The 65,084-nt window shown below is 37.6% G+C and overlaps 3 protein-coding genes across 5 annotated transcripts; 2 read left to right on the top strand and 1 right to left on the bottom strand.

Annotated features, from left to right (window-relative positions):
- Nucleotides 1-26,249: 26,249 nt before the first annotated feature.
- LOC122065551 lies at nt 26,250-27,232 on the top strand. Its single transcript, XM_042629399.1, has 2 exons — nt 26,250-26,579; nt 26,675-27,232. The coding sequence occupies exons 1-2, from the start codon at nt 26,250-26,252 to the stop codon at nt 27,230-27,232; spliced, it is 888 nt and encodes a 295-aa protein (XP_042485333.1).
- A 14,202-nt stretch (nt 27,233-41,434) lies between these two features.
- On the bottom strand, nt 41,435-42,453 carry LOC122075031 (gibberellin-regulated protein 14-like). Its single transcript, XM_042639978.1, has 4 exons — nt 42,293-42,453; nt 42,175-42,210; nt 41,949-42,027; nt 41,435-41,862 (listed from the first exon to the last, which is right to left on the bottom strand). The coding sequence occupies exons 1-4, from the start codon at nt 42,347-42,349 to the stop codon at nt 41,678-41,680; spliced, it is 357 nt and encodes a 118-aa protein (XP_042495912.1). The 5' UTR covers nt 42,350-42,453; the 3' UTR covers nt 41,435-41,677.
- A 9,400-nt stretch (nt 42,454-51,853) lies between these two features.
- LOC122080065 (calmodulin-binding protein 60 A-like) lies at nt 51,854-60,611 on the top strand. 3 transcript variants are annotated; one of them, XM_042646937.1, is made up of 8 exons: nt 51,854-52,050; nt 52,287-52,366; nt 53,152-53,218; nt 55,763-55,815; nt 55,947-56,428; nt 56,918-57,078; nt 59,412-59,618; nt 59,695-60,611. In XM_042646937.1, exons 1-8 carry the CDS (start codon nt 52,003-52,005, stop codon nt 60,325-60,327), a joined length of 1,731 nt encoding a protein of 576 aa, XP_042502871.1. In that variant the 5' UTR covers nt 51,854-52,002; the 3' UTR covers nt 60,328-60,611. The 3 variants fall into 3 exon arrangements, with proteins under 3 accessions (XP_042502871.1, XP_042502880.1, XP_042502888.1); XM_042646946.1 differs by having other exon boundaries at nt 52,299-52,366; XM_042646954.1 differs by lacking the exon at nt 53,152-53,218 and having other exon boundaries at nt 51,998-52,050.
- Nucleotides 60,612-65,084: the final 4,473 nt, after the last annotated feature.

The following is a 65,084-nucleotide window of genomic DNA, read 5'->3' on the forward strand; positions in this document are numbered from 1 at the left end:
GTGGTAGGCACAATATTCATGGTCCCTGTATCAAGCAGGGGGAGGGTTACTGATCACCCTTGGAGCTATAGTGCCTAATAGTCCTTATTTCTTTAACTTCTTATAGACTGCTGCCACAAGCATCCCCAGGTCAGTGAACTATCTCATTGGGTTGGAGGCTTTTGAGCAGGAGCATCTGCTTTTATTACAAATGGTTGTGAAGGGGTGATAGGTGACACTGACTGTTGGACCACACCTACCACATTGGTTTCAGGATTCTTTCCTCGCCTAACTTTGGCATTCTTTCCCATATCTTAAGAAGCTCCTTGATATTGTGCATCGCTTAAAATTCTATTCTCAACACTTGTGCCACTGGCTATCAAAGCATCGAAAGTTTGTAGATGCTGATAGTAGAGAACATCATAGTAAGGCTTGGATGGGTTTTCAATTAACATTTCTACTTGCTCCGCTTTGGAAGGTCGATCTACCATCTTGGTGGCCTTGTCTCTAAACCTCATTAGGAAGGCGGTGAATCCTTCTCTAGGCTGCTATCTTAAGGTCTCAAGTTCCCAATGCTTTACATCTACTTCATTGTTGTAAGAGTACTATTTGGTGAAGGTTTTCACCACTGTTGTCCAATTTTGGGTCTGGGTAGACTCCAACTGTGTGAGCCACCTTAATACTGGTCCTGATAGCGTCAACATGAATGCCTGACCCATATGATTGTCAGCAAGTTGCTATGACTTGGTAATGTTGAGGAAGACCTTTAAATGAGCCTTAGGTTCCCCTGACTTGTCAAATCTGTCGGTCTGCCACCTGAACTTTTTGGGAATCCTTTCCCGAGAAAAGAAACTCATCTCATCAGAATCCACTACTTGACTTTCTGAACACTTTCTTGCTCGGATCATATTTTCCAACTTTTTCAACTGTTCTTTGGTTTTTCTTTCTCTCTCCATCTCTGGAGGTTATATTCGGACATGCACCACAAACTCTTCTTCCTCGTCTTCAATCGCCACTTTGGGCAGAGGAACTCGAGTATAAGCTCCTTGTTGACCATTCGAACAGGGAGGTGAAACTCCTCGTTGACCGGTTAGCCTAGCTGGTTCTGGTTCTCCTGATTCAACTCGGGAGGAAGTGCCACAATAACCCTTAGGTCCATTCTGTTCCAATTCTCCTATAGCCGGTGCTGGTTCAGCACTGGGATAAGTCCTGGGAGAGTTTTGTAATAGGTGCAATATTTGAGCTAATCCACTTTTGACTTCAGCCATTTCTACTTGCAAGGTCTCTATTGGGTGGACCCATGCTTGCTCAGGTGATTCAACATTGAGTGGATCCATATGAGTTGGACTGTAATCACTGGGAAGAAGATAGTCTCAGAGAGACGATGGAGGTGACACTGAACTTAAGCGAGTCAACAGATTACCCTGACGTGTCCAATTGGACCATAGAGAATACTTGAGGTGTGAAATTGTGTCTAAACCAAAAGTGGTTTATTTTAGGATTCTTGTATTCCCAACCCTTTGTTCATTCATCCATTCAATTGTCAACTAATAATTCATCCAAAATTAGTCCACTTAATGATAGGGAGTGGATAGGGGTTGATTCCCCTAGTCCACTCAATGTCATAGGTGGGAGATACACACAAATGACTTGAATAGAATATTCCTGTAAGACATTCTCTGTCAGTAAAGTAATGCTTTTCTTAATCTCACAGCACTAGGTGACCTTCCTCCTAGTTTCCTTAGGTCTTTTAGATAACTTGGCATTTTACGAGACTTTGATTGGAACCACCCCGGAGTCACACATACCAAAATATCCACATCTCATTTCCAAGGAGGAAGGAAACCTTTTATCTAAAACCCACTTAGGATAGCATTTCTTTATGACTAGGATGCATTATAGGAAGATCTTTTTCAAGACCTCAAACAAATTCTATAGATCAGCTTGTCGTTCCTACTGTTCTCCATCTATTTCCTACATGATGTGAGTATACAATGGATGCAATAGGATCGATAAGGCTTCCTTGATAGGATCTATATACGCAAGGTATGTGATCCTTTTGATATACCTAGAGGTACGAGATCAAGGGGGTGACTTCCTTGCTCATTACTCGTGACTACACATGAGGTTAAGCAACTAGCGATGGGGGTGGTGGAACCATGAGTAATTGTGTACAAAAGTGTGATGCGAAATATCATTATTTGATCTCAGAATGTCATAAAGTGTGCGGACCTTTCCGAGGGTGCTGGAACAATTATGAACATCCTCACCTTTTAACAATACCCCACACCCTTGTATAGGAAGCGACTACCATTTGCCCACAGAGTACTCTCCCTAACATGCACTGACCTCCCCGAGGGTGCGGGCATAACAGGGAGTCCCTCACTAAATGATTTCACTTCGAGCATGATACATGATGGGTTAGAAAATATAATTATAAATATGGGGTTAGCCAAACATGTTTTCAAACAGATGTGGTGGAAAATGTTTTTGCATTTAATGGTAGTATCTAGTGTCGGAAGCTTGACAAGTCCCTAGTGGAGTCACCACTGTGACGGTAGCAGCCGAAAATCTCTTTTCCCCTTTTGTTGGGGGGGGGGGGGGGGGGGAAAGGACTTTGGCATTTGGCCCTCTCTCCTCTCTTTCTCTTTCTTAGGGAAGGAGTGTCATGTGTGTTTACCCGTAGGCCCCGCACCACTATATCGCAGCTCGGAGATACGTGAGGGTCTATTTTACCAGAGTGTAGGGATTGTCATTGAGATGGGAATTTGATGATGGTCCAATACGGGGGATTAGGATCATGCAAAAGGATTTGGAGTCGCCACCTAGGATTATGGGCGTAGGACCTGAGGGTGGGCCCAATTCCTAAGAAAAGGGCATAGAAATTGGTATGGTCCAGAGATTTAAGGTACTTGTCAGGTTGAAGAGTAGGGAAGGTGTTAGGCACCCAATCTACCCGGATCAACCAGTCTTCCTACCAGATGCTTGAGAACGGACATTTTCCATAATTATTCTTATTCCACATACATGGCTAAGTTATCACACATACATACATTAATTGAATTTAATTAATTATGTACACTAAAACAAGGTCAACAAAAAGTGTACATTATGCTAATTCAGGTGAGAGATTATACCTGAGCTTGACCCTTGTTTTGGGCCAAGAGGGGTGGAGCCCCCGATTAGTGTTGGCACGAACTTCCTTATGGATTCTCTTGACTCAGGGGAAGTTGGTTTTGACTTCCAACTTCCCTTTTTGAGAGATGCTGACTATGGTAATATTCGGATAGAGTTCTGGCTAGGAACGGTTACTTTCGGATTTGAATTTCGGTAGATCTTCGGCTAGAGAAGGCTACTTCTGGGCTTAGGCTGAGGTGTTACTTAAGCAAAGCTTCCACCAAGGAGGGGCTACTTCCAAATTTTGGATGAGGTGGCACTCTGAAAGAGCTTCCTCTGGGGATAGGCTATGGGAGGGCTAGGATGAGGTGCCACTCTGGTATAGCTTCCACTGGGGATAGGCTATGGGAGGGCCAGATGAGGTGGCACTCTGGCAGAGCTTTCACTAGGAATAGGCTATGGGAGGGCTAGGCTGAGGTGGCAATCTGGCAGAGCTTCCACTAGGAATAGGCTATGGGAGGTTTATGCCAATGTTTGAAGAAATTTGAATGATTGAATAACTTTGAAGGCCCAAAGAACACTTCAAAGATTTGAAGTGTTAGATTGCTTCGAAGACTTGAACCTCAAAGGGGGGGGAAATGAAGGCAAAGTTTTTCCTACAAGGGATGCTCACTTGAAAAATTTCGGATTATTAAAGAACTACAAAGGCTCGAAGGACACTTTAAATCTTATGAAGATCACTTTAAAGACTTGAAGAACCTCAAAGGGGGGAGGGGGAGGGGGAGGAGAGAGGGCAGAGCTTTTATACAAAGGATGCTCACTAGGAGGCTTCAGTATGTAAAACCAAAAGGAGTGGGGAGCACCTACATGCATACGAGGGCTCCTGCCTATAGGCGAGGGTGCTTGCATGCAGACGGGGGCACCTGCCTGCTAGCAGGGGTGTGCGCAGGTGAGTTGGGCCACGTAGGCTGGGCTATGGGGTGTGAGAGATGCATGGGTGGGGTTTGGGTGCTCTTAGAAAGGTGTGGGTGCTTGCATGGGTGGGGTTTGGGTGCTCATGGCAAGGTGTGGGTGCTTGAATGGGCGGGGTTTGGGTGCTCATGGCAAGGTGTGGGTGTGCAAGGTGTATCTTTTAGGAATGATTGTGAGAGATTTGACGGTCTGATTTTGACATAGCATATATCATTGGAATCATGATTCCGAAGTACTATCCATCTGTATAGTCACTTTGGACCGTATTCCTTCGTATATGAGAAGTCATAATTGGACCCTTATTTTCTCTCACATGGGATTTCTAGGGTTTTTGGGTGAGTATAGAATGCTTCTGGGCTAGATTACCTTAGTCAGTTGTCATATCTGTCGATAAAAAACGAGAGGTCGCGTCCATGATCCGTAAGTCATCATAGCCGGGGGAGGGTGACAAAATTGTGTGTCTATAGGGGCATATATATATATATATATATTCTAATATTTCATGTATTCATTTTAGTATTAATTATTATTGCATGGGAGGGCATAAACATAATTTTTTATTATCTCATACGTTACTTTTAAGATTAACTTCATGTTATTGCATGTGTTATAGCCTCATACAATCGTTACACTATCTGAATTTACATGTGATATAGCCCCATATAGCCTTTATGCTACATATTTTTCTATAAGTTAGAAATAATTATTATTTTCTCATCATAACATCACTCCAGTACAAATAGTAAACATGTTGGCAATGGGTTACACAAGTTTCTTGGGGGAGAAAGTTTGAAATCAAGCATTTTGTAGAAAAAGCAATTTTCTGGGCGAGGTGGGTGCCAGACACATTTCCTTTCTCATAACTTGACACGTACCTAGTCCCCTCATCCGAGCTCAATACCTCAATCGGTGTTGCGCTCATCAATAAGGTTCTAGGCCATTAATCTTATATGGCAACTCCTAACATCATGTTTTCTCATCCCCTTCATGTTGTCTACAATGAAATAGATGGCATACACCCTAATAACCTCGATAAGAGGAGTGTGGAAATGTAAATAAGAAATTGGTTCTACTGTGATAATAGAGAGAGGGATTGTAACATCGACACCAGAGATCAGATCATCTCTGAGGGGCGAGAGAACCATTTTTCGATCACTATCCTCATAGTGGTGACTTGACTGGGGACTAGTCAAATTTTCAAACTAGATTCTTTCATTAAATGCAAGATCTTTCTACCCCACATCATCATTGTATGCTGACATATTTGTAACTTTATTTATTAACTGCATCATACATCGTGTTTGAAGTGAAATCATTTGACAAGGCACTCCTTGTTGTGTTCACACCCTCAGGGAGATCAGTGCACGACATACTAAGTAGTTTGAGTTTAAATGATAGCTGCTTCCTACATAGGAGTGTCCAAAATGAAATTAGTTGACAAGGATGTTCATCAATCATTGATAATCCCCAGGGAGGTAGAACGTATAGTGGCATTATGAGATCAACCGATAGCCACTTTTTGAACTTCCTTGATCTCCATATTATACACAAAGCCTATGGCTAACCGTATGAATCTATGTAATGTCATGGATAATCAGTGGTGAAATAACAAACCTTTATCCTGTACTATTTTGAGGCAGAATCATCATCGATGATAACCACTAGTGTGTTGTTGGGTACTAGCTACTCAAAAAGGCACTAGTAGATTGCTCCGATTCTTTTCACTCTCTCATATGTATACCAAAGGAATCATGTACCTCTAACACCCTTATGCGATAGGTATATCGGATATGTAAAGGGATGCCTTGTCCTTTCTTATAAACCACCTATTGCATTTTATCATGCAGGAAATAGACCATTGAACAACTAGGGAACGCCATAAGCTAGGGTGGCACTTCTCTCTGGTCAATCCTCTTTGTGGACCCGATTGGTATATAGCATGTACAATTATGATGGCGATTTTTTGCAAGCACAAATTAGGGCTCGGCCCTCTTGGGTTTTCGGCGTCTTGAAAAAGGTTTACTTCAGACAGGGGTGTCAAGCAGTTGGACCGGGCTAGTCTTGGCCAAGTTATAGGGCTCCACAGTGAATGCCCATTTAGATAAATGGGCTTAGCTAGAGCAGGCATGGTATGATTGATAATCAGACCACTCAATCTCGGGCTTTAATTGAGCTGCTATAAACAGGCCTTAACTGAGCCTTAATTGGGCTATAGACCTGTTTAACTTTTACATGCTTTAAATATACTCTCTTTAAAATTGGTCTCTTAAATGGGCTTGAAGGGGGAATACCAATAAAATGAGGCAGAGGTGGGCATAGCAAAGAAAGATCCCATAGTTTAAATGGATTAATCTGGAGATGTCCATAGCAGCTAAATTACTCGATTTTTAACCCTTCAGAACTCAAATCAAATAAACTATGCCAGCACAACCCAAGTTTAGCAAGTTCATTTGAGCCAATGGTCAAAATCAGTTGACACTTTGATAACTTCACAATTAAGATTATTTTTATGCATTAACCGCCCACTAATTCATACCATTTGTTTCCAATGAAATAAAGAGATCATTAAAACACAAAAAATTTGACACACTTTTAAAGCTCTCGAATATCCAAAAGACAATTTATTAGAATGATTATGTAATATTTATTCAATATCAATGACAAGTACGATATAGAATAGTGGGTTAAACTTGGAATATAGATGGTTTTAGACTTGAGAGAGAGAGAGAGAGAGAGAGAGAGAGAGAGCTTGGAGGAGGATGGGTTGCAGGGCTAGTGGAGTGGGTGTACGCTAACACTGATCACTTTTTAATTACTTGAGGCTTGGGCCATCAGTATTCAGGAGAAAGATAAGAAAAGATTTTTCTTCCATTTCCACTTCCATTACTACTTACTAACCACGGTACAGACCTCCCAGCTATATATTATGTTCTTGAAATTATTGGAATTTGAAGGTAACCAAAACAAAAAGGAAACAATGAAAAGAAGAAGTATGTTGACCACTCCCCTTTCTCTTCCACAGTTTCTACTTCCAATTGTATTTCTCTTCTGATTATTCAAACCACATCTCATCATCAGTAGAGGATAGAGAAAAAGTTACAGCAAATTAAAGAAGAACAAACATAAATCTTTCTTTTTAATTACCTTATGAGATTGAAAGGAAAAGAAGAAGGGAAAATAAATAAGCATCAGCTACTCTTCCTAGGCTGGCTTTTTCTCCTCCCTGATCTTCTGCTGCTCATTAGGGACTCATCCTTTGTGGGGCAAGTTGATATATTTCCACATTGAAATCTCTATTTACTCCATCTGAAATAGAATTTATCCTTATCACTCTCAGTTCTAAGGATGGGCAGGACCAAATTTGTTGTGGTCCCCACCCAGAAGGGCTTTTCTTTGTGAAGTCTGTTTATCACCTGGGAATGTCATTTCTCCTCCTACATACATCGACCTCTAGATCTAAATTTTCTCCATTCACAAGGCTATGAGGAAAAGTTTTTAACTTTCTAGAGTTCCCCCAAAGACTTAGAATTTCATTTTGAGAGTCTGCTTAAAATCCATTCCTGTCTTCTCTACCTCCTACATAAGAATGTGGTGACTCAAACTTATGCCCTTGTTGTGGAAGTGGAAGAGAGACTTTTGAGCATGCCTTTCCTCAGTGCCCCTATACCTAACAGGCGTGGTTTACCTCTTGTGTCTCTATGCAATCTTCATCCCATTTGTGATTGACTATAGTGGATTAGGTTTTGCATTGAATTAATGCTTGAGCTTGACTAAAAGATTGCAGAAGGATTGTTTCACGACTCATGCCATCATTTGTTTGAGAGATTTGGAACTACAGGAACTCCATTGCCTTCAAGAGGTTAATCACAACCTTCTGCCGTTGTATGGATATGAGGTTAATCGCAACCTTCTAGCGTTGTATGGATATGGTTATTAGCTTTATTGCTAAGACCACATTAGCACTTGCCCCCTCCTCCCTATAGTGCCTCCTCTTCAACCTTATTTAGCACCTTCCTCAGGAACCTTCCCTAAGTATTCATGGATAATTATCTTTCTTCCAAGACCTATGCTATAGGTTGGGATCCCTTATGCTTGATGAATATGGTCACCTCTATATGGTGATTACTGGCCATGCTTTCTCTTGTTCAGCAGTTGCTGGGGAAGCTATTCAATTAGGGCTTAAAGCCTCCGTTGGCGACGAAATTTTTTGAGTTATCATCTGGATTGTCGAGTCTTGATCAAATGCCTCTTGGATTATCTGACTCCATTCCCTTTATCGATTGAAGTCTTTACGATTGATACTCCCAATTGACATTGATAGGAGGTGACCTAGGGTCTCTGAAATTTCTCCAAAATACTCTCAACATGGTTCTTGGAACTTCCCTTGGTATCCCCAATTTATATGGCACTTACTCAACTCAAGCATTGGCACACTACTCTATCAGTCGCTGCATTGAAGGCATTAGTGTAACCTTATTCATATTGACAATAACACTTTGAGCATTATCACTCATTATAACACACATAATACACAATTGTATGCACCTTCACCTTGCAACCACAAACTAGCAAGGTCTACTTGGATGGTACACATCGACACTATAAGCATTTATAGTACTTTTATATCCACATAGTACAAAAGCATATGTTGTATTTACATCCACACAGTACAAAAGCATATATCTACAAAAAAACCATATATCTACAACATATGATATACGAACCAAGGTTTCATATTATCAATACAGCTGCAATAGACCAAGAGATTTTCAACTGTTGTAGTACAAAGGCAAGGGTTCCAATCTTTGTAACGCCCCGGTCCCATTAACCTTACATAATATTGTCATCTTTGGCTCATGGGCCTCAAGACTTTAAAATGCGTTATGCCATGTTAAGGAGGCTAGAGTTTATTAATTAGCCTAGTAATCTCTCCCTAGGTGATGTGAGACTAAAGTTTGTATACACTCAGCGATCTCCCAAACCCCCTGGTACTTGTTGTATTCTTGGTGGGACACCTCACTGATCTCCTACGGGGGTCTAGTACTTGCTTTATTCTTGGGTACCATAAACTTTCCCCCTTTGGGTACAAAGTCCCCGTTGTAGGCCCATACACTGTCAGGGTCTGCTTTGATACCATTTGTAATGCTCCAACCTCCTTAACCTTGCACAATATTGTTCTCTTTGGCCCATGGGCCTCAAGGCTTTAAAATGCGTTGTTCCATCTTAAAGAGGCTAGTGGTTACTAACTAGCCTAATAATCTTTCCCCAGACGATGTGGGACTAAAGTTTACACACTCTCACTGATCTCCCAAACCCCCTAGTACTTACCGTATTCTTAGTGGGGACACCTCACCGATCTTTTAGATGAGTCTGGTACTTACCGTATTCTTAGGTGTCACAACCTTGATGGTGAATTCTAGACACTACAATGATTCAAAGCACCCTCCCCTGCTTAACCAATAAAATACAAAGGCAAAGCAACGACCCCCAATTTCCACAGTTATAGTTGTGGCGATGTTGACAACACCCTATGTCTAGTTCTCCACTGGACACCCCTATTACAATGATATAATGGTCTTATAGAACCAAATACAATCACTTGTGATTTCTTTCAATCACCATACAAATCCTCCAAAAATTAAATCAAATTATAACCTAAGCATTTTATCAAAAGCTTTGCCTATGGTTATAAATAAAATAAGGACTTGTAAATATTGGATTGCCTCCCTAGTGTAATCACTTGTTGATGTTTTCCCCAACACATGGATGGCACTCAGTGTATGCTTCTCACTTCAACACCATCGACCAATCTTCAAGAAACTCATTTTACACAAGAATTAGAGCTTGAAGATCTTGGGTCATCTCCAGTTGTGCAACTCCACCTTTACAAACTTCAATGTGGCCCAACCACCACCCTTAACGTGCTCCAATAACTAACTTGTCCACCCTCCCTTTCTCTCATTTTCAACTTCCTTGGAAGGCAACCCTCTAAATATATGGAATCACCAATCTTCTTGGGGCTTTATTTCAGTGAATCTAAATAAAGTTTTTAGAATGCTCAATGCATTCACAATGGCTCCATCAATTGATGTAGAGGAGGTCTTAGAATTCCTAAAGCATTTGAACCGGCAGAAGACTAAATAGACAAACCGAAGATACTGATAGATTTTCTGGATTTCAGTAGTTTTCAATAATACTTCTGGAACCATAACTTTTAACTTGACTAGCGTTACTAGAGCCATAACCTCAATTCGGAAATGGCAACCAATGCTTTAGAATAAAAAATTTTGGTTTTTTTTTTTCTTATTTCCTTCTAGTAACCTTCGGATCCTACCGATAGATAGTTATCAGCTACTTGAGAAAGCCAAACAGGGCTTCTTGAATGGGCTTTATAAAAACCCATTTTTAGGACTAAGTCATCTCCTTATCAAAACCTTAAAACTTATTCTCAAACCCTATTACTCATCTACTTGGTTCTAAACCCTAGACCTCTTCCTCTCATCCTTTTTACAATCCTCATGGCTCCAATAAAAATGGTGGTAACCAAAGGGAGGAAGAGAGTGGCTCTAACCTCAGATAAAATCAAGTGGTTAATCTCAGAGGAAGCAGAAGAATGTAGAGAACTATTTAATAAAAGAGATGTTGAACTAGGTAGGGACATCAATACCAGTTCCCTCATTGGAAGAACATTTTGAAGTATCAGAGTGGACTAACATTTTGCAATGTGGATACAAGTGCCACCCTAAACCTTTTAAGATGTTCTACTGCAACTTTGTTGTGGATGGATATGAGGAGCACATTAGAATCAAGAGTCTGTTGAAGTAAGTCCCTATTGAATTTGGGATCAAGGAACTGACAACATTTTTAGCTGTTGAACCCTCAGGTTACCATAAAGTATTTAGTCACTAAAACAAGTCATTCAGTGTTTATGAATCATGATGTATGTATGGAATCATCATGAAGGATTATAATGGAATCAATAGTATCAAGTGCAATGACCTAACTGATTTTTGCCGTATCATCGTCCATATTATCTCCTACAACATTCTTCCAAAGAGTGGACATTGAAAGGAGCTCAACCCTTTCCAAATCTATGTGACCTATTACATTCATGCAACCATTAGGATCAATCTTCCATATGTTATCATTCATCATATGGTTTACAAAAGAAGCAATCACCACAACAACCATTTCTCTATGGTAGGATTCTTGGACAGATCAGGCACACTTTGGAGTACCCACTCAGTATGAAATCTAAAAGAATGGATGATTTTCTATAGACAAAAAAGCTATCCACTTGATGGGAATCAAAACTCCTCCTCATGATAACAAAGGAGGTAGTGGTGCTCCCAAATGTCTGGTGATTGAAGAAATGCTTCAAAATCATCTGGATCATCTTGAGTCTCGCATCATGGGTCGACTGGACAGCATAAACAAGATGCAGCTAAGATTATGAAAGCCATTAAGAACATGGATGATGAAGAAGCTAGTGAAGATGATGTAACATCTTGAATTAGAAGCGGATGAATGTCTCGGTGCTTGGACCTGGCTGACATTGAGGGCAGTGGTTGTTCCACTTTGGGCTAGCATATACTGCATTGGAGGTGGAATAACTATCAGTTTCCACAGGCCAAGTAGGGTAAGGAAGTGGACAGGAAGGTGTTGACCAAATCTCACCTAGAGGATTGTAAGGCTCAGTAGTATGGGCTACTAGTGGACTAAAAATAGGGTCATCAACGGGTCACCCACTTGACCACCAGCCAGCTGGTGACTATGACTATAACTTGCTGGAGGCCGAATAGCAGGAAAATTTTTGGAATCTTTACTGTGAGGTCCACACTCCTACACTTCAAGCCACCATATTAACCTCAATTGAAGGGGGTCCATATGCTGACTGTATACCACCATACTGCTCAGTCAGAGGTAGGGCCCACATGAAGTTATTGAGTTTTAACCTCATTGGGGTAATGATGGGACCATAGCTAAACATGTGCTAAGGGTTGATGGCTATAAATAGAATCCCACCCCCTTTTCTCATATTCTGCCTACAAAATCTTGGGCAAAGGAGAAGAAAGGGAGAAAAGGAAGAAAGGAAGAAGAAGAAGAAGAAGGAAGAAGAGGAAGAAAAGGAGGTGCTATATTGTTGGTGGTGTTGGTGCTGCTGCTACTACTGATGGTGGCCGTTAGCACTTCTCCTAAGCTGCTACCAGAGGAAACCCTAAGCTACAAATGCAGATGCTATTGCTGTCGGACTACTTGGGAGGCTGAACAACTGTACAAGAAGAGTTGCTACTGAGTGAGTGGTAAGATTACTCCCCAAACTTGTGAAATTTCAGTGGTATAGTTAGGACAATATTATATGGTTAGTATAACATAAAATTAGAGAATGAGAATTGGCTCTTGGGATACAACTAAGCTCCCTACAGATGAAGCCCCAATTTTGGGACTCGAATTGGGACCCAATTGGCTGTAAGATTATCCCAGTAAACCCTAGACCAAGGTGCTTTTCCAATTGAAAAAAATAGACTATAATTGGAGATGGGATGATACCATATATGTTCCCAATTTTATCCAAGAATGGGCCAAAAATTTAATTGGGTCACCCAAGTAGGAAATTTGGAAAATTGGGACTCAATTGACCTAAATTGGCCCTGTGCTCAATAAATGAACCCAAATTGGAATTGGACAAGGGTTCCAATAATTTTAATAAATCCAATTAACGGTAATTGGGTGATGAATTAACTAGGATGGAGTTAGAATCCCCAATTAATTCTCAGAAAACTCAATTGAGAACAAATGGACTAAATTAGGGTTTGGTGAAATTAGGCTGAAATTAGCCAATCTGACACCTCACACATGCCCAAGACCATATAAGAAAATATAGAAGACACCCTGAGGCCCAAAAACCAGAAATTGGTCCCGAAAGAATTCGACTGTAAGTAGGGCAGAATTGAAAATTCTGACCTCACACATGCCCAAACCATATTGAAAAATTTAGAAAACACTCTGAGGCCCATGTGTAAAGATTCCAATTACTCTACCACTGTGTTCCTTTCATTTTGACCATTGGCCCAAGACCATATTAGAAAATATAGAAGACACTCGGAATGTTTTGATATTTTATTTTCTGTGTGCCATGTGTAGTGCTGTGATATATCTATTTTGGATCTATTTTATATAAAATTATAAAATTACACATGTGGCATGGTTTTACCGAGTTTGTTGTGATCAAGATTTTTTGGATGTGGTTAGTAATATAGTTGGATGGTAGTAATTATAAATTGACACTTTGAGGTATGGTGTAGCCGAGGTGTGGATTCTGCTATTGTGGGCTTAGAAGTCAATATTATAATTATGACCACAGTTGGATGATTGGATGTTGTGGATTGCTATGGGTATATGTAGATTGCATATGGTTAGATCACATCCCATTACTATAACCCCTTGCCAAATAGGAGGTAAGGTATTGCTAATCCCACTCATTGGTAGGTCTTGGAGGACCACTACACCCGGGTATGACATATTGTATCCATAGAGGGTATAGCATGGTACGACGTACTGTACACATGATTATCTGACAACATGGGAGACCGATGATGGTGTGGGATTCCATGACCACGGCTATCAAGGGTTACTGGTTTGGCTGGGGGGACTGAGGTTCTTTCTGGGACTGGATGACTCCTGCTTACAACTAGCTTGTAGCTCTGAAGCCCAATATACTAGGGAGGGGATACCACTTATGTTGTTTATAGCATTTATACCCATATATTGAGACTTAGTAATTAGAATGAATTATTATTAATAAAAATGGATCATGTGGCTATGCAGATGTAGCATTATATTATGGTTATTTTGTCGACGTGCATTTGGCATCATATTTGAATGTATACTTGCCTGCTTATCTCTCACTGAACTTTTGAAGTTCACCCCTTGTGGATTTATGTTTTTAGATGGTGGAGCCGGAGCTGAAGCGAACAAGTGATCAGCAATGGTTGTGAGGCTGTGTCTACAAGACACAATGGAGAGGATTGTGACTTCCTATATTGTGATTATTATTTTATTAATTCTAAGGTGTATTTATTTACGTAATCTATGGATTAAGTTAAATGTTGGGCCTATGTTAATATTTTATCATCGTAGGTTTGATCACAAAGAATTTATAAATTTATGAATTTTATAAGCATACTTTGATTTTAGTGGAGGATCTCATGGTTTTTTTAGGTCATCGACTGCTTTTGTGATCTTGGTGAAAATAGGCTGATTGGTTGAAAATCCAGAGCCGCATGTCTTGGCCTATATTTGAGGCAAAGTGTGACAGATGACATGAAGGGGTAGGACTTATGCTATCTATTTAGGACCTCTTTTTTACATTTCCTATTTAAGTTTTTTTTTTTCAGTTTTTAAGTTTATATAGATGTTAATAGTTGAACTTTTAATTTCTAGATGTTATGTAAAATTTCCTCTTAAGCAATGAATGCTTATTTTTCCTAAATGCTTGGTTATCTAAAATTAATTCTTTTATTATGCATATGTTTAGGGGGAGCATGCCTATTATTGCATGCTTATCTTTAATTTTAACTCTTATATATCCTTAAGGGAGCTTCGCTCTACCCTCCCCTCTCTCTCTCTCTCTCTCTCTCTCTCTCTCTCTCTCTCTCTCTCTCTCTCCTTTTTATAGACAAAAGGGGGAGAAGGATTTAATATGAAAATTTGATGCGATCCAACCTTTCAACAACATTTTTAGTTTAAACTATAATTTTTCATCATTTATTTGTCATCCCCAAAAAGTGAAATATTTTTGGGGATACTCACTCACTCCCGTAGATTGTCGGGGATCAATCCATCTCATATATTGGTTTTGATGATAACAAAAAAAATATACTAATAAATATCTATCAAGTTATGTGTCAAAGCAAGCATACAATATATCAATACATATCAAGCATAGATATTGGACTTCAAGAGGTTAGGGCTTAAATAATCAAGACCTTAAAGTATCAATACTTGAAGACAGTATCATGATCCCAAGCATCAAAGACTTAAAGAGATCAAGTGTGCAAGGCAACATGAAGATACTAAAGACTCCACATGAAGTCTAAATGAAGACCTACAATGTCGAGTCATTTGTAACAAGCACACACATCCCACACACAATACAGCATTCTCATGCATTCGCATTAGTATAAGAGCATATTATTAACCTAATATGACCCTAGGTGATTCCCAATGACTATGCCTTAAGACCCCAAGTGTGTTGGCTATGCCAAGCCACAACCATCGTTAAATTAAAAGCAAGGTTCACACTCAAGGAGATTTTTGGTTGTTTTTAATAATTGAATCTGAAGACACTTTATTAGGTCAATCTGAACCCGAACAAAGAAGTTACAACTGTTTCTGTAAAGGCAGTCCATTAGGCGAAAATCCAAAGGGCTACCGATAACTATCAGTTCAGTTTTGTTTTCACAAACTTGTTAGGCCTTCGGCTAACAAAAGCCAACTGATAGCTACCAGCAGAATACCTTCCAGTAAGATCATCCTGGTGACCAAGTGCCTACCAGATGGTTTGAATGTATTACAACATCTAGTTTGACCATTCCAACTACTATATCTTTCAAAATGTAACGTCAACTAGTAACTATCGGTAGGAACTGATAACTACCGATAGAGCAAAAATGCATCCGTTGGACACAATTTTTACTCAGTCTTAAATCTGTAGTTACTCATTTCAGACCAGTAATTACCGATATAAATACCCCCACTAAGGGTCTTTAGTAATTAATTAATTCTACTTACTGAAAAGTTATTATCAAAGCTAAAAAAACAAAAAAAGGGTGATCATTGCTTGAGTTCAAGTTTCGTTCATTGTGCATTGTTTCCAAAGAAGAACTCAAGTATTTCAATACAAGTCTTCCACATTGATTGGCTTTTCACTTGGAATATACCAAGGTACATTCTCTCTTTATTATTGCATACATTTGCATATCATGCACCACATGAGGTAACATTCAAATTCTATTCCACTTGAATTTCTATTAGTCCAAGAGTTGGGTTGACTCTAGTATTGGACAATTTCTTTTACACTTTGTTCTAGACTATACTTGGACAAGGATGTAGGATTCTCTTATCCTTACAAGATTGTATAGGTCTCTCTCTACTTGTAAAGAGATTGATAGAGGTCACTCTTTACCTGTGAAGGAGATTTTGTAAAGGATCCTCTTATCCTGAAAAAGAGTTGTAAAAATGTTTCTTCCCCACTTACTGTACTGAAAGGGAAGAGCTTGTGGATACTTTTCAAGCGAAACTTGTGAATAGAACCGAGTTGAGTCGAACCAATATAAACCTTTGTGTTAAATGTATAATTGTATTTACTTTTATACTCTACATTTAAATCCACTAGTGACAACCTATTCACCTCCTTTAAGTTATCCAACATGCTTGCCTAGAAAGTTAGCCTCGGATGGCTACTTTGTGTTGCCCCTACTATGGTTAGCCCCTATGTCGTGGCATGGGTTGCTTCATAGGCCTGCCCCATCATTGCCTATGTCTCTATGTGATGCCGCCCGTTTGTGCAAGTCATGGCTGGACTTAGTCTTGCCTCCTGGGCTGCCAGGCCAGCCACTCGTTGTGCCACCTTATTCAGCCTACCCATATCATCTTCCCACTTGGCCTCTTGGCTGTTACTTCAGTCACTGGTATGCCACATCACCAGTCATATGCCATTTCATCACATTTTAACACCTTGGCTCTTGAGCATCAATCAGAATCTTGTCATCTAATGTTAGCCTATGTCTCATACGTACCTTATTAACCCCATGCATGCATCATCAAAAAACTTCTCATACACACATCCATCATCACACCCATATGCATGCATGTCATATGCCACAAGTCATCATCATATTTCCATGTCATCCATCTCCATCATGACATATCATGCATGTATCATATCAAAACAACCATATCTGCTAACTCTTCCACATGCCATGCCATCATAACACTTTGTATAACATAAGTGCCACATCAGCAAATGGGGCTGATGTATCAGCTCTCACGCATCAAACAACTCCACATGTGAAATGCACTTCTTTGGTGCATTTTGTCAAACTCACTCATCAAAAATTGGATCGACGTGATTTCAGTTGCTTTGAAAAGATGACTCGACGATCTACATGTCTCTAATATATCCCACTTGACTTGCCAAAATTGGGCCCGAAATTAAACTATTTTTCCAGTTGTTGTTTGTCCTGTCCATCGCTGCCAAGTGCTTCTCAGTCATTATCAGACCTCCCCCAAACACTGCCAACTAAGCCCATAAGTCTCGAAAAGATTGACAATTAATGTAAGATTGAATCATAAGTAATCCAATCCAAATTAGGATATTTAGTAAATTCAATAAAAATCAGATTTAGGGACAGATAGAATGAACAAAGTAGAAAACTGAGAATGAAGGAAAGAATGGGTGTAGGGAAATGGCAACCTTCTTTGTGCATTAGGATTATTGTTTATTGTAGGCGGAGCATTAGATTGGGCAACAGTAGTCTCCTTCAACTCTTCAAACTTTTGGTCCATGGTATCCATCCTTGTGTTCAGTCATTGGAGGGATTTCATAAAGTCGTTGGGTGATTTTCTCCTTTCCAAAAAGCTTAAAGTATCTTCTTCCTTGCCTCGAGCTAAAAAAATTCAAGAACTATTTTGGAATGCTCCAACGGATGGGTTCACTAAGTAGAATATTGATGGGTGTTCTCTTACAAACCCAGGATGTTCGGGAGCTGGTGGCATCTTTAGAGGAGAAAAGGGAAATAGCTTAGGATGCTTTGTTATTTATGAAGGATTTGGATCAAACTTTATGGCAGAATTTGCAACATTCTTTCGTAGCCTCAAGTTTACTTCTACAAAAATATTGACCAAGTTATGGATTGAGTGTGATTCACAATTAGTGGTGACCTGCATCAAAAACTAGAAAATTCTATGGTGCTTTCAGAAATCATGGCTATTTTTCAAAAGCTATTTGAACAGCACCCTTCGGGAGATATCTCATTTCTATAGAGAGACAATTATAGTGGTAGAAAAGTTAGCGAAACATGCCTCGGCTACCCGTACTTCATCAATCTGGGATGGTGTTTCTAACTTTATCGTCTCTAATCTAGATTGGGACTATCTTCAAAGACCAAGGTTCCAGTTTTTGTAGTTTTCTTCTTTTGCTTTGAGTTTTTACTCTAGTGATGGCCATGTCGAAGGTGGAGTAAGGACTTGAAGAGTTCTTTTGTATTCTCCCATTTATTTATTTATTAATATACACTTGCTGATCTTTAGCCAAAAAAAAAAAAAATGGTTAAAGGAATTTCATCACATCCTCCAGTGAATATTGGTTGAAACTCTCTTCTACCGTAGATCTTTCAAACCAACCAACAGAATCTAAAGATATTTTAGGGTTTTGTTCAGCACCCTAACCCCTCTACTTAGCCCAGGTTTGGCCCCATTCTGAGTCTTATACTTACAACCGCAGGAACCCGAGTTCTACCCTAGCCGCAGGCCTAGTTCTCTCTAGGGTATCGATTTCTGCTATTGTTTTCTGTTGCTGTTTTATTCTCTGCAGTCACAAGTCATTCTTGGGATTATTTTCTGGTTCTCGATTCCCTTGTATGATTTCTAGACTCTGTTAAAACTGATCTGAAGATTGGATCTGAATTGGTTTAGGCTTTAACATATTAGGAGTTTGTTGCCTAGTGTAACCTATTTCTACATTAAGTGGTATCAAGCTAACCCTTACTGCCTTGTCATTGCATGCTCTGCTTAGCTACCTGACATATCCTGCACAGCTCATTCACTACTACACCTTAATTACCACCAGACACTGCCAACTTAATCAGAAAATTTGCCACGTCACTTTATGAGCATTACCAACACTGAACGCATCATTGCCGCTACTATGCCCTTGATGATTGCTCCGTGTGAGTGTGTTGACCATGACTGTATTGACAATAATGGCAAAACCAACTGTACCACTATCACACCATCAACTGCCATAAGACCAACAACTATTTTGTTGAATGCAAGGGTTCTCCTGCATAGCTTGAGTTATACTCATTTTTCTTATTTGTGTAGAGATGACTATATATGTTTGTGCCCATACTATTTCTAAGTGGACTCTGTGCTACCTCCACTTTGCTTGTGGGAGAAGTTTTACCCCGATGATCTCCTTAAGATTGTATTTATATTTTTTTTATTTGACTTTATAAATTTCCAAACTTACAGTATTTTAAGTGAAATAAAATAAAATAAAATAAAAGCTAAGTTAGTTGACATTCACTATCCAAACCTCCGTAAGATAGTAGGAAATGAAATGTGATAAAAAAGACATGTAAAACACATCATTAGTGGAGAGTGGAAACAAGACTTGTTTCCAATCAAAAGCTACTATCAATGGTGTAGAGGACCAAGAGTAGTCGTCTTCATTCCATAGCTGGTAACACTTTTGCTAGATAAATTTATTGTCATCGACTTAAGTCATGTTGTACATGGAACAAGCGAGATAAATATGCATATATTTGTGAGACAAAGTGGGCTTGAATACATTTTTTATAGGTGGCCTTTTCCATAAAGTCTCGCTAATGTGAGACAAAGTGGGCACCTACCATCTATTTGTGTTTGTACCATCACTAAAAACTCCATTATCACATTTTAGGTGTTAGAAGTTTGGTATGGAGTCTAGACAAAGGGCTCAATAATGGTGGTACATCGTCTGGAGGGAATGCTCCTGTGGGAAGAATTATAACGTGCAAAATTCTCTCTCTATATATATAGAAAAAGGAAGAGGGTTTCGTAAAAGGTAACGTGGCTTCTGAATCAGTATAGGGTAATGTCTGCATCAGCATAGAGATCAATAGGAGTGCACGTAAAAGCATCATTAGTGATAGAATTTCCATCTTTTATGTGGGGTAGGGTTATCATTTCACCTAACTATGTATCTTGATGCAAGGGCCAAATTACCTTTTATGATTCTTTTTTCCTTAAAAAATATATATTTTATTTACAAAACCTTTATTAGCATTTGATTGAAAAGTAGCATCTTAATTAAGAGTAACGTGCAAAACTCTATTTAGCATGCGTGATTCTCTTAGACACATACCCACACCACTAAGATTAATATGGATTATTTATGGGTGCTTTATTATCCTGGACTCAAAGATTCTCATTCATGCACTGGTATTAGAAGGTCTATTGGTATTGGTTCTTTCTCTTTGATGTAAACTTAACCTCAAAATTGATTGTATCAGATAGGACCCACTAATAGTTATAGCAAAATCTACCCAACCACCTCACATTCTTCCCATTCATGCACTGATATATATAATGACATGTCCGTCAATATTGGGTCTTTGTTTCTTTTACAATTCTAGCTCTTTGGTTCAAAAGTAACCTCAAAATATATTGCTTGTATTAGATAGAGGACCCACTTATATAGCTATAGCAAACATACCCAACAACCTCACATTCTTCCCATAATCTTTGCCTTCCATGTGCAACCCAACACAAACCTTTGAAAGGGTCATAAGGGAGGCAGCCAAGGCCTCTTTCTTGGTATTGTTAAAAAGGGTCTTCATTCTCTCTATTTATTCCTATGATGACGTGCCTACCTCTCTTTCTACAAGTTCAACGCATTTTCTCATATTTAAACTAAAATTTTTTTTTTTTTTTTTTGTTATATATAGATATATATATATATAGCTACAATTTCAACGCATTTTCTCATATTTCTTAAAATTTAGACTTAATTCACCGCTAGCTGTTGCGGTGTCCTCCCCTTTTAGTATTTTTAGAAGGTATTCACATATCTTTATTTTGAAGATGCATGAACATTGGGGGGAGAAAAAAATTTCCAATTAATCCTTATTAAACAGCAATACCCAAGAGGTGATCAGGAGATGCCATTGCTTTGACATTATTCTCATGTTAGAATCAGAAATAAACAAATAAATAAAAACTAGTTTACTCGCTCTACCATTATTCAAGGGATTTAGGCTCTGATTGGATTTTGGTCGATCTTGGATCTTGGACCTCGGCAGTTGGTAGTTTTTTCTGGTAAGGCAGGTTTGGTAGTGGTATCCTCATCTATTAGTTGTTGTTATACACACATGATGGGTGTCCACTTTCCCCAAAATAACATCTATGCAGACTTCAAATAAATAATAGTAATAACATGGAAGCCAATAATTAAGTTTGAAGTGGGAAGAAAACCACATGATTTGTACCCCATTTCTCATACATTATGCTCCATGTAAGTTTTGGGTATTGAGTATAAGACATGGTTTATTTATTCATTTATGTATTTATTATTATTTTTTTTTTTTTTTGGGGGGGGGGGGGGAGAGGTGCCATTGCCATTAAAACTCACAATTTTGGATGTCCTTAGCCTTTCTGACTTCCTATAACTGATATACCATTGGGAATCTCTTTCCTTGGAGGATTAAAGAAGCTGGTTTAACCCTCAAAGGACGCATCTCAGGTAACTTGGACTATACGTAAGAAAGCATAAGTCATGAGTTTGATTCCTTTATAACCCTTAGGGGAATATCTTAAAATATTGTACATGTTTTAGCAAAGCTCCCATCTTTGATAAAAACAGAAAGGGTTGGGATAGACTCTGTTGATGAGGTGATGGTCATCACATTACCAAGTTATCATTTTAATGGTCATTGTAGTGACCGTAGTAGAAGGACAAATTGGTGGGCGATTCCGCTAATAGGAAGGAGCTGTTGTTTAACGGATCTTACAATCTTATAAAGCAATATCAATACGGTTGAAAAAATTAACATGCCCTAAAAAGATATCCAGCATTCTCCATTGTCTTTATCACTAAATAACTACACTTTCTAGTGAGGAAAGAAAGGATTCTCCCTTTCTTTTAATCAATTTTTTAAACTATTTTTTTGAACCCAAATGATTCTATTATTTTGATAATATGTGAGATATGAAAACCATTATTGATGTGCATTCGGGTGTTCTAACATGTGTGTTGGTGACATATTAAAATGATAGTAGCCAATGCAATGACGACAATCGTATGGAGCTAAAGCAAGCATATTGAGTTGATGAAGAATTGATGCAAATCTCAGAAAAAATAAGTTACAGTCGTCTATAACCGTAAAAGACAAAGAGCTTTAAGTCAAATCAAGATGAAGATAGTGTCTTTCATGAAAATCAAGGATTATCAATGCTTAAATGAAATATACATTGTAATCTTGATGTAAGTATCTCTACAAGATTATATGAGCTCATGAAAAAACAAAGAAACTAGATGGTTTGACTTAGAAAATATAAGAGATCTTATTGACCACAATCTTCCGTGTGAAGCTGCAGTCAACCAAGCTTAATGACAATTCTAAGAAAATCTTGATGGACTCATGAGACGGTAGTCCATGGGATCTCCTGTCAAGACAAAAATATTGGTTTTTAAATCTCCTATTTTACAGACTTCTATGGTAGTGCGTGATCTTCCACGCATAGATATTTAATTTCTAAACTTGAACAATTTGAATCATTTAATGTGTGACTTAGTGGATTATCAACTATAGTGTTCTCTAAGCATCTTTAACTGTATTTAAGAGGATTAATAATTAATTATTCTTGGGACATTAGTAAATCCTTGATCGATAGTGAAGTATTAAACACTTCCCATTAATGTTCTTAAGCTCAATTCAAATATCTTCTTGAATGAGCTTGGGACTAATAGCTAGCTTAACGGTTAGTTGGGTGCTTATAAAAGCTTGAGCCATACAAGCAACAGGGATTGAGCTACTACACAAGGCAATGAATTCTCACAAGATAAGAGCTTCATATAAATATCTTATTAAAAATAGGGTAAAGAAAATGATTTGTGACGATGCAGATGTACTTAAATGGATATAGTTTCAGATTTGAAAGAGAATTCATTTACTGCAAAGAGGGTGAGCTAGGAGTAAGCTCATGGTTGTACGTGGAGTACAAAAGGAAATCCTTAGCTGTTGGCCCAATACTCAATCTAAATGACTATGAATGATGAGAAAATCGTTAGCTATTAGCATGGGTACACAACTCAAATGATTGTACTTATGTGAAAAAATCCTTAGTCATGGAGATTTGGGTGTCAATCTGAAGTGAAATAACCTAGAGGGGGGTGAATAGGTTCTACTAGTGGAAATTTTAACTCTTTTCAATATATAGGTCCCAAGTGTGATTGTAAATTAAAAACAATGCGGAATAAGTAAAATAGGCACAATCACACAACACAAGATATATAGTGGTTCGACTCAATCTGAGTCTAGTCCACTCCCTACAAGAATCCTCTTGTAAAGTATTCCACTAGTTCTCCCTTTCAGTGCAGTAGGTAGGGAAGAAAACCTTTATAATCTTTTTCATGGATAAGAGTATCCTTACAAATCCCCTTTACAGGCAGAGAGACACATTTACAATCTCCTTTGCAGGTAGAGAGGCACCTTACAATCTCCTTTAAGGTAGAGAGGCACCTTACACTCTTTTAAGGATAAGAGGATCATTACAATCTCTTAAAGATGAGAGGGTCCTTACACAAGCCTAAGTACAGTCTAGACTTAATGTAAAATAGAAAATGGAGAAGTGGAATAAAAGAGAATTACCTTTGGTGTAGTGCAAATGAAATATGCAATGATGATAGAATGAATGCACCTTTTGAAGTCTTCTTGATGCTTGTAATGTAAATGCCAAGATGTAAATGAAAACTTGTAGATGGTCTCGAGTTCCTCTTGAATGTAAAATAAAGAACTTGAACTTAAGAGATGGTGTAGTCCAATTCTCACTTCTAATGCTCAAATAATGCTTCTCTAAAGTTGGGATTAATTGTTTATTAATGAGTAGCATTAGAGATATTTATAGGTGAGCTTAAGAGAGCATTATAGGCAGGAAATCAGGCTCAAACGGTTGTATTCTGGGACCAACGATCGACCGCCATCGGTAGTCGATCGATCGAAAAGAGTTGTTATAGAAAAATATAGCCATTAGGGCACTTCCAGGTAGTCACTGGTCAACCGAGACTTTTTATCGGTCGACAGTCTATGGTCTCGGACAGTTCCGATCGACCGGGGCTTCCATCCGATCAACCACCAACATGACAGACTCTGTTTTGACAGAACGTTGTCATACTGACCAGTCGTTAGTATTTTGATCATAAATTTTTGGTTTGACCTCGAAATGACCTAAAATCAATTGCGCTAAAATCGCAACTCAATTTCCTAAAACTTCTATGAAGGTTTAATCTCCTGATACAGAATCTAAGATTATCCAAAATACCCTTAAGTCAGGTAAGGGGCCGTTTGATAACACTCTAGGAGAATGTTTCTGGTGTTCTTCTATTCTGCGGGAATACAAATAGAACAGAAATATGTTTGGCATGTCCGGTTCATTTTTGTATTCCCCCAGAATGAACCAATGAAAAAGAATGACTAAAGAATACATTGCAAGAGTACAAAAAAGTTACTTTTCTATTCTTTTACAAACTTAAAAGAACAAAACCATTCAAACCCCCACAACCCCTTTTCTGCAACTCACGATCAAAAACCCCCAAATCCATCGCTTCCCTCCAACAGGTTCTCACTCTCTCGGTTGCCGCTTCCCTGCAACGATCTCTCTTCTCGATCGTCGCTTCCCTGTCTCTCCCGGTCGCCGCTTCCCTACCTCTCTCGGTCGTCGCATCCCTGCCTCTCTCTCGGTCGTCGCTTCCCTGCCTCTCTCGGTCTCCGCTTCCCTGTAACTCTCTCGATCGCCGCTTCCCTACAACAGGTATTGTCTCTTTCTGGATCTCTCGCTCCCTCGCTCTCTCACTCTCTCATAATCTCACTCTCTCGCTCTCTCTCTCTCTCTCTCTCTCTCTCTCTCTCTCTCTCTCTCGCTTCCCTGCAGCAGCTTTCCTCAAAACTGTCTCACCTAGTTTTTTAAAAAATCACAAGTGGTTCCCTGCAGCAGCTTTCCTCAAACCCATATGAATTAATTGATTAATGGTAATAATCAATAATCAACAATCAATTTGTCTGTTAGTAGAACAAATACTGCTATGTAAGAAAACCCCCTCCTCTATTCTTTCTCTCTACTGAAATTTTCAAGTATACAATAAAACTCTAAAAACTAATAAAAAAAATTTCACAATTTAAGAAGACAAAATTTCCAAATAATCTACTATAATTTCATCTTCTCTTTGAATTTTGGAATTATTTTATGGGTTTTTTTTTTCAGTCAGAGGCAACAGAGATGGTAGCATCTCTACCATGGCTGTCATCTATGCAAACAGACAAACCTCTATCTCTAAATTAGCAGGATTTGAAACTCCGGTTTCGTTTTCTTCTTCTTTCTTCTTTCAGTTCTGGGTTTATTCATCTTAAACCCAGAAAGAAAAATTCGGGAATAACCAATTTAATCTGGGGTTTTCAGCCATTAATTACTTGTTTTTTTCTCTCTGTCGCTCTTTGTTCGCATGCTAAAAGAAGATTTTTTTTTTTTCTTTCTGTGTTTTTGCTTGAAGAGAAGATTATTTTTTTCATCTTTATATTCCAAGTAATTAATAGAGGTAAAATATTTGAGCATTTCTTCTTTTCTTGATATGTGTTTCTTATTTCACTCTCGTTTCTTGCTTGGATTTTGGGACATCTGTAAATTGCAGTGATTTGGGAGATTTTCTTGCTCTGATATTGTGATTTTTGTGAAGTCTGAAAATGTGTTTGGTGAATTTTTTATTTTTGTCTGGTTATGGTGATCTCTGTTCTTGACTACTCAAGTTTCGTAGTTGATTACTTTGATCGATCGTGATGGGTTTCTGAAAAATACTCATTTGAGCATATTTCATCATTCTCATCTTAAGATTCTTATTTATTTATCTGTTAAATTTTATCATCATAAAATATTGTCTATTTATATTAATGTGGCAAGGAAGAAAATTTTCAGTGCTTAATGAGATTGATATTTTGGATGAAGGTTGGTTGTGTAAATTTCAGTGCTTAATGATATTGATATTTTGGAGCTGGAAGAGGGCTTTTATTATGATTAGAGTATTCTATTTTGATGAGAATGATGGAAAGATCAATTTGAAGTTCTTGAGCATGATGTAAACAAATACCAGAAAAGACATGTATTTCTATTTTTAGGCTATAATGAGATGTGTTTCTATTTTTAGAGTAATGGCATCCACTTCGAGAGCTAATAACGAGGCAACAAAATGGACTCAAAGTGAACAAGATTGTCTCCTGAAATTAATGGTTGAACAAGTGAAAGTTGGTAATAAGAGTTTCAGCACTTTCAATAAAGGTGGGTGGAACAATATCAAGAAGGGGCTTGAGGAAAAAGCTAATCGGTCATTCACGATGGTTCAATTAAGGAATAAGATGAATAAAATGCGATTCGATTACAGTGCTTTCAAGAAACTACTAGATACTACAAGTTTTGGTTGGAATTCTGTGACGATGACCTTTACAGTCAAAGATGAGAGTGTTTGGGATGTACAAATCAAGGTATACTATACTTTTATATGATTTTTTAATATTGGGTGTAATTTTATCTAATAGCTAGTTTGTAAAATTTTCAAGCAAATCCTAATTGGTCAAAGTTTAGGAGGAATGGGCTACCACATTGGCCTGAACTATGTATAATTTTTGGAGATTCATATGCTAGTGGGATAGGAGGATTCGGGAATGAATCTGATTTTAGGTTTGAAGAGGAATTGAGAGGTGTTGATGATGAGGTGGATGCAAATGTAGATGTAATTCTAACTACTCCATTGGCCAATACCTTGCCAACAGATTATTATGAAAGCCAAGATCCAGGAACTGATCGACCTAGAGTCAACAGAAGACTTGATAGGACACCTACAAGATATAGGAAGAAGAGTAGGACAACTAGTATTGAACGCGCCATACAGACCCTAGCTGAGTCAGTAGCAAACAAGAATACTACAACCCCTAGCTCAATCCCAATGGGTCTCACTCCAAATACCACAGATTTTAGCACTTCTACTTGTGTTAGATTATTAGAAACCATGAATGATATCCCAAGAGAGTTGCATATTAAGGCGTGCAAGAGGATATTGGTGGACCGGGAATGGAGAGAATTATTCATTACTCTCAAGGATGAAACGGAACAATTGGCTTTTGATGTGTTAGATTGATGGATGATAATCTAACCTTTTTTTTTTAATATGGATGGTTGTAATGAACTACATTTAAGACCTTTTGTAGTAGGATCGATATATTTTGTTAGGTACACTTGATGTAAAAGTGTAATATGGATATTTACACTTTATGCTACTTTTCTAAATATGCCAGTTAAATTTTACTATAATTGTAGAAAAAATTCTGTTGGATGTCTTTTGTTTTAAATACTTATTACATCATCTGATAATTATGCATGTTGGATGATTATAGTTTTATAGATCTTTTGGTACATTTATTAGGGGATAAACATTTGTATGATATTAACAAGTTTAAAATTTATATTGAATCAGTTATGGCAGATGTCAATAATACTCCAATAATCTCCTCTACTAACGACGATGGAGAAGAATTGATTCTCGTAACATTGTTGATAGTACAATATCATTATTCCAGCGATTTACACACTAGAGAACCACGCAGGGATAGTGCATTCACAGGGGCAACATGGGTACATGAGGTGTTGCATGGGCATGCAAACCGTTGTTACAAAGAATTTGGCATGGAACGACATGTGTTTTTAAATTTATGCCTACTAATGAGACATTGTGGTTGGTTACAAGACAGTCACAAAATTAGGGTAGATGAGCAATTGGCAATGTTCATGTTCAAAATAACAGGTGTAGGTCCTACTAATAGAGCAGTTGAGGAGAGATTCCAGCATTCAGGACAGACCGTCAGCTATTACTTTGGCAAAGTATTGCAAGGGGTGCTTAAGCTTTCTAAGGAGTATATCAAAGCCCCATCGTTTGATGAGATTCCTATAGAAATAATTGCCAACAACAAATGGTGGCCATATTTTAAGGTAAAATGAAAATTTTCTTTCTAATAATTTTACATCATTTTTTAACTTATGATCGTTTTTTGTTTCACATAATAGTGCTTTTGGTTAGTTTTTTGTTTTATTTTAATTAGAATTGCATTGGTGCCATAGATGGTACACATGTTACTTGTGATACCCTACTTTTTAAACCCGGTCTAATTATATGGTTGACCCGGTTTAACCATGCAGGACCCGAACCAGAGAGGGTTAAGGCGGGTTCCTTATGGACCATGATGACAAGGGTGACTTTGAACACGGGTTGGTCAGACAAGTCCGAGTCAGTACCAGAGGAGACGGGTGTACCCAAGTCATGCACGTGCACGTATCATAAGGCCATGTACGGGTAATACTAGTAAGTAGCCATATCCTAAAGCACATACGTATAATATACCTTATGCCGAGAGTCGAATTCCATCAAAAACCCACTTGTTGGCCCATTTTCTGCCCTCAAGTGGGCGGTCACAGGTGGGCGTATCCGCCCACCTGAGTGACCCACCCATGTAGTTACTAGTTGTTTTAGAAAGTATAAATAGCATTATTATGTTTTTCATTTTCTCATTTATTACATTAAGGAGGTTAGTGAGAAGAGTAAAGAGGAGAGAGAAAAGAAGGGAAAAAGAGAACGGAGAAGAGGAAAAGGGAAGGAAGAGGAAGAAGAAAGGGATTTAAGCGGCGCCAAGGTTCGATCTTCCCATTTCGACGTCAGAAGTGTGATCCCCAACACGAGATCTACGATCGGAGGTGAGCAAAGGCTATGTTTTTTAAACTTTCACCAAACCCAAGTAAAACCCTTGTTTGGGTAGAGTTCCTTGAGATCTTGTAAATCCCACTTGAGATAATGAATCTAAGGTTTAATAGATGGTCTACGTGTTGATTTTGAAAGATTTGAAGAAGTGTTTACAAGATGGGAGAAGCATTGGTGATTCTTGAGCACAGAAGTGATTTTCGGGGTTTTGATAGAGTTCTTGAGCAAAGAAGGTTAGATGGCTTCTCAATCCTTAAATCTAACTTAGATCTAGGCTAGAATCATCTCATAAGACCTTGAATGTGTGGAAAAATGTGATTGAAAAAACCCCATTTGATTCCCCAAAGGTTGGGAAAAGTTTCAGTGAAAAACACATTTTTTTGCCCTCTCAGGTGGGCTGAGACCGGTGGGCCGTACAGCCCGCCTGAGGGCACCCGCCTGAGAGGGCAGGCCCTCGGGGCCTACCGGTGGGCCGACCGGTGGGCCGACTGATGGGCCGACCTGCCCGCCGATCATGACCGATGGGTCGACCGGTGGGCCAACCCACCCACTTGAGATGACCGGTGGGCCATGACAGGTGGGCTATCCGACCCACCCGAGATGCCTCCAACTTGATTTTTGTGTCCGAATGGACCCAAAACGGACATGCAACCTCCTTTTATGATTCTAAATCTGATTTTGTCATCAAATCTTCTTATTTTTGACCTCAAAGTAGTGAAATACTAACCCCATTCACTTATGATAGGTTCACTAAAATTTACGTTTCTCGCGCCGGATCTCACCCGTATCGGGTGTGAGTCTTTGTACACTACAGGTAAGTGGGGAGAGGACGTTTGGCCTTATTTTAAGGCTTGTTTGGCATTCATTCAATTGTATCTAGACTATCCATGTCATCATGCAAACTATGTGTAGCTTAGTCATCCTCATATGAATATGACATGTTTGTTGTGTTTTACTTTCTAAATGCTAAATGATGATGTGCTTATGTGATGAATGATGAAATCATTGTGCATGGTGCATTCTTAGACTAAATGCCATAGTCGGCTTGGAAACGAGTGCATTGGTGGCCCGTGGAATGGGACACGGTGGCACTATGCAATCGTACTATGTCATATAGGAGCATGCGGTTTAGGATTGTCATCTTCCTGTGCTACGACCCTTCCCAATAGGGATTGAGGTGTTGGGTTACCATTTGGGGGGAAGCAGTGGTCGAGGTTGTCAGGTCACTGTGGCGGTTAGACATACGCCCTGCTGGTCATAAGGACAGTCGGTAACCTTGGTGGTATATTCAAGAGGGCCAATCGTACTGTTTTTAAATTATTGGAGTCAGCACCTTTACTTTCTATCATTTACTTTTACGTTGAGAGCCGGTAGTCGGCATGCTTTACTTTTCTGAGTACTCACGGTGGGCCTTCTCCGACAGCCCTATGGGCGTATTGCGGGATGGAGTTCGCAGCTCGTACCCGAAGTATACGCGCACTGTGGTTGTAGTAGCATTAAACCAAGGACTTAGTAATGTTTAGGTGGATGAGGTTTAAAATGAATTGCATAGCATGTAGTGCATATAGATGTGATTGTTGTGTGGATTGTTGTGTGGTCCTTCTTTTCACTTACTGTGCTAGTGAGCTCATCCCACGTGTACACCTCTTTTAGATGATTCTGCAGGTCATCTGTCTGAAGATCAAGGATCGGGCCCCACAGTTGAGTTCCCTGATGAGGATTGGTGGGTCCCTGAGGAGTATGAGCACGATACGGATTGCGCGTGCGAGGGCTGTGCTGTGGGACCGTAGTATTGACACCGTACAAAGTTTTTCTTTTTTATTCTTTTGATGACCCCTTTTTGTGTACTTGATACATGAATTGTTATTCTTTTTGTGTAAATATCATGCCTGCGGGGCCACATGTATTTATCTATATACTACAATTTGGGTATCAAGTATATTGGGGGTATTTACAAGTAAATTAAGTCTTACACTGAAACTTTTGAACGTTTATTTTAGATGTGTGTATACTGTGGTTGGGTACTGTATCAGAGGATCCTGGCAGGTTTGGGTTAACCGGAGTTAACCCAGTCACCAGTCCGGTTCTGTGTGAACGGGACATGACATTACTGCTATAGTTCCCAAGGGAAAACAGATCCCATATCGAGGATGGAAGGGGATAACAACCCAAAATGTGATGTGTGCCTGCTCGTTTGACATAAAATTCACTTTTGTATATGTGGACTGGGAAGGCAGTGCAAATGATTGTCGTATATTCAATAGAGCCCTAGAGGATCCTACCTTGCAATTTCCTCATCCTCCCCAAGGTATATCAATTCCCAAATTATCACGTATGCAAATGATTATTGTGTATGCTTTTAATGTCTTGCTTTATCATATTGTAGGGAAGTATTACGTTGTAGACTCAGGATATGCGAGTAGGAATGGATACTTGACACCATTCAAAGGAGAGAGATATCATATACCAGATTATAATGGAGGAAGAAGACAACCCAAAAGTACTAAGGAATTGTTTAATTATAGACATTCTTCTTTAAGGAATCATATTGAGCGTTGTTTTGGGATTTTAAAATCAAGATTCCCTATTTTAAAAAACATGCCTCAATTCTCACTTAGTTACCAAAGTCATATTGTGATAGCTTGTTGTGGACTTCATAACTATATTAAATCTGAACAAATAGCAGATGCACTTTTTCAACAATTTGGGGAAGATGACTACTATGATCCTAATGAAGAGAGAGTCAGGGTAGTCAACGTTCACGGAGAACAAGAAGATGGTGATATTGCTAGTACTTCTACTACAATTCATCAGGGCAGTCAACGTGTATAAGGAAGACAGATGAATGAGCTAAGGATACAAATTGCAAATCAGATGGCAGTAGATAAGGGTTACCCCCTGATTTGATTGTTTATGTAATAAAATTTCAAGACACCTATTTGCAGCTATGATTTTTATTTTATAATTCCTATAAACTTGAATAGTAGACTTTTGCTTTCTTATTAAGATAAATGTGGAAACTCTTTATGCTTATATTTTATTATTTCCTTTAAGTAATAGTATTTTAAAAGATAATTTCATAAACAAATTATTTCCTTATTTAAGTTAAATTTGACCATAATAGCATGTTTGTAATTATTGATTTCATTGTTCAAAAGTGAATTTTTATTATTGTACTCTCCAGAAATAGAAGTGTTTGTCAAACGTTGTTTCTGTTCTTTTCCTGTTCTAAGGACATTTCCGAAATAGTTTTACCAAACGCTGTTTCTATTCCCCCAGAGTGTCTTCACAGCATGGAATCGAAAAAGAACACTTCTGTAAAAGAACACTCTCCAGGAATGGAAGTGTTATCAAACGGCCTCCATGGTTTCTGAACTTCTGAAATCAAAGGTGGTTCATCTCCATCAAACTGTCATGTTTTTTCCCAACAAATTACTGTGATTCAAAACAAATTACTGAAACTTCTGAAAGATATCATTTGTATACACTTTAGAGAGTTGTGATTCAAAACAACATTTTGTCTTCAAGACAGGAATGAAATGCATTGACTCACAATCTGCAACAACATCACAACTTATTTGTTTGTAATTCAGCCTCGCTATCTAAAAAACGATTTCCATTTGGTTCCAACACCTGTTCTTTTATGAGATTTATAGAATTGCACACTAGCTGGAGTAATTAAATGGTTGTGCTCGAGACTAATTTCCGTCACTTTCCATTTTTTAAAGTCCCTTAATTTAACCCTCATCATTGTTGGGCAACCAGTTCTTGTTTCTGGCCTTAAATGGTTTGTTTCTCCTTTTCTTTTTAAAGCCTTCTGTACTACAACAAATTACTGCTGCATATTTCTCTTTACTCTTTTCTCTACACCATGAACTCTTTACTCTGATGCCAAACTGTCATGCTACAGTACTCGCATCAAACTGTCATGTTTTTTCCCATCTCCTTTTAACTAACCTATATGGAGACTGGTGTAATGCAAGTGAGATTGGTGGTCACACCTTCCAGTTCCATTAATCTAATATTTGGTAAACTTATGATGATGAAATCTACATTTTGAGTCCAATTATGTAGAAACACAACCTTAAAACTCTCGAACTAAGAACTCTCTGTTTCGTGTTGCATCTTAGGCCAAGGAATTTCAGAAAAAAGGGGTGGAAAAAGGGTGGAAAAAGAGGTGGAAGAAGGGAGAAAAAGAGGTGTTCTTACCTTCACAATATTAGTACCTCAATCAATTCAGGTGATCGGACTCAAGAAACCCTCGATCGGAGATCGGAGTCGGGCACCGATTCTCCCTCCAACAGCTCCAAGAAATCCAAATTGATGAACCCTCAATCGGCTCTCAAGACAGTGTCCTCAGAGTGTTTTTTAAAGAAAGGGGAAGGGGTAAATGAGTCATTTAACATGAACTTCTAGCAGAATTAACAGCATAGGGTGCAGTTGTAATTTCAAACTTCACAGAGGTCTAAGTGTAATACTTGAAACATACATGGGAGGGGAGTGTAATTTCCTCTAAAGAAAATGTTTTGTTGAATGTGGGTGATATTAGTAAATAGTAATAATTTGAACCTATCCATAGATACCCTCCATTAACAACTTCTTCGTTCCTATACAACCTCCTAGTAATATTATGCTTTTGTAGATGATTGTACCTTATTTGGTCAGGCTTCTTCACAAGAACTTCATGCCTTTAATGCAATTTTAGATGAATATTGTCGTCAATTAGGACAACATTTAAATCTAGCAAAAATGAGATTTCAGTTCAGCCTCAGTATGTGCTCAAGTTCAAATGCCGCATTTGAGTAGCAACCTCAATCATCCTTCTTCTAGATTGGATGGCTATTTGGGAATCCACTATGTAGGAGGCAAATTATCAAAATCGGATTGCAATACTCTCATCACCTGGGTGCACCTGGGTGAGTCAACATTTACAAAATTGGAAAACTAAGGCACCATTTGATAACATTTCTATTGTTGCTATGTCTAGAAACAGTAGAAACGGCTTTTCATGTTTTTGAAACAGAAAAGGATTTTTTGGTGTTTGATAAACCTGTTTCTAAAAAAGTTTTGCAGATATAATGCCACTAAAAAACTCAATAGTATCATCAGCTGCTCAAAAGGGAGAGAGGGTTCAGTTGTCTCTTTTTAGATTTATAAAGTTGAGAGATTTATTGGGCAAAAAAGCCTTTTTTTCTCTCAATTTTGTTTCTAGAAATGACGGAATAAGTCTGACTTATTTCGTCAAAGTCATTTCTAGAATTGTAAATAGGCATAAATCAAATTTTAGAAGCCGGTAAAACATAACAACTTTATCAAACACTTTTTAGGCTGTTTCTTCGTTTCTGGGAACAAGAAAACGTAGAAATGGTAGAAACAGAACGTTGTCAAATGATGCGTAAGTTTCTCAGTTTTGCAGGTAAGCATACTCTTATACAGTTAGTTGTATCAGCCCTTCCACTTCATTATATGTCATGCTTCAGACTTCCATCCTCCATCCATAATTCTTTGGATTCTTTTAGGTCCCAAGTTCTTTTGGTCAAATGGAGAATCTACGTTCACGCCCACTCTCAGTTGGTCAACTATCTGCCAACCCAAAAGATGTGGTGGGCTCAATTTAAAGCTCTCGGCTCAAATGAATCAAGCTCTATTAGCTAAACGCAGGTGACAACTCCTTTTTTCAAATTTATCAATGAAGAATCGATATTTCCCACAAACTACTTTTCTCAAAGCTAATTGTCCCAATAATGCTTCATGGGGATGGAAGTCAATTTTTGGTGCGAGAGATTTATTGAATCAGGGACTTTTTCTTCAAGTTGGTGATAGTTCCATGGTTAATCCATGGACAGACTATTGGATCCCAAATGTTCCTCCTCCTACAACTCCCTTTCCATTACCTATGGAACCTCCTTAAACACTTTCTAGTCTTATTACTCCGAATGCTTGATGTTGGAACCAAAATTTAATTTTTCATTGGTGGCCTCCCGAAATAGCCTGGGGGATTAATCCAATTCACTTCTCCTAGCGAGCTGCTCAGGACAAGTTCATTTGGCTTGGTACCACCTCGGGTGTATTTTCAGTCTCATCAGCATCCATGATTGCTTTGGGATCAAATTGCAATACTCCCAATCCTGTGTGGTTAAAACTTTGGGACTCATATGCCATTCTGAAAATTCAGTTTTTTTTCTTGGAAACTTTTGCAAGGCAAACTTTTGACTCTTGATCTGCTAATTAATAAAGTTTTTCAGAATCTTCACAAGTCAGATAGAAACATTATCTGGAACTTAATGGAGTTGAATCAGCATTTCATGTCTAAAATTTTTTATCACCAATGCCGGACTACATTAGTTAGATGGTCTCCTCCAAACCCTCATTATATCAAGATAAATGTTGATGGTGCTTCCAGGAGCAAACCCAAGTCTTACTGGTATTGGAGGTGTTTTTAGAGATCATAGCGATTCCTTTCTCTAGGGGTTTTCTTTCGGAATTGGCTTCGCTCATGCTTGTGTCGCTGAAGGTCTTGCTGTTTTTTTTTTTTTTTTTTTTTACTATTATCAACATTCTTGATCAAAATTTTCACTCTATTCCTTAGCTAATCAAAAACATTATAGCGTGTTGTTGGGTCCTAGCCACTTAATTTGTTCATATCTCCAACATCTCTTTTCCTGCTAGGTAGCTAAAGCTATTCTTAATAATCCATTAAGCAGGAACCTTATGATGACTTTTGGATCTGCCCTTTAACTAAGAATGGGTATCTTACTACTAATGTCGCTGCAAAATCTTTGATTAATTCTCAAATAAGGGTAATTAATAAGGCCTATAACAAGAATTGCCACTGATCACTTCTTTCGGTATACAAGTATCAAAGGCTCTCTACTGTGGACTGTCCTAAAATATATGGCAGCTTTGACCCTACGAAGGTAGAAACCGTATGGGATTCAGTCATGCTCTTTTAATTCTGAATATGTTCCCGTGTGTCCTTCCATTGACCTATCGGTCTGAATATGTTTCTTCGTGTTTTTATGTTTTCATCATTGCATAGTATATTTCATGGTCTGAGTTCTGTTGGGTCCATAATTATTGTTAAGATAGATAGACAACTGATCTCAGTGGCAAAGGTGTCAAAATTTGAACCAGGCCGGCAATATTAGCCCGACCCGACCTAAATCAAACTAAGGCTTATTGGATCGCCTTTGAATTGGTGTATTGTGGAACCGGCTAAAAATGTAATCACATTATACATGGTAAACTGAATTGATACCAAATTGGTAAGAGAAACCGATAAGAAAATGAATCCCAATCAGACTGAAATTGAAATTGAACCTTCTCTTATTGATTTGGTTTCAAATTTATTGATTCCCACATCAAAATCAATTCAACCCGATCGAAATCAAATCAAACCAATTGATGGACACCCATGTCGGTGGCTCATAGATTAGCAAGGATGACTATTGCTTTAAAACAAAAGAGACATTGACATTCATCGTAAATATATATTTATTTCTTCTTTAGTTTAATTATTTCTTTTTCTTATGATAATAGTAGTTATCCATGTAACAATGGAAGTAACGTTTTCAGAAATCACCAAACAAAACTGAACCATCCTTTATTATGTTGTTTTTAATCTATTCTGTCTATTCCAACCAAGAGTGGGGGGAAATGAGAATGCACTTTAATGTTTAGACTAGTAATACACTTGCCATCGATATACACGTGATGCATACTTATACAAAAAAGAGTATTTGATTGAATTAAATTCTAAGATTGGACACATAGCTAATCTAGATATAGGTGTGTTCAAAATCATGGGGGTTGGATTTACTTGCACCAAGGCAAAGGAAAGGGGAAGTCTGTATATGCTAAGGTTTTCATCTTAAAACTAATTGGCTTTAAGTGGGATAGTCTTTTGTGGATCTTATACATGTTCATCTATTTATTCACAACCGATGTGAGACTATTGATCTCAATACTTCCCCTTACGTGTATGCTTCTATATTATTGAGTAAGAAACCCATCATCGATGGAGACCTAACATATCCACTCATATATTATGTTAAAACTTTCATCTTAAAACCAATTGGCTTTAGATGAGATGGCCTCTTGTAGCTCGTTGAATCATCCACAACCGATGTGAGACTCTTAATAGTCTATGATAATGGCCTAAGCCTCTCTTTATTTCTTTGTTTTGGTCATAGATATTGATGATGGTGAGGTTTGGTACTTTGGTTGCAGATTGTGATGGGTTGTGTAACGTGCAGTGTAGTACCCACTCGAGGCCAAACGTGTGCACGAGAGCATGCGGGACTTGCTGTAGGAGATGCAAGTGTGTTCCTCCGGGGACTTCTGGGTGAACGAAATGTGTGGAAGCTGTTACACTGATATGGAAACACATGGGAACAAGCCTAAGTGCCCATAGGCCATAGGCTCTTCAATAAAATGCTGATATAGGTTTCATAGCATTTCAAGCCTTTCTCATGGAGGAGGGGAAAAGTTAATGAGGAGATTCTGATGAGGAAGTAGTATCGGGGGGAGGGGGAGGGGGAGGGGGAGGGGGGGGGTTTAGAAATCGTCTGAAATTCGCATCGGTGCAATTCCATGCAATTCTACCCCAGGTGATTGACACGTGTCCCTGGGGTATATCCACGGTTCAGATTTAATCCCCACAAACCACTGAACAAACCATCTTCAACCAAATCAGTGGAGACCAAACCGAAACAAACCGGTTCGGTTCATTATTTAAAATAAAAATGTGATGTTTTCCCTCTCCCTCTCACTCTCTCTGTCTCTCGGCCTCTCTCTCTCGACTCTCTCTATCTCTCGGCCTGAAAGTTCGAGATCTGCAAGCAAAAGCTCAGATCGGACGGGACCAGTTTACAAAGCGTGGGAAAGGATGAACCCATGACCTTGTCGGTGTTTTTGCAAAGCACAGAGGTCCCCCTCCCCTTTAATCTTATCAGTTTCATGTCTTTCATGGTCTTAACTCTTCTCCAGCACAAGCAACCATTCTGTTCTTTGTTGGAGTTTGATCGGCGGTGGGATTATAGGAAGCAAAGCCCCATCTCCATACTCCCCCAGTCCCCCACCCCTCCCCCCTTTTTCTCTCTCTAAACCAGGTGAGGTTTAGCGGTCGATAGTTATGGTGGTTCGTTCACTTTCAGCTCTCTCTCTCTCGCTCTCTCAATTTTGCTTTCTCTACAGTGGATTTGCCCTTTATTTTAATTAGGTAAGTACAGGGCCCCATCGAATTTTCTACTCCTTTTTTTAAGATTTTTATTTTTTATTTTGGAACAACAGGATTAATCTCTTTCACACCAACTCCTCGATCAGTTGCTTACGTCTTAGGGAAGGGGTTTAAATTAGTGAAAACGGTGGGTGGGTTAAGCACCAATAAGGTCATAATCAAGGAGAAGGAGAAAACAAATATTATTTTTGAAGGGAATTTTTGAACTTTGTAGTTTTGTTTGATTTCTCTCTGTTCGATTACTTCCCCATCTTTGATTTGATAAGATGAGTTGAGGTTGTGAATAGAAAAAAAGATCCATGGATTAAGAAGAATGTTTCATGAAGATGATGATGATTTAGATCAAGGAAAAAGAGAAAAAGAAAAGTTCACCGTAGAAATTTAATGGAATTGAGAGGTCAACAAGACAAGGAAATAGGGATCCCAATAAGCTCCTTGAGTTATAATCCTCCCATTCGAGAATCATCTTTATCTTCAAAGGTAGTGATCACACCGGCAGGAGGAGGAGGAGGAGGAGGAGGTGGTGAAGAAAGAAGAAGAGATGGGACTGGGAATGGAAATGGAACTTCAATTCTCAACCCATCATCTCAAACCCTAGATCATCATCGCCATCTACGTCCCCAGCAGCAGCTTTTCCAGCATCATCGTCATCAACAACAACAACAACAACTAGACCCAGATCCAGTTCCAGTGGCTATCTCTGTTGGTGGTGCAACTGGTTTAGCAGCAGTTGCAGGTGGATCGAACTCGGCAAGAACACCAACAACCCCCAAGAGTTCCGTCACCGTCCGGTATAGGGAACAGAGAGGGAGAGTCGAGAGAGAGGTCGACCGAGATTTGAGCTTTTGCTTGCAGATCTCGAACTTTCAGGCCGAGAGACAGAGAGAGGCCGAGAGAGAGAGAGAGTGAGAGAGAGGGAAAACATCACATTTTTATTTCAAATAATGAATCGAACCGGTTTGTTTCGGTTTGGTCTCCACTGGTTTGGTTGAAGATGGTTTGTTCAGTGGTTTGTGGGGATTAAATCTGAACCGTGGATATACCCCAGGGACACGTGTCAATTGCCTGGGGTAGAATTGCATGGAATTGCACCGATGCGAATTTCAGACGATTTCTACCCAGTATCATGAGTTCTTATTTCTTAAGGATAATTTTAAACGTCACACCCTATAGAATTTCAATATTATAAGAACATCTCCTCTGTTTTATCAAATTAGACTCAGACTTTCAACCGTCAGTCACTATTACAAAAAATACCTTATATGTTGATGTTAGTTACTATACATTTTTTTTAAATACCAAATTACCCTTACTAAATATGAAGTACCTAAAATACCCACATAATAACTCCCCATCCCCATCCTGTCTTAACCTTCGACAGTAATTTTCCTTCGTTTCATCAATTTGTGGTTTTTGCAATGGACAAGCAAAACCTAGCTGTTGATCCACAGCCCTGGCCCGTCTTCTTGGCGAAGTCTGTCAATCTTATCCAAAGACTCCAGTAGGAACTCGGCCAGAGAGGGAAGCTATGGCCGTTCAAGATCCAAGCATGTGTGATATGGGTCGAGGGGTGCTGAATTTGAGGGGTATAGCTCGTCTCAGAAGGAGATTACAGACGAGGAGGCCAGGTTCATCCACATCAATGATCCTCAGAAGACGAAGGATAAGTTTAATTTCGCAAGAAATTCGATCAGAACAAGCAAGTATTCTGTCATCTTTTTCTTACCCCGAAACCTGTTTGAACAATTTCACCGTGTTGCCTACATATACTTTCTTGTAATTGCTATCCTCATCAGCTGACGATACTAATTGCTTTATATCCAGAATATTTTAATTAGTCTTCCCCTCGAAAACTTCCAAAATGCTCAAGCTATGTGACATGACCCAACACACCCAAAGAAGCAAAAGAGCATCAGTGGGCATTAAAAATCCAGATCTTACTATCAGCTTCATCAGATTCGAATTCCAAGTTTGAAGGGTTTCCAGCATTTGCACTGCCCACATCATAAAGTGGATATAAATTGTTGAGAGACGTCGACAGTCTTCCTTCCACAGCAGTTAATATAACCCCTCAAAAACTCGATCCAAGTAACTCCGTTATCCGCTCTGAAAAAGAGATGGACGATAGCTTGGCCCACATGGACCAACAGCCTTGGAAAGCATTCAGGTGTTGCTGAATGGCCTCCAACAGCATCTTCGTCGGCAACGAGACTTTCTTGGCTTATACCCACGACACCAAGAACACTACCGTTCTGAGGACAACGGTGACAAACACCAGTGAAGATCCAGACGCCTTGTCAGCGTCGTTGTTGAAGTCAGATCTGAAGAAAGGAGGGATACAGTTGGCGATACAGTTGGGAACTAAGGTGAAGGCAAAGCCGGGAGTATGAATGTCAAACGGTGAGGTTTTGGTTATTCAGTTTACATTTTGACAAGGTGAAACCAAAATCGCACCGGATAGGAATAAGGTGAATCAAAATCGTTTTCATACGGTTCAGTTTTAGTAGTTTTTGTTATTCGGATCACAACCAATTTACATGGAGTTAATCGGTCGTTTTAAAAAATGGTTTGCTTCCTACAACTAATGTGAATTCCACATATATTAAATTTCTTAAAGAGTTATGACAATATACATTTATTTTGTCAAGTACAATATACTTTCTATGTAAAAAGACAAAACATATTAAAACTAATTAACTATGATTATGTTTTAAGTGAAATTCTCATCTCAGTTAGTATTTTGCTTCTACTTTTTTTCCTTCATTTTTTTTATCCAATTCGATTCGATTCCGACCTATAAACCCAAAATCGGATCAATTTACTACGATGCGATTCGATTATAATCGATTAGTTTCAGTTTCAATAAAAGGTTATATATTGACACCCATAGACGAGAAATCTGAAGAGATGAAGTTATTTTAGTCAAAAGGGTATAACAGATATTTTAACTCCTCACTTAACAATGATAGGAGGTCTGAGTCTAATTTAGTGAAAAAAGAAATGTTACTATAATACCCGCATAGGGGGGGGGGGGGGTTTTAAATTACCCATTTCTTAGTGGTAGTGTTTTGTAATTTATGGTAGTTTGTTGTTGGGCATTTAATACGATGGGTTGGTGCTCAGGTTTATTGTAGGATGATCTATTGACCATTACCAGTACGGCTTCTCGTATTATTGTGGAGCACATATGTTCCTGCAACCGGCAACTAACAGCAAAATTTCATCCAATCGGAAGGTATTGGGCCATTGGGGTCCCATAACAGAGTCTCTTTTGTTCTCAGAGCGATTTAGTAGCTAACCCAAGAGGAATTGATCAAAGAGATTAATTAGATCATTGTTCCTACAGATCCTCATACTAAATCACTTCTACTATTAATACATAATAGGAATGACAAAGTCCATTAAAATGTATGTAGCAGACGCAGATCAACAAAGCCAATGTTACAGATCACGAACTGTGAACCAAAAAACTACTGCCAAACACACACTGGGAAGATCATGAAGCCAGGCAAAACTACCTATCTATCACTCTCATCTCCCTACCAAAGCCTAAAACATAGAAATGAATTTAAGAAGTTGGGACACAATGTAAAGCTTCAAGGGCACTTGGGCCGGTTGCCGTGGGTGGTCATATCAGTGTAGCACTTACCGCACATCTCCTTGTTACCGTAGGTACCTGGTGGAACACATTTGCAGCGTTGGCAGCATGTCATGCACACTCTTGTGCAGTGTCTCTTTCTAGAGTGCAGAGAACACCTCACTCCACACAGACGAGGACACTCTGTATCCACCACAGCAAGAAAAGGGTAAACAAAAGATGATAAAAAGGAGGTTTTTTTAGGAGTGTGTGTGACTATGATACCTCACCTGTAATGCTCACCGGAGGGAGAGTTGGAGGTGGTGCCTTGACTGGTGCTGGGGCTGGTGCAGGTGTCTTGGCTAGAACCTATGTAACAAAGAAAGAAAAAAACATTTCATACCCATTTGCATAGGCTCTCTCAATAAGAGTCCTTGTTCTTGTGAAACAGAAAAGAGAAGAAAAATGACTAGAGGGGTGATAGAACAATGCATCTCTTTAGAAAGTCAAAATTACCTCAGAGAAAAAATCCTCATCGTCTTTAGATGAAGCCTACAAAACCCAAATCAGGCGTTTGAGCCTTCAAGAACATAAAAAGGCAAAAGCTATGAAACAGGCAGAGGCAGAGGCATACCTTAGTTGCAAGCAAAAGAAAGGACGCAATGAGGAAGATGAGAGCTTTAGAGGCCATTCTGGACAAATGTAGCAAGAGCCCAGACAAAAACAAGTCTCTAGGCAGTGAAAATACTCACAATCACAGCATGGAAGGACTCAATGGTGTCGCTGTGGTATTTATAGAATGAGAGAGAGAGAGGACCAAAGCTTTGGGATGGTGAGCTCGAGTGTCGGTGCCAGCTAGCTTAGGAGATTTTACACATGGCTGGTGGAGTGTAGGGTTGCTTGGCATTGTGGTGGTAGTACTGCTGTGGCAGTGTGCGGCACTGTTGTGTGGACAGTATTGGGGAAGGTAAATACTACTTGTGTTCATCACTATGTCGACTGAAAAATCAATCAATCTCTCTCATCTATATATTATCTTTTTTCAAATCTTCTTGGAGGCTGCGTATCCTTGTCCTTCTTTATAATAAACCTAGTGATCAACTCTAGAATCCAAAGAGAGCTTTCTGTATTTGATTTTTGAATTGCTTCTTTTTTTTTTCTTTTCTTTTTTTTATCACAAAAGCTTTCTGTCTTGTTTGCTTGGAGTGGGGATCTTTTTTATTTTTTTATTTTTATGGTAGAGGAGTTGGGATCTAAGATCTGGGTTTTGTGTTTAGCCCTATATTTAAACAAGTATTTGTTGAATTGAGAGCTGGAGAAGCTGAGAGGTTGCTTCTCTGGAGTTTGGTCACTTTCTAATTAGATTCAAATTAGAGGCTTATATTATGTTTGTAAAATGTCCACAATGAGATAAACAAGGAGGATTTAAGTTTAAAAAAAAATATTAAAAATGGGTCACTTTGAACTCAACCACTTACCACTGTCAACTGAAACTCTGAGTGCACGTGAGATTCTCTGCTTCTCACATGCGATGTATGACAGCACATGCTTTAGCTCCATCCTCCATGGTCCAGTCCAGCTCTACAGACTTCTTTTGGGCCTGGGCCTCTGTAGTTGGATTGTTATTCAGAATAGGTCACACAGCCCATCCATTACATTTGGAGAGTTCTCAAAGAAGGATATTCCTAAGCTTACAGGGTTGGATGCTGATTTCTGGAGGATTCCCCATCTATTCTTTTGAGGTAGGAGTTAGAACAGTAGTAGTAATAATGATGTCATGAATTATGACATGATGACAACTGACCCATCATTATCATCATCATCATCCATGAACGTGATGGGCGTGGGTAGATTAGTCAACCCCATGAGTTATCAGCCGATGGTTTACTTTGGCCCAATTATCATACCTCATAAGGTACCATGCTACCTTGGCAGCCAAAAACAGATCAAGTGCTTCTCTAAGGTACCAAAAAATTTTGAAGACTTCTGACATTGTGGGCCCAAAATGTAACACATTGTCTGATACCTACCTGGCTAAAAGCTACCCACCTTGCTGGGCCGGGCATCCGGGGTATGGAGGAGGACCACAATTTCTCCATTAATGCTTCTTTTCTTACTCTCTTGGACCGTAGTATGCAAAGTGTGGGGCATGACTCTTTGATAGTATTTTGGTGCATCCTAAGGAGCTGTCTAAGAGGATTTTACTCACAGGAACACAAGAGGAAAGGGGTATTGGGGAATGCATGTGATAGGAGTTAATCCCTATACCACATATCTAACGCAGGCTCCACAAACAAAGCTGCAACTAGTGCACTATGCCCTAGATTCACACTGTGACGTTTCACAACCCTAGGATATAGGGGGAGAGGTCATATCTCGTTCAGTCACTAGTGTAGGAAAACTTTATCCTTAAATTTTTTTTTTCAACTGATTTATTTTAAAATTTTACCCAAAAAAATGAAGAAAAAAAAAATCCTAATTGGATTTCTAGTGTTTATGCTGATTCCTACTGATTACTGATAAATAGGAATTAGTTGGTCATGTTGTATGCAAGGTTTTAAGAAATCAGATTGAATGGAGCAGAATTGGGGGGATGGGATCAATATTGGCCAAGGTCGATCCCAATCTTGAGGGCAAACCCGTATTGGTGGACAGGTAGAGATGAAGGATAATTATAATATACAAATATCGTTTTTTAAATAAAAATCAGGAGTGTTTTTGTTTGATCCTAAGATTGCTATTGGCTGTATTTTGGATCAATTGAACTTTACACATATATTGTAACATCATTTTATCGGTCCAATCATAAATTATTCTAATATGTAATATTAATATTGGTCCCTAAAACGGATTCACTTTTGATAATTCTACTTCACGCTCCAAATTTAACACCTTTACTGGGCTTCTTTTCGACAAAAAAAACAAAAACTTGGTGGGCTATATTTCTTGTGAGCCCATGTAGTCCTCGGATCCAATAGGTAATTTTAGTAGTCACCACAGTTAATGTATCAACAAGGTCTTTCTCTCAAAGGAGTGGGCAATTCATAACCCTTCTTTGTTATTTGGATTATGAAGCTTTACAATCCAAAAAGATAGGCTGTTCTAGATATGATTTCATCCACAACCTACTTTATCTCAACACGATTATAACCATGTTGAAGATCCAAACTAAAACCTTCAAACATTAAGTGGAGAAAGCTTCTCAAGTATATGAAGGCATTGAAGACCTAAACAAACCAATGTGGGACTATAACTATAAGACTCAACATCTCAACCAGAGGCAAGTTCTACCGGTGAACCTGAGCCAGCCCTGAGCCTAGGGAAGGGTTTTTAGGCCCAAGGTTGGGCCGGGCCAGACCAGGCCTAGTTTGAAGCTTCGGTTTCAGTATGACCCAATATATTTAATGTAAAAGTGTGTGGGTAAAAAGAATATATATAATTACTGAATACTGAATACTGAATACTGAATACTGAATACAATTTTATATATATATATATATATAATCGGTGCCAGCTCTGGTCCTGAGATGGCAAAATTTAGGAGCTAACAAGGTCGGGCTTGGTTTGGGCTGAACCCAAACTAGACCTGGGCTGAGTTAAGGGAACATAGGGTTGGGTTGGATTGGGTTGGATTTTAAAAAACTCGGCCTAGCTCAGCCCAATCAGGGCCGGACTGATTTGGGATACCCCAGCCTGCTAAGGCTGGGTTGGCCTAGGTTAACTGAACCTAGAATTGGACGCAAGTTTTATAAAACCTGGGCCAGCCCAACCTATTGCATGATTGCATCCCTAATCTCAACAGACCAAGTGATTCTACTATTAATCCTTATACCCAAACTAAACCCATGATCCTTTCACCCACACCCGAAAAAATTCAAGAGCTTTCACTTCTCACTCCAGATTTCCACGACCTGGTTAGTTCTTGCACTCTCAGATTATTTAGTGAGAGAGAGAGATATTTTGCAGAATTCTATGCTATTACTCATATTAAGGGTAGTAAAAAGATTTTTTTTTTGGTTAAAAATGGGAGACCTATATGCTCAAAAGCACCAAACCACCAGCCATGTTTGTGTCTTTCAAGAAACTACTATCACAAATAATTATAGAATGACTAAGGTGTGTGAGCTCAAGGAAGTCTATTATGCCTTACATGTTTACTTTTAGTTCAAACAGGTTTGCCTAAGTAGAAAATTAGAGCTTTGAAATATAGGATTATTAGAAAATGAACAACAATGGTTGGAACCACATGCAAGCATGTCAATACAAGGGGGTATATGTTGGAATTCAAATGAAATATGACAAGTGACCTATTTAGATTTTCCACATTCTATATACTAGTTAAAATTGCCAATTTGTTTTGCCTAGTGGTAGAATTTAAGTAGGTTGCTTAGATAAGCTAACTTCATTGAACCATGAAGCGACAATTTTCCATTAGGTGTTGGAATATTTTAATGGTTTTAAAAATTGAAGATTCAAAATATTATTTTGTTTCATCAAAGTGTGTATTGGAGAGCTTTGTCTCTTCCTAATAGGCATCTAAACGACCAATAGGTGTAACTATTGGAAAGCATGTCTGAATGGTCAACAGACATGTATTATGGAAGAGACATGGCAATAGGAGCACCCATCGGAGGAGTCCCTTCTCCTCCTATATATAGTATGACAATCCCTTATTATTGTTTGGTTTTATTCTTTTGAACTATTGAGCCTAGCTTTGCTCTCCCAAAGGATCATAGCCTGTGTACAATCAGATAAAGATCAATGGTTGTTTTATCTTGGAGGTAAAACGCAAGAATCCCCAATCGTACTAATGTAAGGGGGTGTTTCAGACCTTAAAGAGAGTATCTATTTGTGATACAACTCAACCTGTTTGATTCGTTGACTTCAACAATCTGTGTCAATCTTCTTCATCAATTCATCTTACTTCAACCAAAGAATGCATCTCAACAATACCGGTCATGTAATTCTCAACATCAGGTACCTATTTCTTACAATCTTAAGGTTTGAAACAAAGAATCTGATTTGAGTTATAAAGCATGATCTAAAACAAGTTGGGTATATAATGATTGTATTCGATCTGTTAGATGTGAATGTTGGTTTGATTAATTTCTATTAGATTAAATATCATGATGAATGCTTAAAATTAGTCGGCACTGAACATTTTGATTCTCATGATTGATATTGTCTGGGCCCACATATCTTATGTTTATGTTTCTTTAAAATTTTCATTTTTAAAATAGAGAAGTGAGATGCTTGCCTGTCATACTCTTTGTCTTTTGGACTATCATTATCATAAACCATTCGTAAGGATAAAAAAAAAAATGATATCAAAACAAGTGCTTTGTAGTTTCACCGAAGGAGGGGAGAGTTGGTAGCACTTGTACGAGAATGATGGAACAGAAACAGTTCACGGTGAAGGGCCCATGGACGGCCGTATGTTTACTTTTTACATGGAATTGCTCTTTTCAACTATTCTAAAGGTTTAATCAAAGTAATTCAGGCTGAAATCGTTGACATGAATATTTATCAATTTTGTGCTCAAATTGACATTGGAATGATAATTATTCTGTGGTGCTGATAACATGGTTTGAGGAATTTGATCGAATAAGTCTGAATCGGTGGGATCAAATTGGTATCGATTTTGATCAATGTTTTTATTGTTGGATCAGTATAAATGAAAAGTAAAACGGAAATAAAAAATTTCTTTAAAATTTAATCCATGGATACTTCTGTTTGACCTAGGTTGATTCATATCAGGATCAGATCGTTATCAGCCTTGACCGGTCTAGACACCGTTTTTTTATTCTTAAACCATGGTCAGCAAAGGAGATAAGCATGTGCTTGTTCTACTAATGACATTTATATTTATATATAAATCCAATTATTAAAATTGGGATTTGATTATATTCATAAACCATGTGAATTCATTGTTGTTATATGGTGACTCAGTGGAGATCCAAATTGAAATAATTATGATACAAGAAATTTACAAGCTGAATTGTATTAATTTCATGTTTAGAAAATTGACTCTAATTTGGGATTAGTTGGTTAAGTAATCCGATTATGATTGAGAGTATATTGGATCCATGTAATGTTCAATTGATCTCTGTAGACTATATGTAAGGTTATGTATGTGTAAGCTATCCCAATAATTATTTGGTGATGCAACAATTTTTGCAAATAAGAAATTTGTTAACATGAAATTTTGGGGGATAAATATAGTCAAGTGGCATGAGTATTAATTAATGTCTATTATTTGGATTTTAATTTCAGTTTTCCAAATATCTGAAATTATGTGTATCTGGAATCATTAATACATAGAACCAAATGAGTTAACCATATATAGTTATGCAATATGAAATTGTAACATGAAAATGGTAGTATTTGATTACTATGTTACATGATGCTATAATTTTGTGGGTATTCTAAATTATTCATTATATGCATTACTCTTATTATATTATTGACATTTATATGTGAATGCGGTGACCCCAAAATGTGCGGGTTCTTACGAATACATTTATTTGTATGGTGGGTTTCCTCTTGTGGAGATGATCAAGTAAAATGATTAATCACTACTTAGAAATGGTATCTAGTAGGTATGTATAGAATTGGTTATGTAAGTGGTTGGAACATTACCTTAGTTCAAAGATGGCATGTACAAACATGTGTTAGTGAAGTGATTCATGGAATCGGTAAAATAAACCTTGGTTACAGGTTTCGCCATTATTGTGTTGGTTTATGACTTTGTATGAAGGTCAGATCAGAAAGCCAAAAAGGCTAAGGATCTATATGATAGATTAAAAAAATATAGAAAGCACATATATATGTTTTGGATATATGTGGTGAGACTAGTAAGATAAAGTTATCAACTTTATGTAGTCAAGAAAAATAATTTGACTAGGATTTGTATACAGTCACAGATTATTAAAGTGATATTATCTAAATGAATGAGTTTTATAAGGGCTGCGCACATATATATGTTTTGGATATATGTGGTGAGACTAGTAAGATAGAGTTATCAACTTTACGTAGTTAAGAAAAATAATTTGACTAGGATTTGTATACAGTCACAGATTACTAAAGTGATATTATCTAAATGAATGAGCTCTATAAGGTCTGTGTTGTAGGTCATGTGATGGAGACCTAACTTATGTGAAAAGTTAAATTCTTGAATTAGGTTCAAAGGGTAAAAATGAAGTCACTCTAGTACTATTACTAAAATATTTGTTCATTCTGGTTAGATGGAAAAGTAGTACCACCACAATAAAATGAGGATGAGTTTTAACTCTTGATCAAGTCGAATCTTATGAAATGTGGTGATGTGTTAACTGTGATACACAATATGGGCTGACTAAAGTGGATGTAGGGGGTCAGGCCGCTTACCGATGAGAGTTTTATAGGCAAACTCTCTAAACATTCATAAAATTAGGAAAAGGGACAATGCCAGATTTTATTAAAAAAGAAAATATCCATTTCATAAAGAGATCGTAGTTACGGTCGACCGGTAGAATATGGCTCGTGGGCTAGTTGGCTATAACAATGAGGAAATGTTCAAAAAGTCTGACTTCACCCGTACTCTGTAGTGTAGTTCATCAGACCTAGTGTAGGTTCAAGTCCTTAAGACACCTGCAACGAAGTGTTCTACTGTGCTTTATATGCTCAATATTTTGACTCGAGATTTATCAATTTTTTAAACTTGTGGAAACTTTAGTAGTTGTATTGAATATTTCGAATCTTGCGGGGGATTGTTGGAATATTTTAATAGTTTTAAAAATTGAAGATTCAAAATATTATTTTGTTTCATCAAAGTGTGTTTTGGAGAGGTTTGTCTCTTCCTAATAGGCACCTAAGCGACCAATAGGTATGACTATTGGGAAGCATGTCTGAATGGTCAATAGGCATGTATTATGGAAAAAAACATGGCTTTTGAAAGCACCCATTGGAGGTGTCCATTCTTCTCCTAAATATAATATGACAATCCTTATTTCAAAAATGTTTTTTTTTTCTCTATTATTGTTTGGTTTTATTCTTGTGACCTATTAAGCGTTACTCTCTCAAAGGATCATAGTCTGTGTACAATTAGACAAATATCAGTGGTTGTTTTATCTTGGAGGTAAAATGCAAGAACCTTTAATTGTACTAATGTAGGGGGCTTTTTAAACCTTAAGGAAAGTGTCTATATGTGATACGACTCAACCTGTTTAGTTCGTTGACTTCAACAATCTATGCCAATCTTCTTCATCAATTCATCTTATTTCAATCAAAGAGTGCATCTCAACAATATCGGTCATGTAATTCTCAACACCGGATACCTATTTCTAACATTAGAATGTGCATTTTTTTTTTTAAATAATTTTATTTATTTATTTATTTTGTTATTTGATTTTTGAGAGTTGTACATGAACAATAAACACATTTGAACATGTGAATAAGGAAAAATCCAATACGGCGGGGTCCTCCATGAGTGCCAAGAATACTGATGATTAACAATTATCATTACTTTGGGAAAACAACATCCTGTATTTGAAAATAGATGTTGATTTATAACTTTATATAATAATAATAACAATTCAGCCTTATCCCTACTAAATGGGGTTAGCATATGGATTATTGTAAAAAAAAGTAAAACAAAAGAATCAATTTTTTTTTTTATATAAATAATAGAAAAAAGAAAAAAACACCACAACAACTCATACTTATCATATCTAAATGAGATCAACTATATGGATCTTTGCCCTCAAAAAGCTCTATTCGATGTCATATTTGAAAATAAAGCCTAAACTATGCATGTTTTTCTTACTACATATGGTCAATATGCCTTTATTTAGCTCTTTTGATTTCTTCAATCTATGTCAAAACCTTACAAAGAAAAAAAGAAAAAAAAATATCAAATCACTCACCTGTGTTGCTGCATCCCATGGCTACCATTGAACATTGTCATATCATCTCAAGCGAATTTCTTAGAACTTATGATAACTCCCGAATCAACTTTAATATGGTTATTCCTTATTTTATATTTTCAAATTTTGCTACACGTTCATCTTAACATTTTCATCTCTGATACGCTAAGTTAAACTATATTATTCTTTTAAAAAACCAAACATTCTCCCTCATATATTATGGGAGGTCGTACAATTATCTTATAAAATTTTCCTTAAGCATTAAAGGAATACGTCGATCAAACAATACTATGTAGTTCTCCACTTCATCCATCATACTTTAATTATCTTGAGAAACATCATCCCCTATATCACATTCTTTATTATAAATGAGCCTAGCTGTTTACACCCTAGGTGTAGCTACACTGGTTCAAAGGCGGTGTGTGTTAATAGGCATCTCTACTTTGACCCCCTCACGACTGATCTGTTATATGGGTTAAGTGTGGTTGTGTGTAACCGGGGTTTCCCTTAGACCTGAATCGTAAAATCGATCAGGTTCAAGGGGTTCATTGTTTAAAAAAAAAAAAAAAAAAAAAAAAACTCACTTTGTGGTATCTCTCTTATTTTCCTTATCCATCTTAGTGTTAAAGTTACATATATTGTTTTTTTAAAAAAAAAAAAAATTACACGCTATGTACTCTGTCTTCACTCTTCACCATTGTGTCTATTTTAATATTTTTAATTTTAGTTTTTATATAATTTTAAGGGAAAAAAACTTTCCCACGATGTCAATGTACTGATGCCCTCACACAATTATTTATTTATTTTTTTTTCTCACTCTTACCCTGACCCTTACCATGTGGATTCCCTCTGTATGATTATATTCTAAATCCTGTTATTTCACCTTTCTCTCTGCCTCTTTCTCCACTGGTCCCTTTCTACCCGCTGGGAGGATCCAAAACCAAGGATTATAAGATCTCAAATGCACCAATACGCATCCGATGATTAGGACTGCATGCTTGAATACTGGTCAGATCAGATGTGCACCGGAGGCACTCGAGAAGATCCGGGTCAACTCCGTAAGGAAGCCATCCTAATGGTTCGAGAGTCTACAGTGTACAGCCCCGAGAAGTGATAGACCCCGAGGGTAAAATGGAACTTTAGATGACTTTCGAAACCCGCCAAAGGGAAGATGCGACGGGTCAGTGGGTCACGGAAGACGTGTCGATATGATCCTCCTCTCCTACTGCTTTACGCGCTTTCGACGCTTACGACGGGGCCCCGCACTCGGATCCCATATCCATCATCGCATCTTTTCTCTCTCTATTTGTCAGCTTTGGTCCTTCTCTCCTCTGCTCAAAGCCTAAAACTCAATGGCTCTCTTCTAAAATCTCCTCTTTCGGTTCCCGTTCGTGACGAGCCTTCTTTGTCTCTATACAAATTCACAATAATTCGTCGCAGAATGTTCCAGCGCAGCCAAAGTAGTGGCGGGACATGGTCGGATGGCAAGGTTTTGTCACTTACCCATTTATTTCTATTTATGATTCTGATTCCCTCTTCTTCTTCCTCATCTTCGGTTGCATGTCCCCATTCATCCATTATTTGTTCTTTCGTATCGTCTTCCTTCTTCTGCCTCTTCTCTGTTGCTGTTGATGCTCAGTTCTGGGTGGAAGTGGTGGAAGTGGGAGTGGGAGTTATTTGGATTTAATTATCATTGCAACCTAATTACGTTTATTCTCAACTTAGATTATGTCGCAGAAACGGCAACCTGATGAGGAAAATGAAGGTAACAGCTCCGGGGAGAAGCGTCAACGCAACTTGAGAAGGTGAGAATTGAGATACGTTCACTTGTTGCTTTCCCTTTTGCTCTGCTATTACTTACGCTAACCGTCAATAGTCTTAAAATATGTTGAAGTAGGAATTTTCCTTGTAGGGTTTTGTTGATCATGGTGAAATATGATCGCTTTCCTATTTACCCCCTATTTTCTTTTTGAGTTGAAAATTGAAATGAATTGGATTTGCTTAATTTTGTGTATGGAATTAAGTGGGTATGAAGGTTGTGTTGGAAAGTTGAACAGGTTCTCTGAATTCATGATTGGCATGTTGCCTTATTTTCTTCTTCTTGATCACCTTTTAATAAAATCATCTTCTTAAAAAAAATAAATAAATAAATAAAAATTAAGAATGATAATAATAATTATACTAATAATAAGATTGCTATGAAAACTGGAGTCATTATGATTTTAGTCTTGATAATTGGCATTTATTTACCTATTATTGTTGGTCTAAGAAATAAAAATTCAAGTAAGGTCCATAAATTGATAAATGAATGAGAGAATGAAGAACTTGCTTGTTGCCTTAAATAATAAGTAATGCACTTATCTGTCTGTCTTTATTTTGACTAGGGTTTATGAACTCTTGATAACGATAATGATGCTTTCATGATTCCCATATTTTTGTGTGTTTGTGAATGTGGGTGGGTGGAGGGGTGAAAAACAGATGATTTCATTATTACATTGATTAAAAAAAGGACTATCATTGCACCATCCCGAAGATATTGCTAGTTTTTTTTTTTTACCAAATTTTTTTTTTCAATGTTTTCACTTTTCAGTTTGATGTTAGAAGCGGTGAAGATGCATGCTGTTCAGACATTTTTGGAACCCTTTGTTCGAAAAATAGTAAGTGTTGTCCTCAAATACTGCACTTAAGAATCCTTAGTTTCCACCCGATCTTAAGAATTTAGTTTTTGGTTTAATGATAAATCTATTACGGAGAAATTTGCATTTGAAATATTTTTGATTAATTCATAGTTGACATTGTCTAGCTTTTGTGTGTTGTGGAAGGCTGGAGCCTCCACAGGTCGTGCTTGATTCTCTTCTAAACTGTTCAATAAGTGTCCTTTCTTCTGCATTATTTCTTTTTCTGTTTCATTTATGCAAGGTATTTTTTTTCCAATTCATTTGGTCTGATTATATTTGAAGTCCCCCCCCCCCCCTTTTTGGAAGAAATATATCTGGAGATTTAAGATGAGTATTCTATCTAGCTCAAATTGTTTAATAAATAATTAGTACTTCCTTTTGCTGATAAGTAGAGGATTTCAATCAGTATGCATCTTTTATCTCATTGAGTTCACTCTGAACTTGCAATGGGTGGTCATTAATCAGAAAAATTGGTAAGGGTTTAAGATACTATTTCTGTTTTCTCAAATAGGTTTAAGAACAGTTTTGGGGCTAGAAACAGAAATGATTAGGTTGCTTATTTGACATGGTGGTCCAGGTTGAGAAATGTGTTTGGATTGTCGTTCCAAGTTTTCTCTCCCTTACTCTTTGGGTAATTTTAACAAACACTCTGATAGAAAATGTATTAGGTATCAAGTGGTTTTATTTTAATTATAAAAAAACTCTGAAAACCATTTCTTGGCCATGGTAAGATACATTAAAAGTGGGTGCCAAAAAGCACCAAGAAAAAAAAAACATTTGATGATTATCGAAATGCCCTTGTATTCCATTTTTGAGCTCTACTACAATGGCCCTATACAACTGAAAGCATTTTCAATGCACCAATACTGTTATTTCCTTTTGGAGCTCTAAAACATTGCCAAACCTTCTCTGTGGTTATCTGAATGCCCTCCAGGTAGCATGATCAGAACTGAATTTTTTTGGCACCAACCAAGGGAACTTGACACTGTTCAGTGTGTAAGAACCTTACCAGCAGGGTTAACAATACCCTGATCCAATAGGAAACCATAGTAGAAGTAATAATGTTCAAAATTTAGGCAAAATTGAACCAGGAACAGGGTAGTGGTGGGAAGATACACAGGAACCAATCTTCATAATGTTGGTGAAATCACTCATAGAAATAGGTGTAGCAGATCATCTCCTTCATGTCTGTAGCATAAACAAGAGAACCCTAGTTTATTTTCATGTAATCAATAACTAGGGTTTCTTAGAGTAGATAGGGCAGCATAGGTTGCTGTAAGCCAGGAGAGAAGATTCTTAGAAGACTATCAAAGCAAGGATTGAAGGGGGAAAAAAAATACTGATTAACCTTGCTCTGATACCATGTAATGGATATCAAAGCTTAGACAACCAACAAAGAGAAGAAGAGAAGAACTGATGAGAGGAAGAAGAAGAGAACAATGAGAAAGGGGCAAGAGCTAGAACACGATAGAGTTGAATGGCTCTATCGTGAACTGCAATCACCTTTATATAAAATAGTAACCGGCTCTTAGGAGGGTAGGAAGTCTACTAAGAACCAAAGACTAATTACAATGAAAGGAAACTACTACGTAAGTCTATAAGTCTAATTACTTTAGGAAAGAAAAATAACAACCAACTACAACTAAGCTATTAGACCTGATCCCATGGTACACTGTTCCATGGAACACCCCACGATACACACTTTTAACACATACAGCCAAACGGACTTAGGAAATTATAGGATGACACTTTAAACAAACAACTAATTACTCCTTGGACGGACACTGATAGCCATTGTGGGTGCATCACTTTGTTTTTTTACTGCTTTATTTTTATTTTTTTTGAAAATTTAAGCTTTTCCCTTTCTCTTATTAATTTATTTAAAAATATCTTGAAACTGTAATGGTTTTTCTTTTAAAGAAGTTGAAGCCTTATTCTTAATACTAATACTTTGCCTTATCAGGTTCATTCTACTCAGTTTGGCTTTATTTTCTTCTTAAGCAATTGTGGAGAACTGAGCTATTATTTCTAGTTCCTTAATAGCCTTTATCCCCAAACATAGATAAGTTCATCATTGGTTTATCTAAACGGCTCTGCTTCTATGGCATATACTTAAATGAACCGAATTATGGTTTATCTAAATGCTCTGCTTCTATGGCATGTACTTAAATGAACCAAATTATTTTAAGAAATATATCACATAATAATGGAATGATCAAGTATATTGCAATGTACATGATACCCGAGTTTGATACCCACACAAATGTCATTGCCGAAGGCATAGAGTCTCAAAAGAACATGAGACAATTGCTTTAGATAATGGACTTTGGTTTACAAGGTTAACATGAAAACAATTTTAAGAAAATTGGTATGAACATCACGTTGCTAACATTGAAGTCTCCTGTATGTTATTGTTTTTAATTTATGGTTTTACAGAAAATTTTCTTCAGTATGATATAATTTCTTCAAGCCACTCTGCAATACTGCAAGAATGGCTCATTGATGAATTACATGTCTCTTTAGGTGAAAGAAGAACTTGAAGTGTCACTGAGAAAGCATTTGACCAGTATGAAGCAGTGAGAACTCATTCAAGCTTACCTCTTATATCCTATCATATTTATTAATCAGTTAAGAGAAAAGTTATCCTTCATGATGATAATTGTATTGTTGATGCATTTTGGTATTTCTTGTTCCGGAATTGGATTAGACAGGTACATCCACCTGCCTCAAGAAGTTTAGAATTGCAATTCACAAACAAGGTCTCTCTTCCAGTTTTTACTGGCACAAAACTTGAAGCAGAGGAATGTCTGGCCATGAGGTTAGGTTTAGTTGATACCATATCTGGTGAAATTGTCAACTCTGGTCCTGAATCCTCGGCAAAGGTGGAAATAGTGGTGCTTGAAGGAGATTTTGGAGGTGATGAACTAGAATATTGGACAACTGAAGAATTCAGTAACAACATTGTTAGGGAAAGGGAAGGCAAGAGACCGCTTCTTGCTGGAAATGCATTTCTGAATCTTAGTGAGGGTACTGGTGTTGTTGGCGATCTTGTTTTTACTGATAATTCAAGCTGGACAAGGAGCCGTAAGTTCCGTTTAGGGGCAAGAGTCATCGATAGTAACTGTGATGGCATTAGAATAAAAGAAGCAAAGACGGAATACTTCATAGTAAAGGATCACCGGGGAGAATGTGAGTATTCCAATTCATTAATATTATTGTGAATAGCACATAGATTTTCCCTTTCAAAACTTCTTGCTTAATTGCTTCTCTTTACTTATTATTAGGTTTGATATTGCACTTGCCAGTGAAGATTTAAACCCCTAGATCCCATTAAGACAGAGATAACCTGACATTAGATATCATTATTTGTCACTTGTTATGATGTACAAACAACAACTCACCCTTTTCCTAACTAAATGGGGTCTGCAACATGGATCCGTGGGAGGATTAAAGAAAAAAAAAAAAAGCCAGAACCTAAGTTGTGGCACATAGATCCTAAGCCTTCTGAATCCCTTCTCTATAAAAGTCACACAGCAAGTCTGTTCCCTTAGAAATTTATGCAACTAAAGGGGAAAACTGCACCAAAATCTTATAACTGGACTGGGATTTGTTATGATTAGAGATGAGACATGGAAAAGAAAGGAAAAGTGTAACCTAGTTTCTGGTTTTTGTTTGCAGTGTACAAGAAGCATTACCCTCCTTCTTTGGCTGATGAGGTATGGCGCCTGGAAAAGATAGGCAAAGATGGAGCTTTTCATAAGCGTTTGAGGAGTGAAAATATCAACACTGTGAAAGATTTTCTGACTTTACTATGTATAGACACTTCGAGACTGAGAAATGTAAACTCCGATTATCCTTCCTCATTTTATATACACAAAAGGGTTTTATGGACAGGCTCACCCATGTAGAATTTATGGATGAGCAAGTCTGTTTTTTACATGTGGAAGGTTGATGTGGCAATATCAACACTGGATATTTCAGGAAAGATTTCTATATGCCGAATTTCAAATTTCAGACTCAAATTCAATCATTGACCCTTCATGTATGTCCATGCATGCTTTTGGTAGTCTGTACCCCTCTTCATAGTTCTGGATTATTTTTTTTTGATACTTTGTTTTGCCTCATAGTCAATTCCATTTGGGCTGAAACTTGACATGTGAGAAGGAGATCTTGAGGTCTATCTATCTATAAAATTTCAGTACCATCCAACATGCCACGTCACAAAACTAGATGCCCATCCATCGGTTCCATATGGGTGTGCCTGTCCATATAACCTCCTCTTTTTGTATATGTTATAGCCACGAATTCCATGGTGCTGCCATTTGTATTTATTGCATAAGTTCAGTTTGTCTGCTATTATTATGATTGAATCAAAGTTTCACCATAATGATTTCTTATGTTAAGAAATATATTAATAAATGATTGATAAGCTATGATTGTTTGAAAATAAACATAATATATCAAAAACTAATTTATGCAAATTATATTTTGGATGATAATATTGTACACGTTTAATGTTAAGCTATTCAAAGAGGCAAAATTTCAAGCAATAAATCTGGAAAAGGTTATGTTAAATATTTTTGAAAGGGTTAAACTTTGAACTAGATGGTACAGCAATTGAGGTTTGCATATATGTGGGACACAATGGCTTATCCTGGTTGGCTGAGTATTATCTAGATCAGTACAAAAATTAGGTAAATTGACAATTACGTGTCAGTTACTCATTACAAACAATTTGGGGAGACATGTTTACACCATGGTTTACCATTGGCTTGTATAATTTTGCATCAGGTATGGATTAGTTATTATAATTGTTGTTGTTGTTGTTGTTGGATATTATGGCTATGGATTAATTCGCTAGGCATCAGTAATTCCGTTGTGTATATTATTTTTTGGTGGCATGTTTTAGTTGATGGAAGTAGAGGGGGCAAATACTTCGAAATATGGGGGATGTTTTGGAGTCAAAAGGTTTTAACATAACTGGGACTAGAAGAGAATTTGATTCATTAGGATGAGACATGAAAGAGTAGTTAAGATTGATGACTGCAAAATACCCAATTGTCAATTTCAAATTGCCTTGGTTTGCCCAATGATGAGGATGGAGATAGGATGGAGAGAGATTTTACTTTGTTAAATTGAAGGCTAGATTATTTAGGATGGATATATTGACTGGACATGGTTTGTAGAGTAAGAATGTTGGGAAACCAAGTAACAACACTGATACTTAATATGTGACTGGGATGTAAATGATGAGTTGGGTGAATATGCATGACTAGAACGACCGGAAATGGGAAAGAGAAATATATTTTTCTATCTGTGAAAGCCAAACCATGGTATCCTCACCTGCTAAATTGCTGCGTGGAAGATTGGTTGGTGATTTCTTTTCTAGGTGAGTCATTTAGTGAAAACCATCATTGTGTAGTAAAATTAGCTAATCTTCCAGTGGAAATACTGAAGAATTAACCTTCAAGTATGTGTGCATGGGCGGTGTTTAAAATTTTTATCAGGTGTTTAAAATGTCAAAAGAGTCGCTGGATGGTTATGAAACCATCTAATACATGCCTTTGTACTTTTGTTTCTCGTATATTTCTTCGACTTTTATGACTGTCTGAAACTGATTTTATCAGAACCCCCGTATAAGAGGAGATACCATCTGACACATGGTTTTTCATCAGAAAGGTTAGACGACATTGCATAGTTAAGGATAAGCATCAGTGGATATTATTTTCCAACTACCTTTGAGAAAAAGACCTACCATTTATTGTGTAACATCTCCTTTTATAATTGATATTTTGTTAAATAAGGTTTGGGAATTTTTGTGAAAAGTCAGAATTATGTACAAGTATACCGAGTGGTTGACTTCTTTGTTTTCCCAACAAGTTATGCCCCATATAAGAACTTTAAGTTACCACTTTGTACATGCAGTTGAATGTAAGGTTATTTAACCGTACGGATTGGATGAAAATGGCTGGTGAGAAAATTAATTAAAATAACAATGCAAGTCAACATATGTTTCTGGCAGTTTTTACACCCCACCTCCCAAAAAAAAAAATCTTAAATTCTTTAGAACTTTGAGATCCCTGTATTTTCTATTTCACCTTCTGGATCAGAACTTCATTTTGTATATGCTGTAATAAGTGCTGGGCATATCTAATTATCTGAACATATGCAGATTCTAGGGACTGGTATGTCCTCTAAGATGTGGGAAGCCATTGTAGACCATGCTCGGACGTGTACACTTGATAACAGGATTTACATGTACTACCCCCCTAATGCTCAGAAGAGGATGGGTGTGGTCTTCAACATTGTAGGACAAGCTTTGGGACTCCTTGCCGAGGAGAAATACATTCCCATTGATGAGCTCTCAGACACTGAAAAGGTACATTGTTCACCTCGCTTTGAGTTGATTTTCGTCATCCTTAATCTAAATCTTTGGTGGTGAAATGTCATTCCAGGCTGACACACAAAAGCTGGTACAAGTTGCCTATGAACACTGGGAACTTGTCTCTTTGGAAGATGGTGCTGTAGTGGGAAACTTTTTGCAGTCACCTGCTGGTTGTATTCCCTCCAGTTCAACTGTGGTGGAAAGTTCACACAGTAATAAGTTGACAAGCCCTCAGAAGCCGAATGATTTGGATTTTAACCAGAATGTGTTTTCTTCAGATATTTCTTCTATCTTATCCGTTGGGAGCACAAGTAAATTGAGTAATTACAACTTTCAAGGTACCAATGACATGGATCTTCAGTATGAGCAATCTTCCAGTATACCGAGCGAAGTTACAAACTCCCTTATCAGTGACATGGAGTCCATGATGCAAAGTTTCTGTGGTGAAGACGACCTTCAATATTTTGATACTGAGGATGCCTTTCGACCTCAAAGCCTTGGTTTGGATTCACAAGGTGACCTACATAGTGCTGTCAGTGGCTTCCTTACCATGTCAGCTCGGTCTGCTGCAGCTGATTCAATTTGTAAAGCTCAGACACAGTGGAGAGTACTATACAGCGTCCTGAGATGGAGATTCTCGATTCGGAGGATTGTGTCTTCAAAGAAGAACAAGAAGAGAGAATTGGACAGAGACGTTTGGTGACTCTTGGTGAAATAAAGAAACATAAATATATGGTTGGGCGCTGAGAGTGTTGGGTCAAATTTGTGAGAGTAAGTAGTGATGCTTATGAGAAAAGAAAGAGAAATAGTGGGTGCTGCCCAATTAGGTTTTCTGCAGGGTTGTGGAGTAGTGGGTTTTGGGCAGATTACAATGTACATAAACATAGATATGCTGTACAGAACAATGAGAGCTACTTGTGGTTGCAGTGCAGCTCTTGATGCTTTTATACATGTTAAAGTATGATATGATGCTCGAATTTGGCTGCATTCGAAGCGAGTATGTGTTGAGCCTTTGGTCCAATGGGTTTTCTTTATAATAAGTCACCTTAGTGGACCTAAATTATGGGTAAGAGATAGAAATACAGGATTTACTTTATTATGTTATTTTATTATGTTCGTTTGAATTAAATTGTTTCATTATTTAATTGTTATTTTACATGGTTGTTAAGTATAGGATAGAGTCTTGCCTGATTATAAATTTTATTCCTACTTTGAATCAAGTTTTATTATGTGAGGTACTTATTCTAATTATTTAAGACAGTTTTAGTTATGAATTATGAACATCTATTCCTATCATGGATAAAGTTTCATATTTTTTCTTTTCTATTTCAAGTCTATTTTCCTTTCCTATTTCAAGTACACTTTTATTTCCTATTGTAAATACAATTTTTTGCCATAGAATCCCCAGTTCATTTTTGCTCCTATGTTCTGCATGATTCAGAGTAACTTCTTGGTGAGATGCTAAGGTAGGGCTGATGGGATTCCAGTTTAGTTCCAGGTAAGATGCCTAGTTCATATCCAGCTAATTTTTCTTCCATTATTGAAGTTAGTAGTTTTTATTACTCATATTCCTGCATATCTGGTTGTTCTAATACATTTGAGCCTGATTGCCTATTTTTAGAGATCCGAGTTCTGGTTCTGTACTCTGTTTTTGAGAATCCTATCTTCAGTAGTAATTTTTTCAAATCTCAGAATCCGACCATTGAATCAATATGAGCCTTAAGCACCATTCTAAGGGCGTACCTGGTGCACGAGGTTCCCGTATGTGTAAGATCCGGGAGGTGAGAACTATGCAGCTTTACCCCAAGAATATTGAGAGGCATTAAACACCATTAGCACCATTCTATTCTTCCCTATTAAATTGTACCTTTGACTAGAGTTTGGAGGCCTAACAGAGTTTTCTGACTTGAACTAAATGAAAATTTTCATAATATGGTTTTCCAAACAATCACTGCGATTCTAAGTTTTCAACTGAGTTTCTAAACCTATTCCCTTAGGCTCTTAGTACAGCAATGGCGAGAACAAAGCGCTCCTCTAAAACAGCAACTGCTTCTCTGGCAACACTTGAAATTGGACTTGGGAAGAAAAAGCAAATAGATTTTCAAAGATGTGTGTAATTAGTAGATCTTGCTACAAGAGGTAAGTTTTGTTGATTTATTTTTTTCAACGAGTCCATGTCACTGTTAGCAAAAATGTGTTTTTAACACGTTCTCGTTTATTACTAATTAAAACACGTTTTTCCGTATGCCTCCCAAAGAGACGGGAAAAAACTGTAAACGGCAAGTATTCCCATTCTAAACACGTTTAAAATGCATTTAAACATGTTCCCATTTTCTGGTGTTTTTTAAGACTTAATTTGTTGAACATAATGTCTGCTTAATTGATCATATCTCTCTCTCCTGAACTCTAATCGACCTGATTCTTTCACTGACTTGAAGCTAACTCAATGTCTTATATTTTTCATGATATCATCTTCAACTCAATATCAATCTATAGACCTCGAAATTGAGATACAAATTGATGCATTTGCTGAAAAATGTTTCTAAAGTGATGACTCCCAACTGAAACTGAACATGCATACTCCAAGAGTGTGTTTATTATGTTGATAACAATGAACAACATCATAGCCAAGCCACAATGTTTCATAAAACTTGGACAGGTGTGGTGTATGAATTTAGAATTGGTGTTAGATGCTATTCAATTATATATCATAAAACTTATAATGAGACATGAGATATATATGCATTAGTGTTGGCTATTGTAGTTGTTCTAAACATTAGATGCAGTTATTTATGTAATAATTCCTTAATTTATACTAGTATACTACTGTTTTTTTTTTTTTTTTTGATCCCGTTTGTTTGAAATCTACACGTTTAAAACACATACCGTCCGTTTCTATTTTTTTGCTGTTTCATTTTTGCTAACTATGGTCCATATTTCTTCATTTGGAAGATGGGCGTTGCGTCCGGCTTGAAAGGCATAGATTCTATGGACAGTCCACCTTCGCATTAATCTAGCTAGCTAGTGAGCAGTTCTTTCGGGCGGGTCATCTCCCGCAACACATGCGGCATTGTTTGCCACCATTTTACTATTTTATGACTAAAAGAAATTTACTATCACTCTCCTAAACTTGGTTTATATTTACTAAAATTCCCCTGCCTTTTACTTTTTTACTGATACTCTCTTGCTTTTTGATTTTTACATCTCTTTCTCTCCTGCTCTTTTTAAATACCCAGATTACCCTTTCTTTTCACTTGTAACCTGTTACACTTTTTTCAAATTGATTGGTTGAAAACATGGTTTGAACCAAACCACTAACAAGTTTTATCTCATCCAATCATCAAGGGTATTTTAAATTCAAAAAAGAATAATTTTGTATCCGATCTATATCTATATCGGTATCATATGTTCCAATTGGGTACAACACATTTTTTATTTTTTTTTAATCCTTAAATTTGGATGAGACCGATACAAATCTAATACTGATAAAAAAAAAATATTGCTAAATTTGTAATGATGGATGAGATAAAAATAATAAAATAATAATAATAATAATAAATAAACAACATCTCTAATGATTGGATAAGACGAAATAAATAAATAATAATAATAAATAAATAAATAAATAAATAATATTTGTAAGGACACATCGACTATGTCAATATCCTTGATGATTGGATGAGACAAAACTTGTAAGTGGTTTGGTTCAAACAATGTTTTGAACCAATCAATGTGAAAAAAGTGTAATATGTTATAAGTGAAAAGAAAGAGTAATCTAGGTATTTAAAAGAGCAGGAGAGAAAGAGATATAAAAATCAAAAGCAGGGGAATATCAGTGACAAAAAATAAAAGGTAAGGGAGTCTTAGTAAATATAGGCCAAGTGTTGGGGAGTAATAGTAAATTCCCTAAAGAAAAAAAGAAGCATTCATCTTCATTAGTCATTATAGATTCAAAAATAGTTTGCAGAAATCAAGGTTGACAAATTCTGCTTACTCTGATTCGATTCTTCATAAAACATGCCATGGATGTCAAATGGTTCTTCTAGAATATCACATCATTTGTATCACCGTTACCTGGGATTCAAATTTGAGAATTTTTTGGTTCCCTTGAGAAAAAAAAACAAACCCAGGGTTTCTTTTCAATAGAAACGAATGAAAAGAGCAAAAAAGAACAGCAAAGGATCCACTACCGCAAGTACACATTTAGACACAGTGGGTATAGAAAGACTATGTTGTCCCCACGCTGAAGATGTTCTCACATGCACTGTCATGTATTTACGTCAGTAGGGTAGCATTCTCTTGCTCTAAAGAAAAATGTCTTGATTAATATGTCATTATGTGACGTTTATCTGAAGTGTACAAGTTGATATATCCTTGTGGATATTCTTCCCCAACCAAATTTCAAACAATTTGAATTACAAAGCAACCTGGTCGAGGGTGTTTATTCAACTAAATCATTTTCAACAGGCCAGCAAAGATGATGTGATGTTAGAGGACCAAACAGACCTCTTAAGTCTAAATCTTCCTCAATTCGTCACACCAAGTTAAAAAAAAACCCACTTTAATCAACGACTCGAAAGTTATCAAAGTGACATATATAGTTTTTTTTTTTTTGTTGGCAGAAGTCTTACATGGTATCCCACCCCCTTTTATTGAAAAGGCAAAAACAAAAATTAAAAAAAAAATTAAGGGGAAATGAATGAACGTTTCTTGGTCGTGCAGTCCTTGCACCCAAATATAGAGAATGATGAAATGATGCCTTCACCCTTATAAAATTCAAAAAAATCCACACTTTATATTTGTTCATGTGTGTCTCCTAATTGGTCCCTATGTTGGCGTGAGCATTCTTTATCCCAAAATTTAGAAAAAAAGTTTAACCTTTTTTTTCTTTCTGAGTATAAAAAAATCAAAACATTTCAATTTTCAACCATGTGAAGTCAAATTAGAAAGTGAAAGTTACTATAAAGAAAAAAAAATGTCCTCTTCAGTTAGTAGGTTGTCCAATTAGTAGACAATGAGCCATTGTTGGGAGGGTTTGAACACACATCCCAACACTTTGATGCACATTTTCAAGTCTGCTCAGTTGTTGAATGGTAATTGGGTGGCCAAATAATTGAGTATCTTTCTGTTAAGAAAGAGAAAAAAAATCAGGATGTGAAAGGTTTGTTCAGTGCATGAGTGCATGGTGAATATTGGTCATTTTAGGAACGATATGAGGGTCATTTCAGAAAAGGGAAGAGAGAGATAGACACAATAGTTGCTAGCATACTTGATATTAACGGCGTACTCAACCTTTTCCCAAAAAGTAATTATGAAATGCAAATTAACAAAAGTATCGGTGGTAATTATGGGATGTGGTGGGGGAGGAGGAGGTGATGGTGGCAGTGATCACGGAAGAACTGTGTTTTTTTTTTTTCCTTGGTTGATTCTAAAAAAAGAAAGAAAGAAAGAAAAAAAAAA

Source organism: Macadamia integrifolia, chromosome 1 (genome assembly GCF_013358625.1).
Source record: "Macadamia integrifolia cultivar HAES 741 chromosome 1, SCU_Mint_v3, whole genome shotgun sequence".
NCBI classification, from domain to species: domain Eukaryota; kingdom Viridiplantae; phylum Streptophyta; class Magnoliopsida; order Proteales; family Proteaceae; genus Macadamia; species Macadamia integrifolia.

Bases quoted from the DNA above. Each gene is read 5' to 3' on its own strand.
- LOC122080065 (XM_042646937.1), top strand. From the start codon at position 52,003: ATGTTCCAGCGCAGCCAAAGTAGTGGCGGGACATGGTCGGATGGCAAG. The intron at 55,816-55,946 runs GTGAGAACTCAT...GAATTGGATTAG, and splicing joins CATTTGACCAGTATGAAGCA to ACAGGTACATCCACCTGCCT. The intron at 57,079-59,411 runs GTAAACTCCGAT...GAACATATGCAG, and splicing joins ACACTTCGAGACTGAGAAAT to ATTCTAGGGACTGGTATGTC.
- LOC122075031 (XM_042639978.1), bottom strand. From the start codon at position 42,349: ATGGCCTCTAAAGCTCTCATCTTCCTCATTGCGTCCTTTCTTTTGCTT. The intron at 42,211-42,292 runs GTATGCCTCTGC...TGGGTTTTGTAG, and splicing joins TTCTTTTGCTTGCAACTAAG to GCTTCATCTAAAGACGATGA. The intron at 42,028-42,174 runs GTAATTTTGACT...TTTGTTACATAG, and splicing joins ATGAGGATTTTTTCTCTGAG to GTTCTAGCCAAGACACCTGC.
- LOC122065551 (XM_042629399.1), top strand. From the start codon at position 26,250: ATGGCATCCACTTCGAGAGCTAATAACGAGGCAACAAAATGGACTCAA. The intron at 26,580-26,674 runs GTATACTATACT...AATTGGTCAAAG, and splicing joins TTTGGGATGTACAAATCAAG to TTTAGGAGGAATGGGCTACC.